The sequence below is a fragment of the Anas acuta genome, chromosome 1 (genome assembly GCF_963932015.1).
Source record: "Anas acuta chromosome 1, bAnaAcu1.1, whole genome shotgun sequence".
NCBI lineage: Eukaryota > Metazoa > Chordata > Aves > Anseriformes > Anatidae > Anas > Anas acuta.
The window spans coordinates 185,433,395-185,505,483 of NC_088979.1; the positions used below are offsets into that span (position 1 = coordinate 185,433,395).

Below are 72,089 nucleotides of genomic sequence, written 5' to 3' on the forward strand. Positions count from 1 at the left end.
ATTTTAGTCATTTATTTAGACCCATGCTGCAACAAGTCCTATCAATTAGAAATCTCTCCTTATTAAAGTCTAGAAAACTAGTTTTCCAAATTAATAACAAAAAGGCTTTTGTTACTAACTTTCAAGCACACATTTTTTACTCATGTTCCTCCTTCTGTACTGTTTTGTTTCACTGTGCTCAAGAAGTGGTGGAAAAGTTTGGCTCAATAACTATGGCTGACAATTTACACCAGATTCTTCAAAATAAACATCTGTTCTAATAAATTAGCCACTTGAGTTAGCTTAACCCTGTGAATGTAATATGAATATGGTGACAGGAGTATATTGTCAATTAACTTCTTCATTCCTGCCAAACACAAAGAGTTCAGCAGTAGTATTACAGAGATGCTGAAACAGCCATGTGACTGAGACAGCAAAAATGTAACACAATTTTGGAGGAAAAAAAAAAAAAAACTGCTGTGAGACTTCCAAAAAATGAACTATCCACTGAAGTGAGAGTACTTTGCTCTTAGTTACAAAATCATCCCATCACATGAGTTAGTGAAATTAGTTAGTTAAATGAAGGAGAAGAAATAGTAGTATATGTAACACTGACAACCTCATACAAATGCAGACTTCCATCCTCTGTAATTACTTTCTCAATTTTTTTTCCTATAAACTTAGTCCCATATGAACAGTAAGAGTCTCACCTGCTTATATGTCTACTTATTGGTGTCATGGCTCTCTGTCATGTCAGATGCCTCAGAAGGAATAAGTAGCCCATTGCATAGGCAATTTCTGCATGCTTGTTATCTGGCATGCAGCATTACCGTACTCATCACCGTTTCATTGCTATCTTTTACCTTAATACCATTATGCTTTTTTTGACTTTTGATTTCTTTTTCACAAGTGTTTGTCAGAAAGATGATGGTGTTGGAACACCTGTGCTTTAGCTTCACTTCCCTAAATAGTCCAGCCTAAGTTGTGTTTATTTATATGTTCCATACCTACAGCGTGGCTTCACTCAGAAGGACAGCTTAATGACAAGGAAACTACCCTTATTTTAAAGACTGGCAATTTTCCTAAATCTAAGGTCTGATTAATGTGGGGGAGTTTTAAATAATATATGATGTGCTAGATTTCAGTGCTCTATCATATATGTGGATGAGGATTTTCCACCTTTGACATTTGACAGGACATCAGAGTTTATCTCTGAAAAGAAAAAAGCCAGTTTCCAGAGAAATGGTTTCAATAGCTATTTTCAGGGAATACCCAAAATAGTTTAGCTAGGATGAGTCAGAAAGACAGAAGCACTTTAAGACATCTTTATTGCCAATACATCTGGGGGCATCTAAACATCAAAGCTGTTCCCAGATTGCTGCTTTACTGTTTCTGCACTTGCTGTGTTTATGGGGAAATGACCAGTGGCTCCTCTCTGCTAAATGCTTTAGCACTCTTTCTTGGAAAGTAGTGTTAAGGCTGAGGTGATCTGTGCAACACAAGGAACAGTGGGCTAGCAGTGGTGAACAAAACCTAGGCAGAGAGAGAGTAGAGAACAATCCATATACATGGAGGACTCTGCTTCGACTTATGGTCTAAGGCTGAGTGACAGCAGTGCTCCTAAGGAGCTCTCATTCTATAATAGTTACATCACTGCAACTTATTTTTAAAATATGTTGCCTATTAAATAGATAAGAACATTAATTTAACATATGATTATAGTCTATGTACATATGTAATATACTGAAGTAGTACAATGAAGTTCTTTCATTGACTGAATATTGAATATCTGAGAAATTGAGCTCTTCCCTGAGAGGTGCCTCTGCAGTGGAGAGACCTGGCACCCGGGAAGGTGCTGAGAGAAGAGCTAGCCTCCCACTGGTGGCAAGGGTTATTCAGTTTTCAGGTGTTATCTCAAGAGCGTTTACCATTCAACAGAACACCTTGTTAGTATGTCAGCATGAAACAGCCCCAGCTGCACTGGCATTCTCTCAAAAATTATATCTATCTGCATGTGACACTCTCTGAACTACCACACACAAACATTCCTGGTCTGAACTGCTTTTAGGCATTCTGCCACCAGCTTCTGCAGGCCTGACCTGAGTGATCCTCACTCTGAATCACATGTTGGTCACTGCAATCATTTGAGTGAAAAAAAAAAATAAAAAAAATTCCAGAGTACAAACTGGAATGAATTCAACTCTCATGTGACTATGTCCTGTTCATTGTATGCTTCATTGACTTTAGCACAGACACACTGTACTTGTTACAGATATTTTGTAAATACCATCAGCAACATAATTTAAGTCTGCTCAGATGGGTGTGCAAGAATTTTCTTATGTTGTACTTTTAATTATCTTTTTTTCCTGGAAGGTACAAAGCTCAGCACATACTTTCTCAAGAACACAGTGAGTCGTACTAGAAACACCATATACAAGAACTGAAGGTTACATGGTTACAATAAATAAATAAATAAATAAATAAATAAAACCTGAACATAATATTTTATTACTGCAAGTAGCATTTTAGCATGTGCAGATAACTATAAGTTACTAGATAGAAGTAAATCCTTCCACTTTCTTAGCAAAAGTATATTTTAAATCGTTAATGAGAAGTACATCATATCTCTTGATTCACGTTCCTAATGACAACCTGTTTGTTTGTTTGTTTTTCTTAAAATCCACCCAAATAAACATAGTCCTCTCATTCTCTTAGTTAAAACCTGGGAAACACAAATTTAGAAGTTAAAATGATTTTTATTGCTAAACAACAACAGCAATGCAGGAGTGGGAGGGGGGAGGGAAGAGAGAGAGAGAGAGAGAGAGAGAGAGAGAGAGAGAGAGAGAGCAGGAAAATATGGACACTCCTGTACATGTAAACAATACCACCTAAGTACTTTGATCCAAAGTCATTTCTAGTTTACACAACTGTTAATGGGATTATTCCAGATTTACATGAACATGGCCAAGGAACAGAACTTGCTCCATTCAGAATCTGAATCATTTTTATATCTGAATCATTTGCTCCCTTCTGAGTATTGGACCCCATCTTCCACCAGCTAGGATATAAGCCTTTCATAATTTCTGTGCAGCATGAGAGAAAAAGGAGTAAATATGTTCAGTCACTGTTAGGTCAGAATAGATCATCAGTCACTCTGGTGAAGCACATTGACTCCACAAGCACTAAGATAAGAAAGGGTGAGACTCATCTCATCAACTTAGCCATCAGGTATTTGGTCTGAAGAAGTAATTGTTCTACAGCCAAAAGTGAGACAGGCTTCCCAAGGGGAAATATCCCAGCAGGCGTTATGCCATTATGCCTGTCTTAGACACCCGTCTTAGAATGGTAAATTTCTGGTTGGATTACAGCTCTCAAAATAAAAATAAAAATAAAAATAAAAATAAAAATAAAAATAAAAATAAAAATAAAAATAAAAAAGTGTGAATTTCTGATTGGATTCATCTGTATCTGATTTTCTGAGTCCTTTTTTCAGTGATGATAATATGAGTTTGTGACAAGACCTCCTTTTTAAATGGTTATGGTTAGGCGACTTAAATCCCATCTGCAGTGTGACTAATACTACCTGAGTGCTTGAGGATATTGGGTCTTTAGAGGTTAGGTGAAGGCTTAAAATTCTATGTCTATTGAAGTAAATGGACTGAAAAACTGAAATTAACTAAAAAAGGAAAAATGGGAATGGAAAATCACCGCAACACAAACAGAACCTTGATGTATAAATGAGTTGCTTGTAAACAGAACTGCTCTTCACTCACATGCACAAAGTTAACTGATTGCCAAATCTGTGGTCAGGAAGAAACTCTCCCCCACCTCCCTCCCCAACATATCAAAAGAGATATAAATATTTTTGTTGTCTTCTTGGTCACACTGAGTCAGGCATCATCTGCTCCATCAAGTGGGCAGGTCCCCATGACCAGTATTAGGTAATTCTAAGTAAGAGTTCAGACTGCTGGCTACAGCTTCTTCCACTTCTCTAAAGGTTTATGATTAAAGACTAACTGAAAAATGATGAAACAAATAATAAAAGAAAAGAAACAATTTTAAAAATGTATTTTAAGTGCTAAACTTAAAAAGGCACTTTGCTTCCACAAAGAACAGAAGCAAAGGCATGAGGAAGTTTCTTTGGTTCATAAATTTAATTAGGCTACAGTTATGCCAATTCTTCTGACTAATAGGGAATGATGAGATGTTGGCAAGCCCTTTAAGAACTCCCCTCTCAGACATGTAACCCTTCACAGACCAAAGACACCACATAATAAATAAACATATTTGCAGGTTGCAGTCTTTATTTTTCTACATGAAAAAAGAAAACTGAAGGTTTGCTTAAGCTGCCACAGAAGACACCCATCACAAGAATAAATGTGATGAGGTAAAAAAGATAGAGGGAGAAAAAAGTATAGTGAGAAAGTACTTTCTTCATTTGCCATTTCAGAAATTTATAAAAGTAGTACTTCGAGGCAGAAATATTTTTCAAAGGTATTCTTCCAGTTATCTTATGTCTGGCTCACTGGCTAGTGTGTTAACCATGCCATTGACAAAACTATCAAATAAACAGACTTTTCTTTCCTGATCTTCTATTGACATAGCTTTTTCAAACATCTTACAGCAAACAATGACCAAAAAATGAATATTTTTCCATCACGTGTTTTCATATTTTGAGTTGACTTGGCTAAGATATGTCTTCATAACTCATTGGAATGGCCAGTTTAACTTGCTATTTGTCAGGTTTGTCTGGACATGGGTGAAAAGAGCTGTCTTCAGAGGAAACTAGGAACAAAGTAGTGTTGTAAATCATCACAGTCTATTTACTGTAAGGTCTCTATTGTTGTAGGTTGTCTCCCCATGACATACCTAAATTTGTTATTATTAGTAGATTAGACAATAGAATAGCTGGTAAGAATGTTCTTGTAAGACTTTTATTGCCACCTACCATGACAAGAAGTTAACAGTTTAGAACATTGTGGCCGGGCCCAGTTCTTAGTTAATGCAAATCACCTTACATTCATGAAAATGAATGGAGCTAACTTGCTATATGCAATTAAACATTTGACCCTTAAAGAGCACAGATGAAGAGCTGAACTAAATCACTTGGAAATGAGCTAAAACAGATGTTCTTAGATATCTCTATATGTTCAAACAGCAATGTATGGCATACTTTAAAGTGGCATATCACAGAATTACAGAATTATAGGGGGTTGGAAGGGACCTCAAGAGATCATCAGGTCCAATCCCCCTGCCAAAGCAGGTTCCCTAGAGCAGATTGCCCAGATAGGCATCCAGATGGGCCTTAAATATCCCCAGAGAAGGAGACTCCACAACCTCCCTAGGCAGCCTGTTCCAGTGCTCCATCACCCTCACCATAAAGAAGTTCTTTCACATGTTAGTGCAGAACTTCCTGTGATACATTTTGTAGTCATTGCCCCTTGTCCCGTCCCAAAAAAACTGTGAAAAAAGGTTGGCCAAATTCCTCTGCCTCCCACACTTAAGGTATTTATAAACGTTGATAAGATTCCCTCTCAGTCTTCTCAAGGCTGAACAAACAAAGGTCTGTTAGCCTTTCCTCTCAGAGAAGATGCTCCCGGCCTCATCTTTGTGGCCCTAGCCTCATCTTTGTGGCCCTCCACTGGACACTTTCCAGGAGATCCCTGTCTTTTTTGCACCAGGGAGCCCAGAACTGGACACAGTACTCCAGGTGAGGCCTGACCAGAGCGGAGTAGAGAGGAAAGGATCACCTCCCTTGAGCTGCTGGCCACGCTCCATTTTATGCAAGCTCCTTTTTATGCATTATGGCCTGCCATAGACAGGATAGGATAGAATAAGATAGGATGTCCTGAATTACCTTTTGAGAGGTGTTTTTTACTCACTGACTGACTCCCAGGTGGCAGGACACTAAGCACATATCTTATAATGTTCCCAAAAGACATTTCCCAGCCCTTCCTTTAAATTCCAATGTTCAATGTATATAGAAAGGGATTAAATGCTTTTTTAAAAAAAAATATTTTATTTTTTGATGAATTTAAACATTTTATTAGCTTTCCTTTGCAAATTTTTTATCTGATAATAGATGTTATGTTATTTATTATTGTTTTGCAAGTCTGTAGTCTAGACTCCTGGATGAATTCTGGAATGTAGGTACAATCCAGGGTTCAAAGTTGCTCTTCTGAGGGAAGAACTTAGAGGAGAAATGTGGGGTTTGAGACTTAATGTTAATCCAGTTCTGAATTTCCAAGTCATTAAATATTCTTTGAAATAATTTCACAATGTAGAAATGATTTTATTTTTTTTTCTCAAATAATAATGACACACTTTGCATCCATCCATTGATCAGAGCATACAAGTAAAATGGAACTAAAATCAAGACACTTGAAAATCTCACTTATGGTAACTATACCACAAGTGAAACACTATAATGTTTTATTACTATAGTCTTTGCACTGCCTCTCATCATTCTCATTTGCAACTCTGGCTGCTCCATTTGTTCCATTTGCTGCATCTAAGCTGTGAATTATTTGGTGTGGGAGCTGGATCCTTATTCTGTTCTTTACATGGAGATCATATCAACAAATTCTAAGGTAGAATTTCACACTGTTCCCACTGCTGTCAATGGACATTTTACATTGAAATCTGCAGAAGAGTATGACCCATTCAGCACACTTCTGAAAAACCCAAGCCCTTCATGCATGAGAAGTAATAAATCCAGCTTAGTTTGTTCTTTTTCCCTGTTCTCATTACTTTAACCACTTTCAGCATAGGAGAAAAGAAACTTTCACAATCTAATTTGCAATTAACTTTAGCTTGCTCATTTTTAGGTAATAGTGTTTTTGCAAACCAGAAGTGTTACTCAACTTCATTAAGCTGATTTTACAATACTATTCATTCCTATGCTCTTCTGAGAAGGTTGTGAAGTCTGGTGATCTCAGCAAGTCTTAGAAGCAAAAGGTCAAAGTTCTAACAAAGGAGAGGAGTTGATTCACTAAAGAAACCATGAGTAAACCATCTCATCCCTCTGTGTCACAACCAGATCCACTGTAAGTCTGGGGAAATGTGAAACATTACAAGGCATGACTGTTTGCATTAGACTACCTGATTCCAACACATTGGCTGAGATTTCCAAAACTGATGAGGGAAATTCCCTCACTGGATTTGAAAACCTCAAACACTTTAAAAAAATGTATTTGCATTTCATATGTGGAAAGCATGGCATACTTTATGGATCATTCATTGAATGTTTTGTTCATTACAAGTGCAGGAACTTGGTGTTCACTGTGAAATACTTCTTTCATACACTGCCTTGTCCTTTCATAATGCCCTTGCAAAAAAAATGTCACTGTCAAAGTATTTTAATCATTATTAGAAAACAGCACATGGAAGCATAGTTAAACAGAACTTGAATTTTTAAAGGTGACCATCAAATATTTTGCATGTATTGTGTCAGAGTGAGCAAATCAGGGACATCTTCACTTCTAGCTCATTTCAACTTTCCCCCAGTTGTCATGCAATTATTTACCAGAAGGACAGTGGAAATGACGATTCTGCCACAGAAGTCATTTTTTGTACGCCTGCTTATTCAGAAAATTTTCAGTTCACTTTGTAGGCAGGCAAAAATATTTAAAAAATTGACTAGAGCTGGAAATCTCTGAGAAGTTATGCTCTTTCCTGTTAATTCAGATTCAAGGCAGGCAAAGCCTGTGAATAATGGAGGTTGTTCGAGGGCATAACTTTGCTTACAATGGAGGGAGTATGAATCAGCAAAAGAACAAGCACCCACTTATGTTCAAGAATGATTTACACAAGCCCATAAATCATCCAAATGAGGAAAGCGAGAAGTGGAAGTCAGGAATGCCACATGTGCCATGACACATGGTGTATTATTTAAAGATCCTCTTACAGAATGATTCCAAGTACCAGCACAGCTATCCAGAATAGAAAACTTTGTCAATTAGAGGGCCACCGATCTAATGCTTGCAAACATCACAATTTACTCACCATCATACTGTGGTGATTGTGGAGTTGCTGAACAGGGTTATTAGCAAGGTTTCCTGATTTAATACTTCATTTACAGACTAATGTGTTTGCCCATTGTGAGCTCAGCCTTCCAGTCTTGGGGCAGCAATTAATGCTGCCTCCCCCAGAAACATTCACTGGAGGTCAGAGCTGTGGGGGAGGCTTCCAAAAATTCCCTCTGCCTGGACACTGCTGCCACCCACAGTTTAAGAGACAACCAATAACAAAACCAGCTTTTTTTTTTCTTTTTTTTTTTTTTTTTTGCCTTTCTTTTCCCAGCAGCTTTTAGAGCTCTTTCAGCTCTTGATTTCTCAACACAGTGGCTATGTCTCACAACAGAACACCTTGAGTCAGTCGCACCCAAGCTTGGACACAAAAGAGTAACCTACCCTGACTATACTGGTACTCATGGTGTGCAGGTTCATCTCAGCACTTCAGTGCAAATTACACCGCATTTATATGGATTATGAAAACTCCTTACTTAAATTGACATGATGTTCATGAGGAGAAAAATAGGCAAAAATAACATGGAATCATTCATTGATTCAACATAGATCCATATATATTGTAGATGGAAATTTATCTGCACTCCCAGGACAGTTTCAAAGTAAAGCAAAGAGTTTTGTTGCTTGAGTTCCAGTAAAATTGTTTGAATTTGTGCCACTAGAGCCTTTCTAAGCTTTTCAAGATTTCCTCTGTTTTCTTAAAATGCTTTGTAACAAACAGCATAATATCTACTCCCTGGGAACATCAGTATTCCACGGGATATTTCAGTCTCCACAAGGAAACAGTGATTTTTTTTAAAGACTATGTATAGCCTGTAGAAAATGAACACTATACACAAACTGCTGCCTTCTCGCTATTCAATATAACTGCAGGGACTCTCAGCTCTGGGCCACAGTGGGCAAGGAAGAGAGGAGGAACTTTCCCTGCTCCCCTGGGCAGGAGCCATGTTAGAGGAGCCATCCCTCCCTACTGTGGGAGCATCAGGACTGCCCTTGCACAGTGCTAGGGAAGGAGGCAGCGAGAAGGCTGGTGACAAATCCTTCTCTTCCCCACATCAAACTGCACATGAAAAAATACCAAATGACAGAGCACAGGTAGAGGTTGCAGGAAGCAGACAGCTACCTCTCATGGGTAGCTGTAAACCCATGCAGGCCAGTGGCTAGATGCTGTAATTTTGCTCTTTAATTTTCATGCTATTTATTTTTATTTCCCATTTTATAAGGTAAGGTTAAACTTGGAGATAATCTACTGAAGAACAGATCTGCAAATACAAAAAGGATGTCTTACTGTTATTTTTTATTTGTCACTGCATTTTGGTTTCTGTTTTATTTCTTTGAAGTGCTGGAGAAAATGATCTGAAGATGCCTTGACTCTGTGAAGCATCTTAATAACTATTGCTTTTGCAACATTTTTTCATGTGTTGTCTCAACCTTAATTTTAGTGTTATTATTACTCACAAGAAGTCTCAAATATGGATCCTTTGGGAGATATTTTGGAACCAAGAAATGCAGAAATGCACAAGACCATACAAAATTTCATAATAATGAACATTTTCAGATGTTAAACATTACACTCCATTGCCTTCCCAATATGGCTCTTCAAATTCCTTGCCTTCTATTAATTTAATATTAAATCCTATAAAATCCTTGTGTAATATATTATTATTTTACCTCTACCTTAACTGTCTAGGCTGAAAACATACATCACACTGTGCCTTGTGAGTTCAATCAGATTTACAATAGAACTAGATCCCTTGATAGCTTACATGAACCAACTGCATAGCATACACCAACTGCATATTAAGGATCTGGCCTTCTGAGGTTCGTTTTAGGCTGTTTTGGATAAATAAGTGAAAAATTGTGAAGTACTATGTTTGCTGTTGCATGACACTCAGCACCAATTAAAAATATTTTGGATTAATCATTGACCCTTCTGCCTGGAGATACACAAAAACCCATCTCACCCACTACCTTTTGTTATTTACCATATATATGAAGAAGAGGGAAGAGACCTGTTAAGATGCTATCTGGAAAAAGCGATTGTGACCTTTGCTTTCCATTGTCTTTATTTTTTTTTTTTTTACACTAAATATAAAGCAGAAATTTCCAAAAACAAGCATTCAAAAAGGGGAAAAAAAAGAATCCTTAAACAAACTACTGTGGTTAAAGAAAAATTACTCAACATTATGGGTTAATCTGACATGTAACATATGTAGCAACACAAGTTCCGTATACACTTGTTCTTCAGTGCCCATATAAACGCCACACTGATAACACACTGTACTTCTAATATTACACAACAGTGGCTGTAGCACACAGAACATCATAGAGGAACAGAGTTTTATTCTGCAGTTATAAAAAGCAACTGACAAAAAGTAAATGCAAAAAGAGCTAAAGACAGTATAGAATTCACTTAATATTGATATTAAAAATATTTTTTAATGGCTTTTTCACTTTGTTTTATAAATTTAGAGCTAAATGAATAAGCTTCTCTCCTGTTTTCACAGTCACTATAGTCATGAGGCCATAGAGAAAATCTAAGTATGCAGACTGGATTTTTAAAGGGACATTGTGTCTCATAACCTTTGTAATAAATGTTTGAATGTTAGCAGTGTGGAAATAGACATAGGATATGGTTTCCCATGCATTATTATTCAATCCAAGAATTCAAATTCCATATGTTTGTTTGATTTCTAACCTGAAGAAATCATGTTTTTCACAAAAAATTAAGAGTGAGGATTTAACAATATCATTTATATTTATTGTAGCTTAGAGTGACACTTTAGATTTTCATCACTTAGTTCTGGAAAAACTACACATGCCTGTTCATTAAGACTATCATTCAAATGATATAGCACCATGTCTGCACTAAATGAAAATGCTTATTTACCTGATTACCCATCAGAGTCATATATCAACATTAAGTTCCTCATTTGTGGGAAACCAACTTACATAATAAATTTCTCATTTCATATCAAAGATAAAGCTTTGGAGCTTCTAGAAATTTTATTTTAATTGGTAAAAGCAATTCTACTGGAGTTCTTCGTGTAACTGGCTCAATATTTTCCAGATTAAATGCTATCTGAACCTGTTTATTTAAAACAAGGTTACTAAAATCATCAAATTTTCAAAAGCCTTAACTGTAACAAAACTTCAATTGTCAAATTAAACAATTAAATCTCATGATTAAGCCATATAAGTGAAATCTGATGTTCTGGAGAATTTGTCTAAGAGGTAATTTAAATAATCCCAGTTCTTGTTATGAAATTGCTGTCATTAAATGCTTCAATGCATAGCTAGCTATCAGAAGACTAGTTTTCCAATATCTTTCTCCACCATTTTGAAAAAAGTTACAACACAAAAATATGAGAGGATGAACTAAAGAGAACGTGTATTGGAAAACCTGTTTAAGCTTATCTTTGGGGAAGTACATGGGGGAAAAAAAAAAAAAAAAAAAAAAAAAAAAAGGAAAATCCCCAAACCAAAGAACAAAGAAGCTTTCTTTTGTAGCAGAGGGGTTCTTCTTATTGAGGTTTCAGTATAACAAAGAGAGGGAAAGACCACAGGAGAGAAAAGGATTTGGGAAACAAGCTTTATGAGGAAAGAGGAGCTTGGCCCAGCCTTACAGAACAATAAAGAGAGGCAGGGCCTCTGTCTGGTCCCAAACCCATAGCTACACTAATTCTGTCACAGCTACACTGAGGAAATATAAGCAGAAACAACCTGCAAGGGGTTCTCTGTTCTTTAGTTGTATCTCTCAAATGGAGTGTCAGAGAATACTCCAAAGCTCTGAAACTCACTTGTCCGCAGTTACAAACTGCCAAGATGGTTCCTGAGATGGGACCTGTGCCAAACTGGAGGCTCCCCCAGAACCAGACGTTCCATGACAAGTAGCCAGTTTGGATGGAGCAACCTTATTCTTTTTACTGTGAGTTGTGCTGGCTGCAGAGCCTGAGAACAATACCAGAAATTATTATTTTACTGGTAGATATAGTCATTGCTTCCACAGATCACTGGTCCCTCCTCAGGCTCTGTGTTCTGATGAGGAAGCATGTTTGGGTACCATGTGATGGCAATGGTATGGGAGATGTCCAGTAGCAAGTTCTTCTCACAAGTAAAACTTTCCTCTGTTTCATTTTTAATCTAATAATAATAATAGTAATTACAAGGTAAATCAGAAAGAGATGTTTTCACTGATTGCTTCTTTTGTCCTCTGCAGGGGTGACCTTGCAAAGTTTTCAGTGAAAGAGAAGATCCAAAGATCTATTTTTATACTGACATTGATGGATGCTGCTGAAAAGCCAAGGTAACATACAGTCAATGAATGACCAGTCTATGATAATAACAGATTGGAGATTGTCTTTTAATATCCCACCTTTCTCTGGTTCATTCTGTATAACTATATATTTTTGTCCAGACTGTCAACATTCATGTGTTTTTCACCACTTCCATGTAATTTCCAATAGAGAAATAAATAGATTCCAGTAGCGTCAAAACTGTAGTGTCTATTGAAATATGCAAGCTGCTTAACCTTCAACCAGCATACCAAGGTCCCTGTGTCTAGCCTCAAGAATGATGTGTTGTTGATACATTACTGGAATGCATCCCACCACACCCCAACATTACAGTAAGCTCCATTTATGGCCCTATATCCTAAAGCTGGACGATAATTGTGCCATTTTCCATTGTCCAACTGCAGGTCCACTGCTCCTTCCCTCCCACCACCACCTTTTCAAATAATGTCCAAAGTCACAGATTCTACAGGCACTATATACCTGGTGGCTCACTGTAAGTGTTCTCATTTCTTTTTGTCTGTATTTAGAAGAGTTGTCCTGTAACCTCTGTTTTTTGCCTCAGACACAAAAATGCACATAAGTTTCCTCAGACCATTTAATAATGTTCAGATGGTAAATGAAAAGCTTCATAAATGCTTTCAAGGCCTGGACTTCTGTTGCAGCACCTTTTCACTTTCTTTGAAAGGTAATTCCTACCATCCCAGGGGCATGACTGAAAAATAATGGCACAGTTCTCTGGCGGGAAGGATGTCTTACTGTGTAGCCCTTTGAAATCCAAGGTAGTGGACACAGGTACTGCCAGAGACTGGAGGCACATAAACCCTGGGAGGTAGAGTAAATGGCAGGGATAAGAAATTGGTCAGAATGACACATTGGAAAGGAGATTTATTATTACCCACAATTTTCCCTGTGTTTTATGTTCTAACCTCCTCATTTTTGCTACCTGGACAGATTGAAAACTTCACCTATTACATCTGCAGTGTGAACTTCTTTTCTCATGATATACAACTTCCACATCCCATTCCACATTTCATCAAAAGGCACCAGGAAGACCTACAAGATCTTTTACCAACAGAAGTACAAATAGCGAAGATAAGCACTGCAGCTATAGAAGCTTTGACGTATGGTGCTCTTGCAACTCAGTTTTGTCATCACAGATGATGAGTTAACAGAGCTACGGGTACCAAATTCTGTAACACAGAGGAAGCTTGAGCTGAATTAAATTCAATTCCCATAATACAAATTAGCTGGAAAATAATGACAGAGATCATGTCTTAAATGCTTACTCTGAATCACACCCTAAAATTGACAAAACTCAATTTTAAGGGCACAAATATTTTCTACCTTTGTGAATACAATGCAATGCTCTTAAGTTAATGTTGGTTCTTCACAGCACATAGCCTGTTATCCAGATGACTAAATCACAAATGCATGCTCAAAACTCCAATTTAGATTTGGCTTGGCTGTCTCTGTACACACTGTATCTGTCATGTTTAGCTACTGCTGATATTTTGCTATCAATATAAATGAATCATCCTCTGAATCACATCAGATTTTCTCTCAGAGCTCTTTTAAGAGCCATTATAATATTGTTATTCTGAATGTCAGCTCTCAATGAACTGAAAGGTCTGAAGTCAGTGGTAAGATTCATCGGCAGCTGGAACAGGCTCCAAATGTCACATGACAAATCATCTTTCCAGTGTCTCTCTGTCTCTCTTTTTTTTTTTTTTTTTTTTTCTTTTAACTGTTTTCTCCTCCGTGTCTTCAGCTCTTGCTTGTCCTATCCTGTATGCCAGATTCATAAAATTTCAGGAGGGGCAGTTCCTCAAGTTATTGAATCTGTAGTATATAATTGATGTCCAGACTAGCACAGATATTGACTATAAATCTGAAAGGTGAAGATAGCTTCCCACTCCACTGGAGCAGGTGTCTGTGTTCTCTGAAAACACTTCTCTCCTCACTACAAATGTTAAATTGTCTTTCAAAATTAAGATTTTTTTCCTGCTTCTAAATGAAACCTTAAAATAGAAAATCTTACCAGTTGAAAGAAAATCTAATGCCCTGGTAGTGCATCATTGTCACCTGAATTTCAGCCCGTGTTTTTGTAACAGCTCTGATTCTTAACTGTGTCTTCAATCAGCAGTTTTCATTTCTTACCATGATTAATTTTTTATTTTTTTCTGGAAGACTATGTTTGTTCAATGCTGTTTATGGGAAAGACATTTAGCACAGAAGAGCTGAATGAAATACTTGACTGAGTATATTATTATAAAAATATGCATTTTTCCAATATCTGTATATTTCAAAGAAAAGTGCTAATCTCAAATAAAATTTGTATGCTGAACAAAAAAAAAATCAATATTCTGATGATTTTTATTATTATTGTTGTTGTTGTTGTTGTTGCTGTTATTTTAGTTTAGCAAGAAGTTATGGCTCTTTAATTTACCAGGCTGGAACAATAATGTTTTTAAAACACCAGAATTGCCTTTTGAATAAAATACTTATTTTCAACTAGTTTCACTTAAGAATACATTGGTGAAACAAATCTTCTAGGGAAGTACCTTTTGTTTTATGCAGCATGTACAAGAAATTCTGCCTAGGGCAACAATCCATGGCATAAATACAAGGAGGTCCAGAAATGCAAGATTGCAGCCAAGGAAAGTTAATGTCTCCAGAAGGGTGATGCCCACACAGATCAGGTTCAAAGGCTTGCCAGGCCCACAGAGCACTGTGAGTGGCAACCTGCAGCTCTCAGAGTTGCTGTTCCTTGTGTGAGAACAGAGCATCCACAGGACAGAAGACCCAGCAGGCTGGCACACAGCTGGATCCAGGTCAGTCCCTCCTATTGTGATATATTTACTACCTCTGCCACTCTTTATCAAGTATCTTTTCAAATGACCAGATACTCAAACCTCAGCAAGGAACAAACAGAATCAGCTCACCAGCTGGTAGTGCTCTTTATTCCATCTGTAAACCTCTCAGTTCTAAATTTTGGTTTCTGCAAGCTTTACACAGCACATGGTAAGAGGTTTCACTGTGCCTTCCATCACTCTGAATTAACAGTGATAATAATAATACTTAACCTTCGTAGAGTTCTTTTTATCTTCACAATGCTTAACTAACATTAGCTAATCATATTACAATAGCTGGGCTGCTTATCATTCCTACTCTTGAAAGTGCCATGAATAATCTGATAATTATTTCTTTAGCTCATATAAACAGCTTGTCCACTCTCATGTCATTTTCTATTTTGCTTAAGCTATAAATATCTGATATTAACTGAAGAAATGGTGAAGTTTGCCAAGCTCATCTTAAACTAAAGCATAAAATTGCATTAATAAGGTATGTCTGAGACTGAATATAAGCAAATTCTGTGCATGTTCTTTTGCTGTATTTTTTATATCTATATCTCTAATTATGGGAATTTGCTAAGGATTGTGTGAGAGTTAGAATGACTGAACTAGTTTGCCTAGAATCTGTTCATGCAGATTTTTTAAAACCACTCTGTATTTATTTCAAACATTGAGTATTGGTGTACTATTTGATACCAGGCTGTGGTAGTGTATACACGGTAGTAGGCAGAGACCATGGTTTAATCAGTTTACAGCTTAGTGTTCAGATTCTGTTTTATTGTTGAGAAGCACAAAACTCTGTGTCTTTCCAACACACTAGTCAGAAAACTAGCCTTAGGTAATCAGCAGTAGGATCAGGAATAGGAATTGCGAACTTCCTGTGTTTTATCCAGTGTCAACTCTTCTTGTAGAATGACCATTTTGTAGGGAAGAAAACACTTCATTTCGATATTCAGAGGTGAAATAGATTTCTTTGGAAAATAACTCTCTCAGTGCCCCAGTTTTATCCTTTTTCAGTGGAATAGCACCATTGCATTATCCCATGAGATGTATTGTGGTTTGGATCATGGTTGTTTGCCAGAGGCATTGAGATACTCAGCTGTAGATAATGCAAAATATTTGCACTGATGGTGCATTTACTTTGGGTCCCTGGCCTCTGATTATTGTTTAAGATCAGATTGCTTTGAGCTTTCATCCTTGGGTCTCTATGCTTTACACTCCTTGCATTGTCAGTCCCCTGCTTGATCCAAGGTAGACACAAATGATACTACTACATCCTTACTAGCATCTGTAACTGAATCAGTTATCCCTGCCCCGTCTCTAAGAGACAAGAAGATCCCATTATTATTACTTTATTAATACAGTTTTGCGTGCATGGTGCTTTATAAGGAAAAGATGAGTCACTGTTCCAAGAGATCTCACTCTATAAATTAGATGTGGCACATGGAATGACGACAGTGAAATGATGGGGGAAGGAATACATTTTAATATATGAATTTATTGAATGATTTTATGAAAAGAAAAAAAAAAAACATTATGAAAAAAATCTCTATCTTGTTTGTCTACAATATGCAGCTCTCCTGTCTAAGATACACAACTCAAAACCAAAAGCTAAAGAACTATGTTCAAAATGGGGCTAGACCCATTCCTTCTGCATACTCAGCTCTGCTGTAAGTTTGGAGAGGACAGCACTTGTTCCAAAGAAGGTACGGCAGCACTTCAGTAACAACTTTATTCTTAGTCACCAAAAGAGATATTAAAATTAATAGTGACTCATCTCAGCAGGCATTCAACTGCAGCCTTAATTCCAGTCCTAGTGGAAGGTTAACAGTCATAATGCTTTAATGTAAGAAGCACATGTTTTTATAAAATTACAAATACTCCAAAAGCACAAGTGAGCATTTCTCCTGTTTCAGTCTGTGAAAGACCAGCTTCCATTGTCTCTGCACCAGGGCACTTGAATCTGACAGAAAACCTACTCTGGCACTAAAGATGTGCCCTGAATATGCTCCTTTCAGCCACCCAAGTACCTCTGCACCATCTAGTGGTACAAACTGCTACCAATAGGAATCAGGGCAAGAGAAGAGAATTTTTACTTCAGGCAGAAAACATAACAATTATTGAAGAGGAAAAAATAGCAGTTTTGGCTGTCCTACCCATACACTATAAGCATCTTGTACACCTGTATACATGGACTACATAAAGTGCTTATCATCCTAGGTGTTCCTTATGCATGTTAAAGTCAGATTCACTTAAGTCCTTCAAGCTAAATTAGTACAAAGCAAAATATTTAAATGCTTGTCACCTGAACAGTCACACAGCTCACCAAAGGGAATGTTTCATTGAAAAGAAGTAACACTGTCACTGTGAAGCTCAAGAGAAAGCCACAATCCAGGAATACCTGGAGGCTGGGCATGCCATAATCATGCATGACTGCACAGTTAATTAAAGGAATTTCCCTCCCTGGAGATCTTTACAAACTGTCTGGACATGGTCTTGGGTGACAGAGATGTTCCTGCTTGAGCAATGATTGTTAGACCAGATGACCTCCAGAGGTCCCTTCCAACCTCAGCCATTCTGTGGTTCTATGAACAAAGAGAGGGGATTTTGGATTGCTGTGGTAGACAGCTTTTTTAAAAGTCCTGCAATTTGGTATAGATGCATCAAACAGCTACTAGTGCAGCGAAGGCAGGCTTTGTGGAATGCAGAAGCTCCTGAGAGGCATAGCACAGGGCAGCTCCCAGCAGCACATCACGAGGCTGCCTGCTCTATTTCCTCTGGCAGACCTGAAAGAAATTCATCCTGGAATGAGCATGGCTAAACTGTAAATAAGTGGAGTGTGTTTGTCTCTGTCTGGAAGGTTTTGCATGTATGAGAGTCCCGCATGAAGCATGATGTTTCTTCAGGACCACCCTGTCTTGTTTTGCATGGTGTTCACAGAAACCTGAGTGTGATGCTAGTAAATAGAGACAAGACTGTGTCTGTGTCAGGAAAGCTGGCTGCTGGCAGCCTGGAGAAGCTCCCACTAGCTGGCCATCTGCTTATTTTGTGTTCTTACATTGCCACCCTCTGACAATCTGGTGGATTTAAACACTGCCACTCTGGACAGCTGAAGTTTGAGAAAGGCATGTACATAAAGTACAAGCCTGAATACAACACTGTAGAAATGCATTGCTACTGCCATTGTTTCATGTGAATTGAATATCTTTCAGGTATATCCCTTGTATATTTCTCATCTGCTGCTGTGAAAATTTGTTTAAAAGCTGATTTGGTGATGTGTAGCAGAGACTGAGAATGTGTAACAGGAAGAGATGGGGATGTCTAGCAGGGAGAGATGGGGATGTGTAGCAGAGAGAAAATTTGGCTCAGTGCAAAAAACAGATTAGTCTCCATGAGTGTTCTCCAAGCCCTCAGAAGAATTAGATACAATAAATGTTACTCTGTGTATTGTTAAAGAAACTACACCATTACTGTTTAGGGAGGCACTCTTTGTCAGGGTGTGTAGTGATAGGACAACAAGTAATATTTTTAAACTTAAAAAGATGGATTTAGATTAGATCTAATGAGGGAGTTCTTTACTCAGAGGCTAGTGAAAGACTGGCACAGGCTGTCCAGAGAAGCTGTGAAATCCCCATCCCTGGAAGTGTTTAAGGCCAGGTTGGATGGGGCTTTAGGTCTAGTGGAGGGTGTCCCTGGCAGAGGAGTTGGAACTAGGTGATTTTTAAGATCCCTTCCAACCCAGACCATTCTATAATTCTATGAATGAAAGCAGGGAGTATTTATTGAAAGTTTGTCGAAGCAGGAATATGAAAACTTTAAGACCAAAACACACAAGTACACTGTACACAGAAACTGTGAATATTAATCCTAGCACAAAAACAGAAGCTACCGCTGTATCATGTTGAAATCTGCTCTTTCCCAAATATTGAAGGATATATTCTCTATTCTTGGCCTACCTTTCTTCCTGACCTACCTTTCCACCAAGAGCTTAGCTATGAAAGTCAAATAACATTTGTAGCTCTTTGAATGTCAAATGTACAACAGATAAAGGGAAGAAAGTGCAGTATACTAGGTAAACACTTGTATCTTTTCATATAAAATGTTCAAAGTAATTTTATATAATAAATACCTTCACCCAGAATTGCCTACATCTGAGAGAGTAGTGCATTAAGAATAACTGGAAAACAAAAAGCTATGCATATATTTTTTTGCAATGGGAGGGATGTTGTATCCATTTCAGAAATCATTTCAATTCCCTTTCAGTATTTATGGCTTTGTTAATTTCAGCTGTGTGTGGCATTTTATTTATTTATTTTTTTAACAGCATTTTATCAGTAAAAAAGAGATGTCAACAATAGTGAGCATAGTGAAGGCTTACCAAGACAGTTAAGGGGACAGGGACAGAGTCATATACAAGGAGATCCTGAAGAAACTAATTATTTAGCATAGATAATAGAAGACTAGTTCAGTTTTCTAACTTCAGTTATCTGAAAGGCTAAAGACTTTTCATATGTTCATATGTTTTCATATGCTCCTATGTTTATATTTTCATAGCCAGACTTTTCATATGGGAGCATAATGAAAGAACAACAGGTAACAACCATGAACTGCAGCAAAGAGTTTTTGTTTTGATTTGTTTTTCTTCTTTTATTCCCTTTCTGTTGTTTTATTATATCAATGGAAAGAGCACCTGAAGCTTAAAAAAATAAAAAAATAAATAAAATAAAAAATAAAGAGCATTTCTGGCCTGAGTTTAAATACAAATGAACAGAAACCCTTAAAAAAGACAAGCATACAATAAGATTATGAGGTTCAAATTCTACAATTGACACACTATGGTAGTAAAGAATAAATAAATGTGGCTGCTAAAAATAGTTTGATTTCCTCTGATTATAAGAACAGGTGCTTCTGTTTATTCACGGGAATAATGACTAGGCTTTTTACACCATGTTTATTGCCATAGTATTTAACTGGAGTTGAGAAGATTCCCAATTGCTGTTCTGTTTATTTACCCATCTAAGAGATTATAGTTATATCTTAAATTTTTTATACCTTAAACCATATTGTGATAAAAAGCAGATGTTAAGGACCCTGAAGTTAAAATCAGTTCTCTGGTTAATAAAAAAGACTGAAGTAGGAAATAAGCTTTAGAGCTTGAGTCATCTAGTAAAGGAATAAAAATAACCCCGTAATTAAGAATTATCAATAAATGAGAAAACTCAAATAAATAAACTAAATAAATTAAATAAATAAGAAAAAAATGTATACTAACGTTTTAATGAACAATTTGAAAACAAAATGAAATATATATTTGTTTGAAAGTGATTCAGGATTAGAAAGCAATAGAACACAAAATATTTGCTCAAATATAAAAAGATATTTATGTTCAGTGTTAGCCTTGTTTTTGATTAAAACTCAGAACTTGATTTTCTGTACCTGAAGGGTCTATATTTCCAAAAAATCTAGATTTATGAGAAGGAACATATTTGCCAAAAGAAAATATTATGCAATGGGGTAAGTATGGCCAGCTGAAACCCAAGTAAGAACTAGACAGATAATCACAAATAAAGATCTCTTCTCTCTTGGATTGTCTACAGCTAAAAAGACATAAAGAGAGATGAAATGAGAAGAGATTTGTCTTCTGCTCTTCTATGAGGAGTCAGGAATGAAGGAGTGAAGTTGAACCAGGAAAAAAGCAGGGGGTTGGAAGGAAGGTGTTTGACTTTGTCTTTGTTTCTCACTGTCCAAATCCATTTTAACTGACAATAAATTAAATTAATTTTCCCTATCTGTTTAGCCTGTGACAGTAACTGGTAAGTGATCTCCTTGTCTTTATCTCAACCCACAATCTTTTTCATCTTATGTTCTTCCCTTGCCCTGTTGCAGAGGGGGAATTAAAGAGTGGCTGGGTAGGTGTCTGGCAGCCAGCCAAGGTCAACTCACAACAATCACAGAAGATGGTGATGTCACAAAAGAACATTAAGCAAGAAAATACACTGGTCTAATCAGGACTGGAAAGCTACTGATACGTGCTCAGATAACTTCTTTTGAGAATGATCTTCAGAGACAAAGGAATTAGTTCTATATATATATTAAATACAACGTTCTGGATACATGCAGGTAAAGGACATGTCTACAGATAAATAGCAAAATGATATTCATAACCAGATAAAAATAGTGCATATACAACGTGAGTATTATGGTGTTTTCTGGCAACTGTGATTTTAGTTGTAAGGATTTAATAATAAATTGACAACAGAAGCAAGAACTATACTTAAGCTGTTTCGTCATGGAAAAAACATGATTTTTTTTTTTTTTTTTGGCTTTGTGAAACTAAATTGTCTAATTTTGTTGCCTTTCCCAAGAAAAACTCTGGTCCAGAAAGGAATCATCACAGCAAAAATCAGTCCAATTTTTTCTTGCTTTGGAAAGCTATGAGCACGAGAAAGCATGAGGTTATAGTGGAAACTGTTTTGCAACTGTAACTACAGTGGCCTAAATGAGTGCATGTTCTGATGTGCAAAGATGTCCCAGATGAATACTTCTACTTCAGAAAGTATCGTTGTGCTCAGATCCCAGGCAGCTGAACAAAATGTCCTTGGTGTTTCCACTGCAGACAGCACATAGTCTCAGTATGTTGCTCTGAAATGGGAAAGAGTAGGTGTACACTGGGGTGTTCACATGATTTCCTGTTTGGGGCGGTATTTGTCTGATGTTCATTTTAACATTCTACTTAGGGTAATTTTACTTCTAAATTCTCAAAGCATATAATTAAGGAAGAGGGTTAAATGGTTGATTTTATTAAGTTAAAAGCTCTATCTAAAGTATGTGCCAGCTTCCAAAAAAAAATAAATTAAAAAAAAAATGGAAAAGATTCAGTTTTATCCTTACTTTCCGGAGTGGGCATTCTTCCAGACTCTGAATCAAGAGAAAAGAAAACCTGCTTAGAAAACCTTATCAAGTCAATACACATTCTTCTTCTCCCACATCAATGTCTGCCAGATGCCTTGAAGCGCCAGCTTTAGCAGCTTCCTGCCTAGTTCCCCTAGACCAGTAATCTTTTGAGGATATTAGTAGGAGGAGCATTGTAATAGCACCGATAGGATTCTAGCCAGGGCTAGAGTCTTGTTCTGCAAGAGCTGCAGTCCAAGAATGGCAAGACTGAAATCGTCTATCTCAAAAGGCTTAACAGAAGCAGAACATTTAAAGAACAGAAAATGAGACCCTTGAACTCTGTTCCCATGCCATAGGTAACCTTGAGAAAGCATACGCAACTTTCCCCTCTCTTGAGTGGAAGAGGTTGAGAGCCTAAAGGTGCTGCCAGCTGGACATGACTTTTAGGTACAGGTAGCTTGGAGCCTGTCTCATCTCTTTTTTCTCACCGTCATCAGTTGCTGCATAGTATCCCAGCTATAGTGTCCCATGAGTTTGCATGGGACAACATCTAAACTTTGCCAGTTGCAACTTTGGAATGGTACAACTGAATGGGAAAGTATTGCAGCATGGGCATGGAACTTCAAGCAGGAATAACGGCACTGACCTCACATAACCTTAGCAGACCTCACATCTCTCATCCTCTTCTAGGGTGACTCAATGTGGCATTGACATAAGCGATCCTCAGTGTTAACCAATGGTATACATGGAAGGAAAGGGAGGATTTGGAAGTAAACAAGTATTTAGGTGAGGGAGCCTTTTTAAAACACAAGATGCTTTGCTTACACTGTATTTCAATGAGAAAGGAGGACTCTGCTGAGAAGTGAGACTTGAAGAAGATGAGACAGATAAAAGCTGAAAAATATGAAAATGATGTCAAATCTAAGCAAATAGGGCAAAGTGACAAACTGCCAGACAGAAATGGAAGATCTGCAATTAACAGTTTAAAAAAAAAAAAAAAAAAAAGACACCCAATTAAAACAGAAACACACCAAAAAAAAGTATCCACACAGGCAGACTAAGTTCACCTCCTGATATTTCTTTCTCTAACTCTGGTGTCCTTATTAGTAAGATAACAATTAAACAACTGTATTGAAAAACCTGGTGAGGAGTGTTAGGGCTTATTTCCTTCTACATGAAGACCTGCTACATGTGGGTTGGATCACGAGGTTTGTTCCATGGCAGAGAGCATGTAAATTTGTTTCCCATGAAATCATGGAAATTCCACTGTGTGAAAATATTGGGAATCTAGGAGTACATAAGTTTCTTTCTCTAAACATTTTTTTTCCATGAGAGAAAGTAATACAGCTCTACATTTTTTAAAGATAAACACTGTAGGTTCTTTCTATGGACATGTATACTTAGACTATCAAAGACAGAACATGTGAGAAAATATGTTTATTTCACTTGCAAGGGAAACATATAGTTCCTCTGTCCCCTTCAAGTTTCAGACAGACATATGCATGACCACTATTTTATCTCTGTTTTGGGCACCAAATAGATTTTTTTAACCTTGGAAAGCCTTAGCTGGAAGACTTGTGTTTCAATATTAGCTGGAACAATAGCAAGTTGAAATACAATATGTATCTTGGTCTGGAAGTGAAATAGCTGATACCAGTAATGAGTTGGATAGAATTTCATGAATATGTACCCGTTCACATTAGTTCTTACAACATAAAAATTATAGGGCATAGATAATAATAATTTTCCTACTACTTAATTTATGTTGCAAAATGTTCTAGGAAATCATTCTTTTGTTTGTTTGTTTGTTTCCTTGCTTGTTTTTCCTATAATATTGACTGAAAAACAATTCCTTTTTTGACTACATCCATAACCTTCTTCCAGCAGCTTTTATTAGCAATGAGAAATGTGTTCTATCTTTGCCAGTATTGGTAGAACTAATAGATGTTAGAGGAAGAAACAGGTGACAACCAGGCCTCCACTAACATGCTGTAGAACTATTTTACAGAGTTCCACTGCTGTTCAGATGAGAGGTCAGAGCAGAAGTGGCAGGCTTTACTGTCATGAAGGGAGGGGTGTGCATATGGTGCTTGTTGTCTATGAAGTGGTTGCCCAGCTATTCTTCTGATAACCGGGGTAATGTTGTTGCTTAGAAACATCAAAAGGAATATTTTATCAGGAAACCAGTATTCGCACCAGAATGTGGCTAGTGGCATGTGGTATTTCCACCTTCTAGGTCACCTCTTTCTCTCTCTCTTTCTCTTTCTTCCTTTCTTTCTAAATCTTTTGTAACCACAAAACTTTTCCAGAAAGGTAGGGGAAAAAACACCCTCAAAATCAGTGAGCTTCAGGCCTGTAATGCCAAACTGCATTGATGGAAAATAAAAGAGGAAAAAATAAAATAAAATAAAATAAAATAAAATAAAATAAAGTAAAATAAAATAAAATAAAATAAAATAAAATAAAATAAAATAAAATAAAATAAATAATAAAATAAAATAAAATAAATAATAAAATAAAATAAAATAAAAAATAAAATAAAATAAAAAATGAAAAGAAAAAAAAAAAAAAGAAAGAAAGACTGAGTCATTCTCTATGGAAAAACTGCTGCAAACTTTGTGCCATGGCAATGGGTTCAGTTTTGTAAGGGCTTCTACAAACATTTAAACAGTGCTTTTGTGAACTACTAGTTAGAAATTTGAATAACTGTCTTACACAGAGCAGTAATTCAGCAATTGACATTTTCCCATGTTTAAACAGTGAGACCAATGCAGTTTAAGCCAACAGAGTTTATTGGGATCAAAAGGAAAACACAATAATACAGCAAGTCAAGGAAACAAGAATTAAATGGCAGCATGCAAAATTACCATTCTCTGCCCCAATTTACCAGTCCTCTCCCCAGTCAAGATAGTCAAGATCACTATATTTTCACTGCACTTACATCTAGTTCATTGCCCCAGTTGGCCAGATCCCTCATGGTATGGACAATTTTATTGGACTCCACAGGTGATTTCAGCTGAAGCGTTCTAAATTCAGTGACATGCACTAGTGCACTGGTGCAACTGCAGCTGCTCTGCTCTGGACTGTTTTGTGCTGTTGGCCATGGGTCATTGCTCAGATCCCAAACTGCTGGACACATCTCCCACCCATCTCTTTAAGTGTTGTTCACGGTAGAATTATAGGCAATTTAGGCCCTCAGTGAGTCCTTTGTCTAGAAGAGAAACATTTCCCTAGTCAAATGTCACTTTCTTCCTCATTTTTATCTTATTTTCATTTTCTTCTGGCTTTTTCCAGAAACCATCTGTAGTGGGCAGGGGGACTCCCCACCCCTGGGCATGTTTGACTTTCAAAAATGAAAGCCAACATTATATTCACTTCAACAGTAAAACTTCACAGCTTATTTTTAAACACAAAATTTATAAACTGTTACACAATTGACATGTAAAAGAGGCCTGGCCTATGCAGTTAATTCTCTCTTCCTTTTTTTTTTTTTAATTTATTTTTTTTCAACAGCTGATGAAGGCAGAGCATTTCTTGACTTGACATGAGTCTCTGTACCTCTCCAGGCATTCTAGGTTTCTTTTCTTTCCTACTTTCATGTCAGGTTTTCAATAAGCTCATCCTCTTTCACAACTTCCGACTACTTGCTTTACAACAAATTATAGCAGCTCTAGCACCTCCAGGATAAACAGATTATAGATAGTGACATACACAAGTGATTCCATGTATTCTTACATGCTCTGTCAGTGACAGGGACAGAGACCATCCAGAGGCAGAAGAAATACTTGGATGAAAGCTGGGTTCCCACACAGCAGCTAACCAGGCTGAAGTAATCCACTGTGTCTCCTGTAAAGTAGCTCCTAATATAAGAAAAAATCCCTCGGTTCTGGCAACAATTAGTACTTCTTAACCTACTTTACATGGTGAGGGAAAAAAAAAAAAAATAAGGAGTGATTGAAGTTCCAGTGTAATAAACAGTCCCCTCAGCCTGAAGCACTGCAACAGTGGACTGAATAGGGGGGTTACAAGAAGGACACACAAAGCCCAGGTCTCCCTGGTCTTAGTGGTTGTCTACGTGATTGTGGTTTCCAATACAGAATCAAAACAGTTTCTACTAGCAACTAGTTGTAAACATTCAGGATCCTGGAGGTAATGAACTCACTCTTCAGTTAACAAACAATAGAGTCATCAAGTACTACAATTTCAGTGCTGTAAATATAACACCGGTGGATATTGGTGAGCTGCTTCAATCCAAACACCTTACTCGGGGCTAGTGCTTTTCTTTAGAAAACAAACACAAACAGATGGGATTTGTTGTCAGAATAGGATCAGGACTGTAAATGAATGAAGGTCATTCACAATTATGCTGCTTCTGTAGGAGCAAGTCCTTGCTAGTTGCTAGGCAGAACATGTTGTTTTTTATCGGGTAAACATATAATGTTAGTCTTCCTCCACTTAGACACAGAGCCACTTAGTGAAAGAGTCATGTGGACTACTTTTCAAAACTGTAGAGGAAGTCTCTTCCTTTTAACAATGAATTTGCATAATAGATGGAATTCTATTGCAAATGAGAGGTAAATACAAATCTGTTGTGTCACATGACTTCTATCTCCATTCACCTCAAACACTCTTCTCAGGAAATTGAGTCTTGTTACACCTGGAAGCAGTGGAGCACAGGAAAGTGATGCAAACTCCCCAGGAAAGGAGTATCAGCAGCAAAAGCAGACTTCTACATCTGAGCCATTGTTCTGTGTATTTATCATGTGGTAGTGTAGAAATCTTTTGGTAGCTTACACTTAAAGACACTGAGAAGAAGCAAGATTTTTTTAATCTTTTTTTTTTCCCCAAACAACACTGAAAATTTGGTCAAGTATGCCTTGATCCTCCTCGTGTGGTTTAACGGACCCATCAATATGATTGTGATATATGTGATATATCACTAGCCAGGTGATATAAATGAGCAAACTTTTTCCTTTGGACTTGTGTCCCTCTCCCCGCAAATTGCTGAGGGAGTCTAGGGGTCTGTTACTACCTTTGATGTCCCATAAGGTACCTAATTGTATATGAGATATACCTGTGCCCAAATGTCCAAATTAGATGTGCTTGATTCTGACTTCATCAGGCTGTCACACAGGTAACTTCAACAGAACTACTTTTGTGCAAACAAGATTTAAGATTTTAGGGGAGGGCATTCAGTGTATTTTAGTTCACTCATCTGAGATCTACTTCAGGATAGCCAATTTCTTTCTCATAATTTTTATGGAGATTCATCTACCATAAAAGGATTTATAGGCTAGTATCATCATGTACATTAGATACAGGACTGAGTGTTTATGTCCAGGCGCTCTGCTTCAAAGGACTGTACAAAAAGTTATTTTTCCATGAACGGCTGTGTTGATCTCTTCCCAGCACTCTTGGAAACTCACATAACATACTTCATATGGGTGCAGCACATTCTCCCATCCCACTCAATATCTGGCTAGATCTGCGATAGCCTCTTTTCATTCTTCTCCACTTCCACATATGTCCAAAATTGGACTTGGAGTGAACACAGCAATCAGCCCTGTTTAAGGAATGAGGGAAAATGAAGTTTTCTGGACAATCCTCCTGTTTCCAAAATCGTACAGAGACAAGAACTCATCAAAGAAATACTTGACAAAGAGATTGAAAGGAAGCTGAGGACAAAAAAACTTCTGAGAAGTGACTCATCCATGAGATAAGACCCTTCCTACCTGTGATTGATAATGCCTATTCTAGCCACAGCTAGAATGTACACCACTTAGATTTATTTTTTTTTAGAGTGTGATAGAAAGGATGTGTTGAAAGAGGATATTATATTTACATAAAATATGACATGTATAGGGTAATGACACCATAACTCATTAAACATAAATTCCACAGTGATCTATAAGGGTTAATCCCTCACAATACATCCTATATTTTACATGTAACATAATATAGTTAGCAAATTGTGGAATCCCAGTGTTTTCTTATACTGGAAAAATTCAGAGCTAGAGAATTAGGTAAGTAGAAAGAGGAATCGAAAGCTGAAAATTTGATGCTAGAAATGCTGGATATCAAATGTTGGAAATGCAGGGCCTCTATTATCACCGAACAGGATGGGCTGTGTATACAGAATAGCAGCACCAGTGCCTCATCACTTATTTTTTAATTTGCTAGGAAAGAGTCATATCCTTGTTATATATGACATTTGGCCAAAAACTCTGTACTGTGGACAATATATAAATATTTTTATGCACTAAACGTTCAGAAGAAACTTAGATCATACTGTTTTTATGGCAGATGTGTTATTGGATTACCCTCTGATTCAATGCATTTTGAAGAATATAAGAAACAGTATTGTCAGGAATCCTGACAACTATATCAGTTTTAAATTATGGAAACATATGGAGGGCAAACCATTTACCATGGATACAGCCTAGTGTTCAGAAATATTGAATTATGTGACAGGATGTAGAGGAAAGAGTATGACCAGCAATTTATTTTGTTTCAGGTATATTGTCATTCTCATCTTCTCATAACACAGTTGAGGTTGTATTTCAAATCTGTGTCAAAACCAAGAAACTTCACAGTTCTTTTACCCCAGAACACATTTAGAAGTGTCCTTCTTAGAAATGTCCTTCCATCTGATCACTTAAAATCTTGGAGCAATAGTCAGTTTTGTTGTTTTGTTGTCAGTAGAGGGAATGCCTGTTTACATGTGTTGATAGTCAAAGGACGAGGGGGAATGGTTTATACTAAGATAGGGGAGATTTATGTTAGATGTTAGGAGAAAGTATTTCACTTAAAGGGTGGTGAGACACTGGAACAGGTTGCCCAGAGAGGTTGTGGATGCCCCATCCCTGGAGGCATTCAAGACCAGACTGGAAGCGGCTCTGGGCAGCCTGTTATAGTGGTTGGAAATCCTGCCCAGAGTAGGGGAGTTGAAACTAGATGATCTTTAAGGTCCTTTTCAAACCAGGCCATTCTATGATTCTGTGATTCTGCTGTGTAAATTAACATGCACCAAAAATTCTGCCACTGGAGAGAACGTCAATCAAAACAAGAAGATCCATGTAGAAAGCAAGAACAGATGGTAGGTGATGAATGCTGATTTTGGAAAACAGAGGAAGTCATATAAGAGAAAGTTTTGCCCTATTAAATGATTTTTATTCTGGCTGCCACCATTTGTTACATAAGCAATTTTTGCTATTTGATATGTCCTTTGAAAATGATTTAAACTCAGTTTATAAATCAGACATACAGAAGCACATAGATTATAGATTTAAAATGAGAATTGTGGACAAGTATGTCATGGTGGAATCTGCAAGAGGTGAAGTAGCTTTTTTATGTTGTTTTTAGGGTACTGTTGCCAGTAATTGAAATCTGGAATGACAAGTATTATTCAAGCAAAATACAGAATAAATTATTTCAAAGTGAGAAATATATTCTGTAAAATGTTTCTGCTTGTCTGAAACTTCACACAACTTTAAAATTTAGGGTTATAGGTTTGTGAATTCTCTTCAGACTGCATAAATTATTAAAAATCTCAAATGTTGGTATAGGTCACCATCCATGTGTGTAGATCTTACATGAAAATACTTTGCTATAAATAAAATTAGAAAGAATTGCACTGTGTAATCCAACAGGTCTTTTTTTTTTTTTTCATTCTTTTCATCTTCTGCATATACTGTAGAAAAGAGTCTTAGGGTCAACAAAAAAAAGCTGAAGCCACATTTTCTGACCTCTAAGCCTAGCTGCCATAAAAACTAATTCTTGATTATGTGTATGCACTGTTTTCTGTGGCCCAAATTTCCTAAAGTCTAGCAATACTGGGTCCTGCTCTAAATCCCACCCTTAAAGTTACACCTCACGAGCAAAGTATTTCAGAGGTACAGAAACAATCCATGAATCCTAGAATACCATGAATTCCATGTAATAGATCACTGTTGCACCATGGTGTTGAACAGACTACAAAAATCTCAGGGAAGAGCAATATGAGTGTCTCATAAACTACCTATCAATAACACATAGAAAAAAAAAAGTTATTATGAACAGCTGTAATGTGATGGATACTTGCAAGCTTACATAGCAAATGAAAAAACATCTTTACTACCTCTGAAAACAAGAGAGGATAAATTCTCAAAGGGCCTGAAACTCTGCTTCAATAATAAAACATTGGATTTCATTTTAATGGATGAAGAAGATTTAGTCATTAACCTAGGAATCAGTGGCTGTTCAAGCAGAGGTGATTATGATTTAGTGATATAATTTCTGTTCCAAAATAGAATGTAGCAGTAGCCAGTGTTATGTAAAGGGACTTTAGTGCATCAATTTCCAAAGAATAAAGTGTTGTTGGAATTACAAAAATGAGTAGTGCAGGCAAAATTAGCCATCCAAAATTATTGATTCCACTGATAGGAACAAATGTAACATAGGCATGTTACACAGATACATGGAAGCAATGTTAAAACATCAGCAAAAAATGACATAAATAATGGGGGAAAAAAGGAAGAAAGTAAATAGGAAGGATTTATCATTTAGTAAACTTTATGAAGTTAATAAAATAAAAAGGAATTTCATAAAGGAATTATTACAAAACAAAGCCACTAGGCAATAGCTTATGTACATTGTTAAGTATACATAATGAAACTGAATTGAATACAATTTTATGTGAAAAAATACATTTTTATGCAAAAAAAAAAAAAAAAATGACAAAAATACCATATCAGTGGAACAGCAAGCTTTTCTTTTGGGAAAAAAAAAGGGGGGAGGGGGGGGAGAATGTGAAGAAGCAGCTGCTAAGGTTGAGCAGTTATGAAATAGTATGTTCATACTTCAACCAAAATCTTAAACAAAGAGAGCTAGAAGTACCATAAACTATTTATCGTCTTTAAACAAATTCAAGAACACTTCAACAGACTCAGAAATAACTGATGTTCTTCCAACATTTAAGAAGAACAAGAGGCATTTATTACCTGATGATTGATTCTACAGGGAATTAGGAAATGGTAATTTGAGATTTAACAAATAAATAAACGTTATAAATATAAGAAGGAAAGTTAGCATGCTTGTTTGCAGAAAGTCTGCCTGATCCAAGATTTTTTTTTTTTTTTTTTTTTTTTTTCTGGAAACACCATAAATCTAGATTGGAAAATGCAACTATATTGATATTTTAATCTTGGACTTTTCTGAGTCAATTGAATTATTACCTGGACATTTGATTTAAAAAAAAAAATTGTAGAAAATAATACTAGCAGGGCATTTGTTTCAGACTAAAACTGGCTAAGAAGTCTCAAAAAGTAGTTAATGTAAAGTTCTTGATGAGTAGGACTGTTTCTAGCAGAATTCCTCAGATTTTTTTTTATTTTTATTTTTGATCCTGTGGAATTTTATCAGTGACATGAACAGGGATAAATTGTCTTTTCTGGCCTCCCTAGAAGACATAATATTTGATAGGGTAGTAAATAATTAGGGAGCCAAATCACGGTAAAAGAATGATCTGAACCGTGCCTAAAAACAATCACAAACAAGTAAAATATGCTTTAATTAAACATGCAAATACTTTGTTATGGGAAGCGGTGGTTTCACCATGTCTTTAAGTGGTTAATTTATCTGTTTTTTGTGAACTTCATCCAGTTTCTGCAGAAAATCTTCAAGGATTGTGAATACAAAAGTTTGGGCTGGATTATCATGACCAGAATGTCTTCTGATTAGGAAGTACCTGATGGTGGCAAACTTTGAATCCCTCTCCTTTGGGATCTGAAGAGAAGGTAAGAACTTCTGGCTGCATTCCTTTTTCTCATAGTTTCTGAAGCCCTGTGTTATGAAAATGCCTATATCTCATCTGGCCCTGAAAGATATATATATATAGTGATTTCTTTGTCATGTGAATGATCAGCAGCTGTCCTTACAGATTGCAGAGGGGAAGCTGGACAAGGAAAATGCAACAGAGGGTGTGAACTCGACAGAATAACTTCTCTGTCATATGTCTGGGTCTACAATGTCATTGAACTCTTCAGAACAAACTAATCACTGTATTTCAGGTCAGAAATCAATTTCCATAGATTAGGTTTGCAAGACTAAATACAAAGGTGCATGGGAACAGCAGAAATACATCTCTGTGTAAGATGTGATAGATATCACCAAGATACATCCAACACAGTTGGCTTCTAGCAGGAGAACTAGACCATGGTGGGAGTTTGGACCAGCTGTCTGAGGCCTGAAATGATTGTATCTGAGGGAAGCTGTTGTGCTTCTCAGTCCACTCTCCAGGTGAGTGTACAGAGGCCATCAGACAAAAAATCTTAACAGTTGTTTTTAGCTTCAAATTCTGCTAAGTGTCTGCCCTACCTATTCGAGGTTTCAGACTTTTTTTAGGTCTTTCCTGCTTTGCTTGCTGAAGACAATAGTTGATCAATTGTTCAAAGAATATTCTACCAAAAAATAAGCAGAAATTAGATTCAGCCTGTTTTCAGAAATCTGTGTGCTTTGAAAGAAGAGAGACAAGATAGCAAAAGCAACCAAAAGAAGTATTTTCCTCCTGAAATCTCTTTCAGCTAATTTAGTTACATGTAGTGATAGTAGATTAAAAATTCAGACTGAAGTGTAGCTTTGAAGTATCTTTCCCATCTCAATATTTTTTTCCCCAGCAGTATCAGAGACTTTGATTTGGAATGTACACAACAAAGGTATAATCATTCAATTCAGATTAAAGAAAAACAAAAACACAGTTCTTGTTGTGTGAAGCCGGTAGATTGTCCAGGCTTTTGCATTTGTATCATCCGGAGTTGGTCACCTGGGATACAAAATTATAAAACTCTAAATCCTGCAACCAATCACCGTGTCTTTTAAGGGGGTGTTGATTTCACGTGCAGAAGTGTGTGCACCAGTTTATAGCAACTAAAAAAAGCTCCTTTCTGTTTGCCATAAACTGAGCTGAATCAAGTAACTACAGTAAGATGGTTGTTTAAAATGGGTTTCTCCATGTGTGGCATCTTGATCAACATCTGGTTCTAGTTAACTTCTTTTCTGATGTTTTTGTTTACATTGCTGTGTTGAATTCATATTTAATTTTAAAACAAGACAGAGTATAAAGCTAGAAGTTCATCTGATTTGTACAAAGAAAAAGACCACAAAACAAATGTTATTGTCCAGTTTGTGCATAGAGAATTAGATGCTATCATATGATGGTTTTTGTCCTAAATCTGCTGTTTGTGATTTTTGCTAGAAAGGTTCACTTAACTATCCTATATAGCCATGCCTAAGGGTGCATTGAGGTCAGCTTTCTCTAAGATCTTTTATTCACCACCTTGCACAAAGTAAGTTTTCATGTACTATGACTGCATGCAGCTTTTGTCTGATAGAATCGGAAACTAGCATTTTTTATGGAATAAAATTAAAATTAAAATGTAGTGGTTTGTTTGCAATTAACCAAAATATATTTTTATAAAAAAAAAGAAAAATCACATTATATATCATAGTTTAACATTTTAACATTTAACAGTTTAGATTTAATCTTTTAAAACCTACCATTAATACATATATATATATATATTCATCCATATTTCAGCTGGCTAGGTGGGTTAAGCAAACTAATTTTTACCATTTGGGCATTTGTACAATCACATCTCACTTCTGTATCATTTTTCATGTGATTTTTAGTGACCTCAGAATAACATTTCAGCTTGTCCAGGCAGCACATCACTCCTGTCAATCAAATGGCTTGACCTTATCCTAACAAACTACTGGCAAATAAACTGTGATTAAACCAACCATTCCAGAGGACATCACAATACATATTTTCTGACAGAATTTAAAAGCACAAATTTCACATATATGTATTCACAGAACCAACAATCTATATTTAGCTTTATTGTATCTTTTTTCATTCCCAAACATGCCCATTTTCTGACATGAATTTCCTGCCACTGCAGACCACAGGTGCAACACAGCACAATCAGCAAAATCTCAACAGTGAAAGCAGGTATTTGGTTTAGCAGCAGCACCAGCAGAACATTACTTCCTATTTCTGTGGCTCCTCCCACCATCTGAACACAGTGATTTCATTAATTCACCCCAGTGTATCAGATTGCCATCATTTACATTGACTGACTTTTCCAACACTAGTTCACTTGTCTTGTTTTTTCTCTATTATGTCTTTCCTTCTTAGAATTTGAATCTCACAAATTACTTACTAACTTTTATTTTCATTATTGTGATACTTATTAACTCTCCCAGACTACTTATGAAAATACTTGATTTAATTCAAAATACTTTTTCTGGCTTTAATTCTCAGAGATCTGCAGGTCAGCCTCACCTTCATCCCGAGAAGGTAATGGAACAACTAGATCTGGAAACCAAATCCAGGCACATGAAGAACAAAAAGATGATTAGAAGGAGTCAGCAAGTGTTCACCAAGGTGAAGTCACGCTTGACCAACCTGATAGCATTCTATAATGAAAAGGCTGGTTTGGTAAACGAGTAGAGAGGAGTAGAAATTGCCTACCTAGACTTCAGTAAGGCTTTTGACACTGTCTCGCATAAGAACCTCATAGAGAAACTGATAATGTGTGAGCTGGATGAGTGGACAGTGAGGTGGATAAAAAACTGGCTGAATGGCTGGGCCCAGAGGGTGGTAATAAGATACATAAAGTCTGGTTGGAGGCCAGTGATGTACCGCAAGGATCAACTCCAGCTCCAGACCTGTTCAACATCTTCATTAATAATGTGTGTGGTGTGGTAGAATGCACCCTCAGTAAGTCTGAAAATAAAAGTGGGAGAAGAGGCTGACCCCAGAGGGTTGTGCTGCCATCCAGAGTGACCTGGAAACGTAGGAGAAATGGGCAGGCGGGAAGCTCGTGAAATGTAAAGTCCTAGAGTGGGTAGGAACAACCCCATGCACTAGGACATGCTGGGGGCCACACATCTGCAAAGCATCTTTGCAGGCAAGGACCTAGGAGTCCTGGTAGACACCGAATCAAACATGAGCCAGTAATGTGCCCTTGCTCTAAGGAAGACTAATGTTATCCTGGGCTGCATTAGGCAAAGTATTACAAGCAGGTTAAAATACAATTTCACCTTTGTACATCAACACTGGCTACTCCCAATAAAATTAAAACATACATATATACAAATATACATATTTAAATAATTAAATAAAGTGTATATGGCAGCCATTGAAAAACCTGAACAATAGTTTGTTTGTTTTTCCTCCTCTCCTTAATTTGGTTTACATTCTGTAGTCTAAGAAAGAGGAACAAGGATAACTTCTTCCACACAGCTTCCTAAGTAGGAACCTGAATGACCTTAAAGAAGGCCAAAAGAACTTCTGCAGTTCCAGCTCTGGGGACATTATATGACATATGCCTGAAAGGAAGAAATAAGAATTTTTGTCATTGAGAATTAAGAAAAGTATCGAACAACAGATTCCTTAGGGAATATGGAAGCTGACAATTTTTCAAAATCTATTAACTGAAAAGTAAAAATATGCAAATATATCAATAATCAGATATTGAAGCATTTCCAATTAACTCTATGACTCAACAAATTCAAATATGGATAAGGACATTATCTGTTTTCCATGGAATAGCTACATGTCAGTCAATAACAGAGATATACTACAAGGAAAGCAGAATTTATTATTCATCTGAACTCAAACTAATTCAACAATATAGCTTTCAGGCTTTAAGATATATATGTCACAATGTTGGATTCTGGGTCTCCGAGACATTGATTATTAGATATGACATGAGAGTAGAAACTTCCTCATTTATGAAAAGAATTTAAAATATATTCAAATATTTTTGCATGAGGAATGAATGGAACCCAACAATTTAGTTCTACTGACTTCACTGAAAGCATCAGCATGAAGAGAACTTTGCAAGGTAAACTTTTAATAATCCCTACTATCAGAAAACTTATTCTATTGAAGAGAAAATCAGAGAAAATCTACTTGTTAATAAATTATATTATGTCTTGTTCTATTTGTACTCTCTTCTTCTACATTTTTTTTTTTTTTAAAAAAAAAAAAAAAAGAAACATGGTACAATAACAGGTTTCATAAAATAAATGGTCAGAAAACTACACCAGAGTGTACCATAAGAAAAATATCTGTGTCCAGGTTTGTTTGGTTTTGTTTTACTTCCAGATCATTACTATGAGAAAGCATCAGCTTGAACTTAATACAGTCGCATTGGTGATTTTTATAGAGCTCTTGCCATTATTGAAAGTCGACTCACTACTTCCCCTAAGCATATGCCTGAATAACTGAAAGATCTGTGCATCAGAGTGGAATTAATGAGGGGACAGAGTCATATTAAAAATAGTGCATAGGGTAGGGGAAAATATTTTTTATTTCTTTGCCTTCTTTTATAATAATGTAAGGTCAGTAAAGAGACAAGTATATTTTTACTTTAACAAGATGTGAAACCAGGTATTAATGCAATTTGGCCTATAGTGAATAGCCTTATCACAGAGATAAAGTTTTTTAGAGTCTGCCTCTGTAGTTCTCCACTTCTAGAATATTATTATAGAAAGTATGTTGAAATCAGATTCTACAGCTTCTGCTGAGGACTGACACCAGTCTGCAAGCTCCAGAACATCTGCTAGTGCAGGAAGTGTCAGGTCATCTTGTTCTTAAGACTGTAAACAAAAATCAATATGTCTGAGAGTAGATTAAAAATAGAAAAAGGTTCTACATAATTACAGATTTTTACAACTGACAAAATATTTTTCATTTTAATTAACCTCTCTCCTGCCCTGGCTTCTGAAAATATCCCATCTGAGACCTTAGTCATTTGTTTAAACAGAAGCAAAATATTAAACCTGCAATTTCACACTATGGAGGTCACCTTCTATGAAAAAAATACTGAACCACTGCATAGCATTACAAAGTGTTTTGCTGGCAAGAAGTACTTTGTTCACAGTATTTTCATGGAGAATAACCTGAAGTTTGAGTTTAAGAAAATATTCTCTGATAAAGATCCTAACTATGACTCTCAAATGACTGAATAGAATATTAATCTGATATCTAAACTGTTCAAGGTCTTCACCTTGCTATAACACCATTTTTTGTTTGTTTTGTTTTGTTTTAAAAAAAGTCATAATAAAGATTCTCTCTACATTATCATTCAGAATAATGTCTTTGCCAATAGCAGGGGTCTAGAATTATATGATCCTTCCAATGCAAACCATTCTACGATTCTATGATGATTCTAAGAATCCAGAATAAGGGACAGACAGTATACAGTTCTTTTAGAAGTTCAGAAGGTGCAAACAGACAATTTTATATTCTTTCCAGTATAGTTTCAAAAAAAAAAAATGCTTATATATTTGATTTTCTTACCCTAATTGTTTATTTGATTGTCTAAAGAAAAAGAAGAAAATAACAATAATGAATCACAAGAAGTGAAGAAAAAAAAAAAAAAACGAAAAAAACACCTGTTTTTAGATATTGTTTCTGTACTATAAATCACGTGTGAAGAAAAAAATAGAATATTCATTTTCAAATATTCTCTGCCTCTGCTTAAATGTATGATTTTTGTCTATTATACAATAAATATTTTGTCCAATCTAGTCTATGCATACCAAAGAGGTTTTCACTTCTTCCTTTGGGAAAAGTCTCACAGATCCATAGACGTTGTTGTCACAGAGGTTATCCAGACATTTAACAGTTGTCCTTACTCTATGCAGTTATTCATGCTTCTGCTGTCCTTCTTTAGGCTAAACCAATTCCTGCCTATTACTGAGAAAGCCCTTTGGAAATTTGCAGAGAGATAACCTTCTGCTCCTTCCTCCAGTCAGTGGGTTTCAAGCTCCTATTTTTTTGTTGTTGTTGTCAGTGTTGTTTCTGAAAGCAGACTTCAAAAACAGATCTGCAATAGGTTTGTGATTAAATTCTTTACTGTGGTATCACCCCGTGACTCCATCTAGTCCTGTGTCCTCTTGTAGTAGATGCTGTGCATACATGCTGATGGACATGAAACCTGAACCAAAGAATTTTCAAAACTACTTCACAGCTCTCATCTTACTAACATGATCTGGTAAATCCAGAAATTTATTACCTATATTGTTATCTCCTTTTTTTGTGGAGAAAGTCCACTCTGGACAGACTTTACCTTCCATTTGGGTCAGTACTTAGGGGAGTTTCATCACACATGGAAGAAACAGGAGAGGAACAGCAAGCATGAGAGCCCAGAGACCCTGATCATGTTGGTAAACCCTGGGATTGAACATGTCACCTAATGTGTCTTTTAATAACAGGAAATGGTATCTGTGCTGAAAAAGCTTGATTCTGAATGAAAAGCAATGGAGGGAAATTCCTCACATGTTGAGTTCCCCCCACTTGTCTATAGAGCGTGAGTCATTATTTCTCATGGAAACCAATATGATTTAATTATTAAAATTGTGTGTGTGTATGTGTGTGTGTGTGTACGTGTGTGTGTGTGCATGTTCCTGTTCATTCTACATCTCACTACATCAGTTTTAAAAACTGGTTGCAAGTGCAATCACACAATATAGAGCAATTAAAAAATTACCTTGCAAAGTTGCTGAAGAGAAAGTCTTGAGATAATAATGTAACTGTAAATCATAAATGTATATTGAAAAATAGCACTGATCTAGAAATTAAAGGAATAACAATTGGTCTTTTTTTTTTTTCTTTCATTTTTTGATAAATTTTTGGGCATAATTTTCGAAACATATTCTGGAAATCTAGACATTAGTCTGCTTTCAAAGTTCTTTCTTCCTTTCTCTCTTTTCCTTCCTTCCTTCCTTCCCTCCTTCCTTCCCTCCTTCCTTCCCTCCTTCCTTCCTTCCTTCCTTCCTTCCTTCCTTCCTTCCTTCCTTCCTTCCTTCCTTCCTTCCTTCCTTCCTCTCTAACACTTTTTCTCTCCCTTTCTTTTTCTTTACCCTTCTTTTTCTTCTTATTATTATTATCTGAAACAGAACCAGTAAAAAATTTTCATAATTTCCTCATAAATTGTCTAACAGAAGGGTTTTGCCTCAGCCTAAATTGCCTGCTTGCACAGTCTTAATCTGACAGGCTGTTCAAAATATTTTTTAAGCCAGATGAAGGAATGGAATAGGTACATTTCTATGCAGCAATGAGTCAGTGGAAAGAGACCCAATGACTACAGGGGAAACAACTTACACATTTACTTGTCTTTTGAGCAGGTATTAATTATCTGGGGGAGATTATAAACTTGGTAGCCTGGATCCATATTAAACAGGTATAGTAGCTTATTTGTAAATGATTCATCATTTTGTAATGTGTTCTTCCTTTTTTCAATTAGCCTTGTGGTCACTTCTATATTTCATGTGATTGAACAGAAATCTATTACTTATGCCACCTGAGAGATTATTATAATATTGTATTTTACAAATTATTTTCTTCTGGTGGTTTGTCTGTACACTTCTTGCTTTAAAAAGATAAGCCCAAGAAAATAAACAAACAGTCCTAAGAATTTTCTGATTTAAATACATTCTCCAGCTTCAGGGTTCCAAGAAAGCATGAATCTCATGGCTTTTCCAGGGCATTGCAACACTGAAAGAGTATGTGCAGAAAAGCTTGAGATATATTCTAAACGATATGCATTTAATCTATGGAGAGTTGCACTTCTACCCTTAATTCAACAAAACTGAATAATTTGATTATCTGTGCATATGAAAAATCCCAGTGGGAGCTGGTGAAAATATAGAATTCCCATGTGTATCTGGCATGTAAACCATGTTCAGATCCATATGTAGCCAGAAATACTTCTGAGACAGAGACAGTCATTTTAAGTTTAAAACAGAAAATCTTCCACCTGTTTTGTATTTCCCATCTAGCAAGTTACAACTCTATTTACTCATGAGGAGAAGATCCTTACAGTGCCATCATACTCCTGGTAATGAGCAATGCCTGGTACTCCAGTATGATGTTCACTGAATACAGTAAATGACTTCGTAAAACAAGAAAAAGAAATGTTATTAATGAAATGAAATGAAATGAAATGAAATGAAATAAATAAAATAAAATAAAATAAAATAAAATAAAATAAAATAAAATAAAATAAAATAAAATAAAATAAAATAAAATAAAATAAAATAAAATAAACAGCTAAAAAAGGCTTTTGTAACTAAAACTGTATATATTCTTATCTATGCATTTACAGTGAGGGAACTAATTTTTGCATTTCTGTGTATATCTCATTAGACAAAGAATCTGATTTTGACATTCATTTTAAGGTTCCCATGTTTTCATTGCTTACAGCAGACCTTTGAGATTCAGCAAGAAGAAAGTTCTGGAAGATAAATATCTCCATTGTCTCCCATGAAAAAATTGTCTATGTCACAGGTACACGTGATGTCATTCCCATCTGTCAGCAAAGGCATGGCACCACGCCAAAATAATAACTGAACTTGAATGCTCGGACAGCACAACCAAATAAACAGCAAAATATGCTACAACAGGAGCTCTGAAAATATAACCTCCCTTGCAAGAGAGCAGAACAGAGAGCGAAGCTTCCCTCCCTAAGAGACTTTCTCCTTCAGACATGTTGCATGGGTCTTATCCTTGTGTTTGAAGGAACCACGAGAATGAAGGTTTTCTTATTCCTTCTCCACAAAAGCAGGGACTCAAACCAAACTGCTGCAACCATTTCACAAAGCCAATACAAGGCCCTAGTATACATTTCCTCCCTCATCTCTTCCTTCTTCCAGATGCAGTAGTTACTTGGAATTCAGCCTGACTGTGAATGTGCAGTGCTTGATAACACTGACAAACCTTTGTTATAAAGTTGCTATAGATGCTTACAACAGAACCATTTCTAACCTTGGGAAGAAACATAGGCAGTGTATTTAACAACATTAAAATAAAACTACTGTTCTGGTTGCAAAATCAATAATCTGTCTGTTACAAAAGGCCAACATTAAGACTTTCCGATTCATTGTCCTCTTGCAAGTAACTGAAACATTCCTTCACAACACGTCATGGTGCTTTTCTGCATTCTCTGTCCTATTGGTCAAGTGGAGCAGTGCAAAGGAAGATGGCTTAGGGCCCAATGACTATAGCTGGTGACTGAAGGTTTTCCTGACATGTTTCTTCCAGTAGGCTTGATGGACTCTTCAAGAAGAAGGTCACTTTTGTAGTTCCCCCAGAAGTTGCTATAGAGAAGAGCTCTGGCCTGTTATTTTCTGGGTCACAGATTTCTTACATAAATCTGTAAAAGTTTTCTTATATATATATAAAGTACTGACAAAAGATTGTTATTTATGTCCCACTCACCGTCTAAACATCTACAAAGGAGACATTTGAGAAGTTGACCTGACAAGGGCTTCACAGGGACTTCTTGCTGCAAAAAGAGATCAGCAGTAGCTAGGATTGTTGAGCACTTTGGGATAAAATAATGCATTGCTATAGTACACACCTGAAGAACAAAGGAAATCTTAAGGAGGACTGAGTGGGTATGTAGAATTACACAGTTCATTTAAACAATTTTCTTCCTGAAGATACATTTGGAGTTGATTAACATATACATAGACATTTGGCACCCTGGCTGAAGTGAATTTCCCTTCAAGCAAAGTAACAGCTCTTTTATTTCTTTTCATTCACTGAGCTCCATCAGGAAAAAAAAAAATAAATAAATAAAATAAGTGTACCTGGATTCTGCAAAGGGCCCCTGTGTCCTAACACAGCAGAAACTCCAGCTTCATTAGCACGCATCATTAAACATTTCATACAGAAAGGCACCATCTGCTCTTGAAAACGCTGGGACCTCTGCACATAAGGTGTTTGATTGCCTTCAGCCAAGAGGGACAGACTTTTGACTTTACCTACTAGACTCAGAGCTGGGGTTATTTCACCTAAGTGAATATTTTTCTCTTTTGCACAAACTACTGCTCCCCAGTATCAATAGCTGACTCCAGCTCCCTCATACATATTCTTTTTGGTCCCAGAGGATGGGAAATCATGCACTGGTTGGGCAGTAATATTCTAAACTATCAGTTACTTACCCATTTCCCCTCTTGCAATCCTCTTGTTAGATAGCTCTACTCTTACATCTGACCATACAAAAAGCATGTTCAGAGGCTTACAGTGAAGCAATCACAAGGGCTGTTCTCAGCCCCTTATTTTCTACTTTTCCCTTTCATGATCCCTGATCACTGCCCCAAGACTAAGAAGGACAGGGCTCACTGCTCAATCTCTATCATACCTCACTGTGGCCAGATTAACAGGTGTTATATGCTGTACTCTTCAGGGATGCCAGAGCCCATGGATGGTGTTATGTCAAAATGCCTATGAGCTCCTCAGGATGGACTGTAACATCAAAAACCTCCTAACTATGTGATTAATGCCTTAAATTTGTGCTAGAAGAGTGATGTGATACACCTCTTCTCTGATTTGTCAGAAAAATGAATGCAGAAAACAACTTTCAAGACACAGAAAACAAAACTTTCATGAAGATTGTACGCTCCCTTAATTGATCAGATTTATATTAGGGAAAACAAAAACAAAAACAAAACAAAACATAATTTCTGGATTCATTGGAAGAATTTGCATATTCTTAGTACAGTTACTTAGTAGCTATTTTCTTCTACTCTTCCTTCACCCAGTTACTTGTTATGAACGTATGGAATTATCTGAACTGTGAAGAATGCTGTTCCCTACATTATTAGTGTGTAACTGGTTTATTTTTATTTTTTTTTTTTGTGCTTCATTTTAAAACCTTTTTTTTTTTTTCCCTTAATCATTAGAGTAGACTGAAACATTTCCATTTTTAGTTCTGGGAATACTTATCAACCATATAAATAGTTACTTTTTTTTTTTTTTTTGCTCAGTTCTTCACCTGCCTACCATCTGATTGCAGTGACTCCAGCACTGCTACGCATGTTCCAGCCTTTTGTTCATAGCAGTTATTTACAAAATTCTGGGACCATTTTTTCACAATGTAAGGTCATTTTCCTTATGTATCTGTATTTGCCAAATTTTATTAACACACCTAAAAAAAATAATAAAAAAAATAAAAAAGATTCATAAACTTTCCTGTAAAAAATATTCCTGGTCTCCTCAATACATTTGATATGTAGCTGTGGCACAGAGTCATTCCTAGTAAACAGAATTAGCATTCCTTCAATTACTTATCTTTATAAGAATTAAAATTCTTTCCAGGATATTTAGTTCTTAGAGCATTTTATCACAGCATGTTTCAGTTATAAACATGCTCTTTCTTGCTAGGAATGACACTAATTTTCCAGTTAGTTATCAAAGCAAATTATTCCTAAATTTATAGCAGTCTGCCATACATTTACAGAATTAGATCATAAATCTATATTGTTATCTTCAAAAACATGATGACGTGCATTTTTCCAGTCACAGTGTATAAACAGATGTATTATTTTTTCCAAGCAAAAAATAGAATAGAATAGAATAGAATAAAATAAAATAAATAAAATAAAATAAAATAATAAAATAAAATAAAATAAATAAATAAAATAAAATAAAATAAAATAAAATAAAATAAAATAAAATAAAATAAAATAAAATAAAATAAAATAAAATAAAATAAAATAAAATAAAATAAAATAAATCCTCTCCCTTTATCTAAAACATATCTGTCTATGACTTGATAAATATGTTTCTTTAATTGTATCCTCACCTTCATGACAAGAATAATTTCTAATGGGAAAGACAAGACATAGACAATATTGATCTGTTGTTCCCTAAATTTGTACTATATCCATGAAGTGACATTGAATTAAAGGATAACATATCATTACTAATTCCTCACAAGTAAAGAACTAAGGAAGATAGTCCACTGTGATGAGCAAAGAGAATCCTACAGTGAAAATTTAGTGGGGGAGTAAGACTGTTATTTCAGTATCAGGTCATCTGTCTTGGTTTCCCACCTCTCCCTCCCATGGTTGATTAGGTATATGCTGATGATTCTTTGTAATGATTCCTTTGCTCAAAGCATGAGAAGCTCTTTCACTCCAGGACAAAACAGAAAAATGCAAACAAAACACTTCTTTTGCATTTCTGAGGGGCCATTGCTCTTCTCCCTCTAGTTGACTGGCACTATGCTCACAGTCATGACTCTGCCCTATTACTAATATTAGCCTTTGGATTCTCCAATAGCGAGCAGTAGCCTGCATTTTTTCATGTTTTCATGTTTTTCATGTTCTTCATGTTTTTCTCTTCTGACTCTCCACTCTCATAAAGGAGAGTGAACCCCTACTGTCTTCTTATGCAGTGGCCTTTGTTGGATGATAATTGTTTTCTTTATTCTTTTCCCTTTTTAACCTATTTTCTCTCCTGGCTTGTGCAACATCTGCTATTGACTTCTGTGTCAACAGAACATTATCAGTAATAAAAAGGGAACAGAACAGACTATTTTTTTACTGAAAGTTTTCCCTATTAAACTGAGTTTTTATTTTTTTAAGGTAAAAAGAATTCCTTTTGAAATATACAAGTAATGTCTTTTGGATAAGTTTTATGTATGTTATGGTAAGGTAGTCTTTTCATCCAACCCTCTAATACAGAGATGAATTATTTTAAATACTGTGATGGTCCCCTGCAATATTGGCATTAAATGATCAATAGACAGTCATTTAGATGAGCCTCTATTGTCTTCTCCTATATTTATTTCAGGAATATATCTAGTGCATCTCTGAATAGCATGGTAGAAATACATATTATTGTGAATGACAAAACAAGTTTTAAAAGGAAAAAGTTCTGAAACCTTAACTGCAGCATATGTAGAAAGAATGTGTTGAGAAATGCAAGAAGGTCAAATATTTATTAAGAATTTAATTCACTGGAATCTCTACGGAAAGGTTTGCAGTTCCTTTATATGGCAGTGCAGACACACAAACACACATACACTTTTAAGTGGTTGTTTATATACCAACTAACATATTTACATTCCTAATAAAACATTGAAACATCTTAATCTGTCCTCTCAGGATGCTCAGAGCCTGATGAGTGAAACATCAGATACAATTTAGAAATAATGACTAAGAACAGCATAGGTACCTTGTCCCTTCCTGATGTATCCAAAGGCAAACTGGCAAATGTCACAAAAAGTTATTACTACATTATCTTTATGATAATTTGCTACTCTTGAATCATCACTATGTCAGTGAGCCAAAGGTCATTGTAGCATTACGATACATAATTTAATATAAAATCTATACTTTGCAGGGAAATCAGCTTTCACCCTGCTGTGGCATGTGATATCATAAGTAAATATCCACATAGAGTATCTGGCATATTTTGAGAAGACTTGGAGTAAATAGACAGAAATTTGTCATCAAGGTTATTTTCATTAAAACAGAAAATGCTTGTTCCATAAAACTGATTTTTCCAGTGTTTATATTCAGTTTTCTGTTCTGTTATTGAGAAGAGAGCTACAGATGTTCATGTTATAGCCCCCCACATCTCAGCCTTTGAGGAAAGCCACAAAGTTGACAGAACTCAGGCATCAGGCATCAACAAAGAAGAGCAGGACAAAGACTTCACATTTAGCTGCTAGTAACTCCAGTAGAAGACTGATAGAAAGACTAATAGACTTTCACTTATGGAAAGAGGAAGAGGAAATTGAGCAGTACTTTCTGGGCAGCCAGACAACTAGCACCCCAAAACTTTCCGTAAACACCTTTTTTTTTTTTTTCAGAAATCTCTTTCTGCTAAAATGAATAAATAACTATATATAATGTTTGGGGGTGGGAGGGGGGATTGTTCATTTTACTTTTTACCCCAAAACAGAAGAAAATCATTTTCCAAACTCAGCCCAGCAGATTTCTATTTTCCAAACAGATCTAGCTAGGATCACTCTGGTTTCTGACCAGGTGCCAAACGCACATCACGTGTCTATATGGGGTTTTACTAGAGGAAGGTTTGCATGGTTCGGTAAAATCAGTTCCACTCCTCTGTGCTCCCACCAGCTCTCCCAGAAGCCATGTCCTGCCCACACATGAGGCTGCTTTTCATCTTCCCTGCTCAGCCCACCCTGCTGTACACCCAGAAGGACCTCATCCTGCGCAATCCTCACCTTGGTCTTGTCCCCAGGTGCCCTAATCCTGCTAATATTTCACAGTCATCTACTTGTGTTTCACAGATGTCAATCCACTTTACTAATAAGGAAAGGGGTTTTATTCACTAATTTCTTTGTTATTTTCTTAGTGAAAGTCAATAGTTGCATGGAAATCAGAAACGTTTGCACGGTTTAGTGGCATTCTGAAATACATGTATTTATATGTCATTTGTAATTGACTTATCTTCAGCATTTTATATGGTCCTAAATTTTTATTCTACCACACTGTCTTATATATATACATATATGTATACATATATATATATTCCTTTTTTATTTTTTTTATTATTATTATTATTAAAATATATATTAACTCAGTTTCTTGTCTGGTCTCTAGCTGGCAGATTTTTTGCTTTGACAAACAGCTGTTTAAACAAAGTAATCTTTTTACAAAGGAATTAATAATGAGGTGAACAGTGAGCAGAACTGATGCAACATGTAGGGCTTAAAATAAATAAGGGGAGGTTGCCATGGCTTTTCACAAATAACTTTCTGTATAATACAAACAGAAGCACAAGCTCAAAGGGTGCCTTCCATTAACATAGCTGTGATTTTCTATCAATGCGAAGAACAAAAGTCACAAGCTGACAGAATCAAGCTACTTACACAGGTAGCAACTTTTAACTGTTTGGGAAAAAATATATTTATTTAGTTATTAATATGTTCTCATAGTGATAGCAGAAATTAAATTAATATAATTTAGAAGAAAAATAGTATTTTTTGAATAGTCAGACAAGAAGTCAGTCAAAGAACTTTATATTAATGTGCATTTCCTCAAAGCTGGAGCAGGCCCAGGGTCAGGTATATTGATAGGTGATAACTTGTTAGGCTTCCACAACTCTACTGTGTTCAGCTGTGTACCCTGCAGCTTATTAACAGTGTTGCCAGCTGTCTCACTCATTGTATTGATTCTTAACTTATGCTATTGATATTTCATATTTGTGATATGCAAACCTTCCACCTGGGTAGTACCAGCTACATCTGAACCAACAACTCCCACTCAGTGGTGGAGAACATCAGTAACTGTCACATTTTATAAGCTCCAAATGCATTATAAAATGGGGGGTTATAAATTTACCATATAAGTCCACTAACTCAGAAAAACAAGATAACGTACATTCCTGTGTGTTTACCACTGTGGGCCCCAACACATAGAGATAGCTGCTTCAGTGCACAAAAATAAATGCTATGTCTTGAATCCTTTATGGGAATACAAATTTTTCTTTCAATGTGTTCTATGTCATAATAACATATTCAGGGAATTTGCGATTCTTACAGATTTGAGTCACTCAGTTGAATCTTAGAAAGCATCACAAAAGGTTATAAACTAATGAATGCACTCTTAAATAAGGCAAAACTAAATAAACATTGGCTTTTGTAGGGGGTGTGAAAATATTCAGGAGGAAATTATGCTTGATGCTGTCAGAGTGTGACCTATCAGAGCCCCCAAAGCAATCATGTACATGACTGAACAAAGGAATTCTGACTTAAACTTGTGAATATAACATTTTAATAAATTATAACTTGTACAATGAGTCATAGCACATGGGATTTAGCTACCATTGGTTTACAGAGAAAGAGCAACTCAGGTTAAAATATTCAGCTGAGATATGTAAAGAATCTTTATGGATATTAAAAAAAAATAAAAATAAAAAAAAAAATCCTGATTTTCTCAGGACTAAAGGACACACACACTAGCTTATATATCTTGAGCAAATTACCCCCTAATACATCTCAGCTGATACCACCCACTATAATCATATTCACTTCCTCACTCACTTTCCAAGAACGGGACAGCTTCAAGCATGAATTTAAAGCAGTCTTCTCCATTACCCTAGGAAGAAAGAATGTGAAGTCCTTCCTTCATGCCCTGCATTTGTAACACCAAGGCAGTCTATAATTAGAGAGCGCTGGGACCAGTGACTAACTCATATAAAGTTAAAGCACAAGCAGCTACAGTGTTTTCATTACTTTTAATAGTAGACTGGAATACTAGATGTCCTGATGCTATTCCTCAGACTGCAAATATTGGCACACCCTGTTCAAATACAACCACAGAAAGAAAATACAAAAGAGAGAAAAATACCAACTGCAGACGCTGTGTCTTCTCCTCCAGTATGTATAATGCAAAGGTTCACACCTAGTGTGACCATACTCACAATACAAAAATCTCATGCCACCTCCATAGTGACTCATTTATGCTTGTGACCAAAAAGACAACAATTTTAAGTTGGTCTAGCATTGGCTTTGCTATCTTCTTCCTCTCCTTTCACCTTTTCATTGTGTGCAAGAACTTTTTGATATCTTGGAGCCTTAACTGAATATAATTGAAAACAATAAACAGCTGCCATTATTATTCACTAAGACCTGAAATAACAACTTTAATAATTCCTTTGTTATTACTTTCCCCTTCAAACCAAACAGCATCTGCAGTACTAAATACTCAGTCACTGGACTGTCACCTTCTTCCTGGTAAACATAAAACTTGAGTAAATATTGTGTAGTTGCAGAAAGCATGGATGTTTTGACTGATGAAGTGGGAGGGGGGGACAGCTGGCTAGAAAGAATTGTCCAAAATATGTAAACACAAGATAAAAAATGATACATTGTCCCAGCAAAACCAGGATAGTTGGTGTGTATTGCTATGTGTGTGTACTAAACAGACTCATATTTTCTACACAGATATATAAAATTTATTGATTCTCATGAGTTTTGCACTTTGGTGAAATCCAACTCAGTGCCAGGAACTAGTTATAGGATCAATGCACCTTTGAAGTAGTGCCTAGGTTTATGTTGACCTTTGATAAGAGGATAAATTTCACCCTGTGTCATTAGTGCTGCCCACAAACATAAAAGGGATATGTTTGCCTTGCCTTAACATCTTTGATATTTACCCACTGCTTTGCTTGAGATATCAGGTATAAAGATGACCCTATCTTTCCTGACTATGTTGAAAAGGAGAGATATTTGTATTTAAAATAAGGTTCAAACCTAGGCCAGAGAGTTTTAGCTCTTGCTGAACCTTTTCCTAGCATAGTACAAGAAGCCAATGTAGGTAAGCTGATGTAACTTTACTGTAATACAGCAGAGCTCAAAAAACAGTGATGATTTGTCAACTTAGAGGCCAAAACTTACCCTGAGATGGAAGGTCATGATACTGCAGAGATCAAACATTACCCAGTGACTGCATGACCCCAGCAGAGGAGAAAAGCTCAAACCCATACTTTTCCAATGTGTGACAAGCACAGGTTTAGCACAGGTGCAAATCTCACTGCCCTGCTGCTGAAACCGATGGTTGAATTTGACTACTCTAGGGTAATACTGCTTCTTCTCCCATCACTCACAGCATGTTCCCAGTGTCTTCATCCTGCTATGATTTGGTTTGGGTAGTGGAGTACAGAATCAGACACAAACATTTTAGATACAAACACTACTACTATCCAGAGGACAGTTTCTGGTTCCTCAAGGGAGCTTGTATCTTCCTCAAAATAACTAGGTCCCATCTCATAATCTTCTCAGCCCTGCCTCTTCTCATCTTTAGATTTACTTGTAAGTTAAAGGCTTTCTGAGGGCTGGCAAGCTGACTGACACACAACAGATAATGCAAGCTGCCTGCAGAAGCTGAGTGACTGAGGCCATCTCAGCCTGTAAATAAAACAGGCCTTGACCTGTCTTTTGAGGCTGTTTCACGTAGGGCTTCTGCATGTGACTAAAAGGCACGTACACACAGAATGCAAAAATGAAATTGATCTGGGGATCCTAAAGGATGAGGGTAACAAGTGAGCAGGCTAAGGTGTAAATTCCCTGTGTGACACACATGCACAGATTATGGTATTCTCAAATATGGAGTGTTAATTGACAGAAAGTAAAATATAGGAAAACAAGTGTACAAGTATACATATTTTATTATAGGGTTCACTTAACCCACTAGTAAGACAGGATTTCTACTATATACAAGGAATCATATCTGTAGTCAGTCTTTTATTAATTTAGCATCTTTCAACTCCATCACATAGGCATGATATCCCTGTGAACCCTTCTGAAAAAGGGGTCCCCAGAATCTGGAAGGTCACCTAATTACAATTTAAAGATACCCACAGCAAGGATGATTAACTAAAGACAGAAGTCTCCTGAGAGCATCATGAAAAGAGAAAGGACTGTGAGAGGAGCTGTGGGTGTTAGAGAGAGGTTTCTCTTCTCTCTGGGTGAAATGAGGAGAATTGCACTTGTCCTGAAGTTTTGCAGTCAGTGCAGTCAAGGTACCTGGAGTTAGGTTTGGACCTGCTTGTTTTTGTTTCTTTCTTTTGCTATATATGGGACACATATTTATATGAAAAACTTATACTGATTTTTATGGAGTTTTTAGATTTACATGTGTTAACAAAAACAAGAGGCATAAGGGATGCCTCCTGATCATGCATTCCCATCACATGCCCATCATAGGTATTGCAAACTATGAAATGGCCTAGTAGAGTGACCAACTGATTTAGAAACAGCTGAGATTGACTGCCATCAAGCCCATTTATTCTTCTTTATTGCAGTCATCTTCTACTTGACTCACCTTCCAACCTCACCTGCTTCAGCAGCATGGTTGTGAGACAGTGCACGCCTGGGCACATGTGGGAAACTGCATTATTAAGCTGAGACCAAATGGGGCCACCCAGCTCACACCATACAGATAAGATCTTTTATCTCTCCTAAACTGAGTGGCCTCACCCATATGGCTTGCAAGGAATGCTTCCTGGCCCACAGTATCCCACAAATGGATCCTGGACATCATTCCAGGTAGTGCCAGTGAGCCAAAACTGTTCCATGGGGCTACTTTACTGCTAACATTAACAGTTAAACAGGGGTAATTGTAGGCCAGATCAAGTTTGTGCCCTAGCATGTTTATCAGTAAGTCATAGCCTAACCCTTCCAGTGATTGCACAAAAAGCTCTTTCTCATCAAGGAGAGAACCTGTAAGTTCTCACAAGAGCATATGAAAGATTATTCAGTGAAAGGATTTACTTGGTTTAGGACTGTTCCCACAATTTCTCAAACAGCAAGGGGGAAATTAGGTAGAGCAATGAATAGACCAACCAGTAGATAAATGGATAAAAAGATACATTGACATGCTTCTCAAATAATTAATAATACAACACAGTACTCATTATAAAACTCTGAGCTGTCTATTGTTCAAAGAAAAATAGGTCTTTTCAGCTTTAGTAATAGTATCATTAGTACTTATCAACATCTAAAACATTGATCTGTCACTAAAATTATTTCTAGAAATGGATCCTAGATTTACTATGTAGAATTCTGTAGAATTTTCTCTCTCCTCTTATATTGTCAGTTACTTGTTCCCTAATTTTACTCTCCATTAAGTCTAAGAACCCAACAATACCTTATATGTGCTTAAAGAAACGATAGCATGGATTGTAGCAGCTTTGCACATCTGCACTGGGTTTACGTGGCAAAGGCTTGGTAGCAGAAGGGCTGCAGGAGTGGCATCTGTGAGCAGAGCCCAGAAGCTTCCCCATGTCAGATAAGGGCCAGCTCCAGATGACTCCAAAAGGGACCTACTGCTGGCGAGAGCTGAGCCATGAGTGACACTGGTTGGGCATCTGGGAGAGTAGATTTGAGAAAAGGAAAAGAAAAAAAAAAAAATGAAACACTGTTGTGCAACAGCAGCTGGGACAGTGATGAGTAAGAACCAGCCCTGCAGACCCCAAGGTCAGTGCAGAAGGAGGGCAGGAGATGCTCCAGGCATGCAGCAGCAGTTCCCCTGCGGTCTGTGGAGAGGGCCCTGGTGGAGCAGTTTGTCCCCCTGCAGCCCATGGGTCCCACATGGAGCAGATCTCCACGCTGCAGCCTGTGGAGGAGCCCCCAGTGGAGTAGGTGGATGTGGCCTGGAGGAAGCTGCGGCCCATGGAGAGCCCCTGCGGGAGCAGGCCCCAGGCCAGAGCTGCAGCCCATGGAGAGAAGCCCCTGCAGGAACAGGCGATCTGGGGAGAACTGCCACCCGTGGGGGACCCATGTTGGAGCAGTTTGCTCCTGGGGGATGGACCTTGTGGTACAGAGCCATGTGGGAGCAGTTCTTGAAAAGCTGCTGCCTGTGGGCAGCCCCCACAGGCTCAGTTTTGGAAGGACAGCATCCCATGGGAGGGACCCCAAGTGGAACAGGGGCAGATAGTGACCGTGAAGGAGTGGCAGAGACAAAGCATCAGGGACTGACCACGGCCCCCATTCCCTGATCCCCTGTGCTGCTTGCGGGGAGCATGTGGAAGTGAATGGATGGGTGGAAAGTGTTTTTACTTTGCTTTTTGTTCTTACTGCTCTAGTCTGTTATTAATAGGCAATAAGTTATACTAGTCTCCCTTATGCTAAGCCTGTTAGGCTTGTGACAGTAACTGCTGAACAATCTCCCTGTCCTGATCTCAACATCTGATTTTTTTTTTTATATATATATTTTTTTTTATTATTTTTTTTTTCATGGTATTTTTTGTCATCCTTTTGAGGAGGGTGAGTGAGAGAAGCATGGTGGTGCTTAGCTGCTCATCAGTGTCAAACCACTATAACATCTTCATCAGCATCAGATCAAAATCACTTCAGATAGCTGCCAATTCCCAAGCCATGGCTGTGGTGACATGGAACCTCACTGCCTGAGGGGAAATTCAAGAACTGGTTGCACCCAGGTCCAGATCTTTGTGGGATGGGTGAGTGTACTTCCTTTGGCTTACCTCTCCATGCCTCAGCCTGTTCTACCCGTGCTTCTTCATCTCTTTTAGGGTAATGTGTCCTTTGACTATTATATGAGAAAAGTAGTCCATATTATCCTCATATAAGGAAGACGAATTATTTTTGCTGTATTTCACATACATTCTTGCTAAGGCACTATAAATACTGGTTTTATGATATTGGCATAATCCATAACTAGAGTGGTGCATGTTTGTGTTTGATTGATTTATACCAATTTCCTTTAGAAACCCACTATTAAGAAAATTATTTTTTGGAAGAATTAGATGAAGCACGACATAGCATTTAATGAAGTTACTTGTTCTGGTGCCTGAATTAATGGCAAATCACCATGCTGAAAGATGGATTTATGGATGATTTAGCTTCAGCTCAGTTACTCTGTTTATCAACTTTCCCAATGGTGGAAAATACAGTATTCAAGCAATGCCACAATAAGAAAAAAATAAATAAAATTTATGATGACAATTTTCCAGTATAATTGTCCCAAATATTTTACTATTTTGACATCTACATTAATAAACCAAATTGCTTCATTTTCATCCAGTGACTGACACTGGAGCTTCAAATCTTTCAAATGTCAGTGAAATGCATGCACATGAAACTTCCACTTTTTTTTTGATGTACAGTCACCTTCTTGGGCAGATCATCTGTGCAATGAATATTGGTTGCCTCAGCATCATGAAAACACAGATGTACTGTTTTCTGGGCTGACTTGGCTCTGGCATTAGTATTATATCTTCTATATGACAGCCAGACTGAACTAAAAAAAAAAAACTGTATGGGAACTTATGTGGCTTTATGAAGGACAAACAGCTTTCCCAGTATTGGGAGGCCATAAGAAAACATACAGACAACCAATTGACTCCAGACTGAACTGCTACAGGTGCAATTGGGTTTATTAATTTATATTTTGTACAAATCCTCATTAATTTCATGATAAAGCAAAGAATGGCAGCAGCTCTGATGGCTGCTGGAAGCAGAGGAAAGTGACAGGTAGTATCTGCAGCATATTGCTCGGTGTAAATTAGCTCATGTGTAGAGCATGACCAGTACATAGAATCACCTGGAAACTGGTGCTGCATATAGTCCTGGAATTCAAAGCACTGGGAAATATGGAAATATAGAAAACCACTGGTGCATCTGCTTGTAGTGAGCAGCAAATAAGAACATAGGAGCACTGAATGAAGCTTGGAAAGGAGCTCTGAAAGTCATTTGGTTCAAAACCATGTTCAAGGCCAACTTTGAAGATAGATCAGTTTGCTCAGAATCAGGGTATTGCACAGAACCAGCCAAGTAATGTGTTGCCTGGGACTTTTGCCTTTCTGTATGTCCAAATTCCTTTAAATTAAATAAAAAAGGAAAACCACTGGATAAATTCTAGAAGTCCTGAATTATGTTCTTCAGCCTCCTTACTGACAGACTGTTTCATACCATGACATAATGAACCCAATTCTAACTTTTCTTGTTTTTGAGAAAGCCAGTAATAAATCCACTAAAGTCAAGAGTAGTTCCATAATGGGAAATGGGTATAAACAAACAGAAAAAACAAAGCTGGATTCTGCTTACGGCAGCAATTTTAATGGAGAGAAAGTTCTGCTACATGTTTTCTCTCTAAGTCTTCTTCCCCAAGGCTCTACCTAAACTCTATACACTGTGTGGTTCTCCAAGCCAAGACTGGTGGGAAGGGGTGCACAGAAGTGTACATCGATCTCCTTTCTGAATCAAGAAACTCTCAAAAGCTTCATTGGTCTTGTTTCATTTTACTCCATCCCTCAGCTTGCAAAGCCTGGAGAACACTTTGTGGTTATACTGGTTTTCAGTGTATACTGGCATAAGGTATAATGGTTCTGTCAAGATGCAGGTTGCCATGTCCCAATAGCCTGGTTTCTCTGTAAGTGTGTTCTGTCTATCTGGAATAAACTGTCTTTGTACAAGAACCTATAAATTGGTATAACTGTATTGTGTTAAGTTTATGCAAGGCAGATATTAGAGAATAATTACATCCTTGGGTGGTTTTTGTTTGTTTGTTTGTTTGTTTTTGTTTATTTTTTAGCTAAAGATATAAATCATTGCACTTTAAATAAAACAATTACTAAATGGTAGCTATGTGTAAGTATAGTACACATGGCTAATCTGTAGCAAGACAGCTGGGAGCTGGAAGCAATTTTATGACAGCAGAAAGGAGTACTGCACAATGTAATCTACTAGAGATTAACTCCTTCCAGTGACACAACAAATCTGACCATTCTGATCCCTCTTACAAAATAGTCTGTAGAACAAATAGGTAGCTTCTTTCTTCTTAAGTGTCTGAATCAAGGTGCATATATGAGGTGTATAGATTCAATGCAGAGGGGAAAGCATCATAAGAATGCAATCAAGCCCTCTTAAACACTCTACAAAATGAAAGTCATTAATTCTGCAAGAGAGAGCTTCAGGAAAAAAAAGAAAAAAAGAAAAAAAAAAGTAGAAATATGTTGGAAGAGCTTCTAGAACATCTATTCCTCGTAAAATTAGTCTGAGGAAATCTATTCAATCTGAATCTCTATGCGTTCATGATATTTTCAAAGGTCTGAGATCTTTCAGGATCTAGTTTCTACACTCTTTTTATTGTCTTGTGAGCTACAGCAGCCAGTGAACACGCAATAAAAACTCAAGTTTTCCCCTGTTCAAGTGGTTTTCCAGGTATTTGTTGAGATTAAGAAACATTTTTACATGAACCTGGCCTACAGAAAAGTGTTCAAGAGTACAGAATTTAAATAAGCTAATATCCCCAAAGCAAATATAATCAGAGGCCGAGAAAGCCTTGAGGTTAAACTCAGACTTTGAAAAATCTAGTGAGAGACCTCACGCATATCACAAAGTCTTTCTGTCTCCATTCTCCAGCTGTAACACATAGATAATTTTTCTGTAATTATCCATTAGTTTATAGCATAAATTCATTAACATTTACAAGGCATTCAAATGTATCTAGGAGCAGAATAAGAAATTGCTGCTGGTGAATGAAGGTCTTATAAATTGTTACATAAATAAATTTTGATTCCTTTTATATTTCCTTTGGAAAATTAAACTTTATTGTGGAAAAGAATATAAGGATAGAAAATGGGTTCTTTGATTTTTGTCACTGGAGATCACTAATATCTCTATTGGTGGAAGGAGTAATAAAAGGACCACTATTAATCTTTGTTTTTTAAAATTAAATCTTCCTAATGTTTGCAATCTCAGCTCCTCTCCCATTTCACTTTCATATTATTTCTACCTTTCTTCTACTTTTTCTTTTGCCTTTCTACTCCCTGTATTTATTATGTGTGCCAAGAAAAACCTTCCATGTAATATAACATCAGGTTATTTTAGTGAGACTGTCTGAAATTTAGTATTAATAATAATTAGAGATAAGTGATGAAATCAGTTATGGCCTCACTGAGATCAGTGGGAGTTTTCTGTTGACTTAGCAGAACTAGAACTTCATGTAGAATTCAATACTGATCCCTTAAACCTGTTGGCAAATTTGATATATCTTTAATTGAGAGTGCATTGACTTTGCTACAGATCCTAACAGGAATAGATGTCTTCAAAATCACTCTTTGAAATGTTCATTTTCTAACCACCAAAAATAATGGGTACCCAGGAAACAGCTCATGTAGGAGAGTACACGTCATCTGATTCCCTTATTACTCAAGCAATAAATGAAGGTAATTTTTAGATGACTTTTAAACTCTTTTATACTTGAAGGCCTGTTCACAGGCAAACAGTAGAATGTATTAAATACAAGGAATATAGGCAGGCTGGAAGAAAACTTCTCAATGTAGCTGTGAAATCAACAAGTATTTAAACATGTTGACACCTGTTGATGAATACATGTTGATCAACATGTATCAACAAGTATTTTTGAACATAAAAGGGCTCAGATTTTTATCATAACTGAAGTGCTAGGCTATAAGAGCATGTGACTGGTCAGCATGATATAACCAAAATTCACCATGGAAGTGAAAATAAATAAATAAATAGATAGATAAATAAAAATTTCAAGATAGTTAAGATAGTTAAACTGTTTGAAACAGCCAATAAAAGCCATTAACACCTTCCCTTGTGTTATCTTCCTTTTTGCTTCCAAATTCAATAATATTCTTCAAGCTGTGACTTATAAACAAGCATATCATTGTTCATCATGGAGAATATTTTCAGCTACAAGGAGCTAACTGTGGTGTCAATTATGGGTACATACGTATTACAGATTACAGATTACTTTTCTCTATTTGATGGAGGTTTTGTTTCCCCAGATATTTCTGTTAAGATAGAATTTAAAAGAAATACATAATTTAATGATAATAAAAATGTGCCCCATCTTCACATGTAGCACCTGTTGTATTAATTTGGGGATAAACACAAGTGTCAACAACAGAAAAGTGAGTGACAGGCAAATTGAAAAGTATGTAAAATTTAATGAAAAAGACTACAGAAAATAAGAATGTAAAGAGAAGTTTTTGTAATTGTAAAAATGCAAAGTAAAGATTTTGATGAAAAATCTTTAAAAAAGCAATGTGTTATTTGACATTTAGGAAATTTGCTGTTATCAATGTGCTGTTTATTTTGATCTTTTGAGTAGTGCAAATACCTATGGCCCAACGTATTGACTGTCGTTCATTCTAAAAGCTCTAACTGAAGAATGCACTTTTTACATTACTGAACTCATCCCAGTGACTTGGAGATTTTTTGTCTGATTTCAGTGTTTAACTATTTTTCAATATAAATCCATGACAACCTGGGCTGTTGTTATTATATCTACCTTTGTAAAGCATTTTGATTCAATATGACCAGTTCTATACAAATATGCATGTCATTTTTATCTTTCTTTGTTGACCACAGCTCCTATGAAAGAACTGGATCCTGCCAATGTAAATGCTAGGAGGAAAACTGAAGGGGTACCCAAGGACATGAAACTGTTGGAGAGTGTCCAGAGGAGGGCTACGAAGATGATGAAAGGCCTGGAGGGGAAGACGTACGAGGAACGGCTGAGGGCACTGGGCCTGTTCAGCCTGGAGAAGAGGAGGCTAAGGGGAGACCTCATCGCAGTCTACAACTTCCTCGTAAGGGGGTGTCGAGAGGCAGGAGACCTTTTCTCCATTAACACCAGCGACAGGACCCGCGGGAACGGAGTTAAGCTGAGGCAGGGGAAGTTTAGGCTGGACATCAGGAAGGGGTTCTTCACAGAGAGAGTGGTTACACACTGGAACAGGCTCCCCAGGGAAGTGGTCACTGCACCGAGCCTGACTGAATTTAAGAAGAGATTGGACTGTGCACTTAGTCACATGGTCTGAACTTGGGTAGACCTGTGCGGTGTCAAGAGTTGGACTTGATGATCCTTAAGGGTCCCTTCCAACTCAGGATATTCTATGATTCTATGATTCTATGAAGTCTGTTAATTTACTAATTAGTTAAGAGGTAGGTGTAATGTTCCCTCCTGCCTGAGATCCTAATTCCATTTTGACTGATGGACAATGATTCATTTTTGTAAGTCTTATTCATAAGTACCAGACAACCCCAGGGGAAAAAAAATATAAAATAATAATAATAAATCAATTATGGCATTCAAATCAGAACACAAAGTTCCCATGGACCTATGCCCAGAAGTTATTTCTGTGGATGCCCAGAAGTGTTTTGGTCTGAGGACAAACAGTTGCCCAAGTTCTGATATAACACAGTAACACCCTGTTTTTATAGTGTAAAACACAGTTACTATGTTTTTGTGTACTAAAATTCTGTTGCTACCCTACCCGTCATTTGGGAGTTTTGTCATAAAGCATGCTAACAGTTGTCATTATCCCACTTTTCTGTCCTTCACCCTTGATTAATTTAATTGGCCTGGATTAGAAGATAACTGATGATGATAACGACTAGGATGAAAATATAACAAGTCAGAAAGAGAAGTCAAGAAAACATGCACTAAAAATTAGTGTCAAACATTCAATCTTTTATGAATTGATGAACGTTCCCAGAATGGTGGCCTGCTCCAAGGACTGAAAGAGCCATCAGGCAACTGCAAGATTCAGTCTCACCATGTAGTGAGGCACCAATCAAAATCTCAGGCCACTATACATCATATCTCGAACTGTGTTTTGAAATGCAAATTAGCATTTTAATCAGCATTTTCAGCTGCCAGCAACTCAGCTGATGAGAAGTCAGCTTCTCTTCCAGCTGAGTGATGATCCTAAGGATCTTACTTCTGCTTCTCTACCCTCCCCATAGCATACCATGACCCTGTGTTTTTATCTTGTTTATATTTTGTGGCTTGCATTACACCTTACAGGAGCACTGAAAGCAGAGTATGCCTGTAGTAAAAGTAAGCACAATTTGCCTCTCTTTGATAAACTGTTGCATATCCTTCTTACTGCAGTTAGGTTATGTACCAGCTGAGAGAGATGGAGGGGAAAACACTTTCACTCAAGTTTCACAAGAACACCTTTTGCACCACTTTACAAGTGAGAGTCAAAGAGAAATAGAAATATATATTGTTAGTAGTTAAAGCAGGAACTAGAATCAACACCACCACCTCCCCTTCTCCTTCCTGTTCCTACAGGTTCCAAACAGGCAAACAAGGAGTTATGGTATGCTCCAGCCAGGACTCTGGCTTAGGTAAGCCAAACAATAGCTCTGGAGGGTGCAAGAAGGCTTGGTAAAGCCATGTTTCATATAGCTAAAGCCATCTGTAGAGAGCATGTTTAGAAAGGAGAACGAGATGTAAAGTATGGAAAAGCATCAAAAGTGGCTTTATCATTTTTATTCTTACTAGAGAACAGTTTGGTCCATCCCAAAGTGCAGAAACGCCAGAAGGAAAGGATTATCAAGGGTATAAATCTGACAACACAAAGTAAACTTAATCCTGGAAAGGAAGGGTGAATTTCCACTTCTATCCTCAAATTCAATGATATTTCAGCTCTTTACAGAAGTCATAGTCCAAGAGACTATGAGAAACCTTGGCATCCTTTACAGAAGATAACATAAAGCCAGTAAAAGATTCATTTGTTTCAACTGGTATTTACAAAAAAACTATGAAGGTAGCTGAAATGCTTGTCAGTGAGGAAGTACTTGCAGTTACATTGCAATGTGGGACCAGTCAGTTGCAATTTTAAAATAAGTTTAGACAGCTGAAATCAGAGGGTGTTCAGAGCTAGTGAGCAGGTGTGATTGACTGTACTGCAAGAAAGTAAAGTACACATACATGGTCAATGCAGACTAACAGCACACAGATGCATAGTGTTGGTCTTGTTTTGCTCCCTGTTATGTCAGCTGAAGCCAGGACTCAGTCCCTAGAGTATTCAGCAATTATATCTTGTGACATTGGGACACAAATTTGCCATATCTGACATTACAAAATAGAAGTTAACTGTATCTTTATGAAATTGTGCCATTTGTTATTGACAGAAAGATCAAAGCATGACTTCAGGGTCACGTGTAAAAATCTCTAAACAGAAGCTTAAACCAGTTAAGAAGAGCATGACCAAGCTACTATTGCAGGGTTTGAAGCAAGTAAACAAGAGCAACTTCTTGTTGCTATTTCATAATGTTTTAAATAAGCAACCATTTGAAACACAGGATTTTACACTGAAAGGTAGGCAAACCATGTTTCATTATGAGCATTACTTTATGTAATCAGAAACAGCACCAACTAGATCAAAGTTGTGGCTCTTTATTGATTAGTCCTCGGTGTGTGTTTAATCAGCTACTGGCCTATTCCAGGTGGACCGAGGATGGTAAATTAACATAGACACTCATCTGATCTGTTCTTGGAAATCTCATGTTGCCAGTCATTAGGAGGTACTTTAACTAATGTGCAATGTTTTAAAAGTGAATTCACATGACCGTGGTCTAATTTATCAGCAAGCAGAGGATCAGAGATGTGCTAGTTATCAACTAATAAACAAACAAACAAATACTTTGTGTAGTATATAATTATACTGCTAGCCTTGACAATAAACTAATCTCTTTTCTTCCTACAGTTGTCTGTACTAATGAAACCAAAGCATATCTTTAACTGAATTTATTAGGTACTGTATTGCTGTTGCTAGATTCAGCTATAAGATTTCTGTTGCATGGGAAGCCCCAGCAGGGATTTTAAATGTTCAAAGAGCTACAAAGTGAAAAAAAAATCTCTCTTAGCTTCTTTTAAATAGTTTTACTTTCAAAAAGAAGTTCTCTATGTTCACGTGTTCTGAAGACAGAACTAGACTGTTTTCGAAGGTTATGTACTTGGTCCACAGAAAATGTTCACCCAGGTTTATCAATCTGTCTTACAATTCTCATACCAGAAATTCGCTTTGAGTACCCTGGTCATCAACTAGTCAGTGCACTCTCCAGTTTGCCTGTGAAATACCTATGGCTCAGATTATAGATAGGCTGTGTTACACAAGGATCAGTAAAGTTCATTGTCCAAATGATAGGAGACCCAGCGCTCTTGTTCCAGGAATCAGCTCTCCATCATTACATGGCACCAGCACAAAGGCAGGTGGGCAGTGTGACTGAAGCCAGGCTGACACAGCACCCAGACCCATTTGCACTGGAGGTCTGTAGGTACGTTGCTCTCACTTCACATTTGTAAGCCTGTGGTCACTATCCTGCACATGAGGTCAGTCTGGCCTTGGTGAAGCTCGGGTCTATACTTACATGGGATACACATACAGTAAAGCCTTTCATTACTCAAGCTGGACCAGGTGTTCTTATGCCAGTAAAGGAAGGTAGTGGGTGGCACAATCTCTTTTTCCCATAGATGTAGAAAATGCAGTTCACTGTGAGTTCAAGGGCAGGGCCTCTTGACCCCCAAGCCCTTCCAGCCTGTTTCTAGTAATCCTGCATGCTTTCAGCTGGTGTAGTCTCACAAATAATTTGGGCTTATAACATGTTTTTGCTATGAGCTTAGTCCTGCTTATATTGTAAATGCAGTATGTGTAACTCATTTATAGCGAGGCATTTTTTTTTCCAACCTTTATAGAAAGTTTGCTTTCATAATCTTTCTTCCTACTATTTTACTGGGAAGTGCCTCAACCCAGAAGAAAGTTTTGGAGTTGGGATGTTAGTTCTGGTGAGCTCTTTTTTTCTAATTTCTAATCTTTAATGCAGGGTCTCTGAAACTTTGTCTTTAAGGGATAGAAAAAATCGTTATGTGTGTAAGTGAGGTCAGAATGTAGTCTTTATTTGAGACCTTGTTTGGCATTTATTGACGTTTTTAAGTTCCTCAGGGATGTTCAAGCTTCGGGACATATTACTGTTAATGCTATGCCAGTCTGCTCACTGCCCACAATCTAAGACCTCCTGCATTTGTGCACAGCTTAATCAAGACACAACGTGGCCTAGTTTTCCTGCTGTGATAGGGATATCCACACAAGCTCCCAGCATGAGTACAGGTGTCACACTTACCCTTGTCACAGTTACACTAGGGAAGGGTATTTGAACATTTCAGAGCCTGAAAATGGGCTATAAAGGAGGGGAGTATTATCACTCTTTTGTAGCTCATGAGGTAAAATACAGACTGTGTGGACTGAACCACATGACAGAAAATCTCAGCCTCAGCAGAGATTCAATCTGTTTTCATAGGCCTGTGCTTGTTTTGTAGGGGATTTCTTTTAAATTAGCTGTGTAGTAACAGGTAATACCATATAGCAGATATGAAAAATTGACAGTGATGATAAAAGCTCTTCCCAGAACAACATCCTTATACCTTTGTTGGAAAACTCCTTTCTCAGGGAAATAGTACTACCTGATTATTACCCAGAGAAGAAAATCAAAGTGACAGCTATACTGATCCTGTCATATTAAGGGGTTTTAAGCAAATATTAAATTTAATGAATTCACTTCTAGGGCAGTTCTTTGGCTCAGGGCAATGGAAGATGAGAACAGGAAGCTCTGAAATTGAAAAGCCAACCCTTAAAGTGACATAAAACAGTTGGTTGAATTTGCAGCAGTCAAGGTGACAGCACTTCATTTGGAAATCAAAAGGATATGTATGTATGACTAGCTGTAAATCTTGTCTGAATAGAAGGGGGGGCTATGTTTTCTCTTATAAATTAGTATTTTAGTTGCTGTGGTAATGATCCTTGTATAACTTGTCTATGTAAATGAAACTCATTCCCTGCTGTCTCCAACCACAAAGGCTGGAACAAAGGAAAACAAAACTGAACCAAAGGAACCCGGTCAACTAAAGCCTTATGATGAAAAATGTAAGAAAAAGTTAGGAATAAAAGTAGTTAGGTACTAGTTTATGAGAACACAAGCACATTTGGTCTTTTTGTTGTCTTAATTTTGGCAAGGAAAATAAATTTTGGAAATACTTTACAAATGGGAAACATGGCAATGATGTTAAAACAATCATGAGCAGCTGCATCTGTCTCTTGCACCTGCCTCTGGTGCCTTGAGTAGATGTCTTAGAGGAAAAACATAGAGGTGCTGACTAACAGGTGATAGAGAAGTTTGGGGATGGTGGTAAACAAAGGGTGGGGTGGAGTACTATGAGATTACAGGATGGATTTGAGACCAGATAATAGTCTACTCTCACTATAATTGATTGCACACAGTAATTTTCTTTCTTTTAAAAATGCAAGGCAGTTGAAATCCATCTATCCTCAGTACACTGGAAATTTCAAAGCAGAGACAGTTATAGTTTAGTAAATAGCACTACACCATAACCAATGCTTTACTGACTTTATCACTATGTGTAAAGTGTTGCACAAACAGATTCAAGCTGATGTATAATAAAGCAAGAAATTTGTACTGAGTGTAGCTGCCACCCTACAGTAAACAACCCTGGTCTAATCATCAAATATTATGAAGCCCTGGGAACAGTTTCTGGAAGACACAACACAGAGCTTTATCCAAGTGGCTGAAGCTGTTGGCTGTGGCACAGCAGTAGTTCAGGTCCCTCAGGGAAACCCGTCTGCTTCCTGACACTCATGGCTTTCTTTGGCTAAAGAGGATCCAAAAAAAGCAAAAGCAAGTGGACAAATGTCAGGATTGTGTAATCAACCACCTTATTAATTGTTCTTTTTTCATCTCCAGCAAAGGACAAGGGATATTAATATGATGTATGCAAGTCAGGAGGGAATGGCTTATTTCTCTTTGTATAAGTCACAGATTTAACTCTGTCTTAATAGCATAGGTTTTCATATGCCATGTGTAACCATAGACCTAAGTAATAAAGGCTTTTCTCCTTTGCTGACATGTAACTGAGCTGTAAAAGAAAAAGAAAATTCCTCTGCTGTATCCCTTTGTAAAGGCAAAAATTTCTGTCCTCGTAGTGTTTACCTAAGATTCCTGTATTGCACAGATCAGTATTTGCTGTTAATCATTAAATTATCTCTCCACCTAATTACCTAGCTCTCTGACTAATTGTATCTGGGAGGCCAGTGAATAAAAGGTAGAAAAGTTTATATCTATTTATCTTATATTTGCACCTGGCTAGTAATGTAAACATGGACTCCTCCCATGGTTGAGCTGACATGGCATAACATGCTTTTCCATAGGAACTGCATCAAGCAGTTATTTCCTTTCAGACTATGCTATCATTTCTAGCCATGTCTTTTTTACCTTGGGATGCTAAGTTCTCTGCATGTCCCTAGATCGTGGGATCATCTAGTGGCCCAGTCTGATGGTTCATGTAGACTTCCTGAGAAGAGCCATACACACAGACAGTGCTCAAACTCAGTGTCTGGTGAATGTTTCCAGGTGGATTTCAAACTGTTTTGGTTCTGCAGCCTATGGGCAACATGTAATAATGTCTCTGCTGCTCAACACAGAGAGAAATGAGGGCAGTACAGGTTTTCCCTTCTTTCCTCCCCTATCATTTCGGTAGGAATATATAGTATGAAACAGTTGTACGCCTGGAGTGGTGTACAACCTAAATTCCAACTGAATGGAGAACACCCGTACGCTGCAACATCTCACAGCTGAGAACAGAAAAGATGCTTGTGATGAAATCAACATCAACAAGAGGAACTATCAAGAAGAATTACCCCTATCGTTTGTTATAAAACCTGTCCCATATGCCCAGGTCCAAAAGAGACTAGATTATTTTTAGACTGTTTTTGTTTGGGTGTGCTGTATTTTTGGTTTTGTTTGTTTTTGGGGGAGGAGATTGTGTGCTTCTTGTTGTTGTTACTTTGTTTTTTACATTTCTGAGCATTCTTCACTGAGTACGGCTTTTTCATCTATTTTTGAGACAGCTGGAGCAAGGATGAGTTAAAATCAAAAGACTTTGGGATATAATATTTGTAAAACACGTTTTGTCTAAGCTTACAACTTTTTTCATTTAATGAGACAAACAAGCAGAGATCTCAATAAATGCTAAAGCTACATTATCAAAATATTAATAGGTAAACATATTAACAAAAATGCTGGAAACTGATGAATCAGCTGTAGTTTGTTTGTTTGTTTGCTTTTATTTTCATAGATGAGAACCCTGATGTAGACCACTGCCAACCTCCTTCAGGGCTCAAAGCTACACATAACTCTGAGCTCCACAATACATCCTATTTGTCTTTGCTTCCAGAGTGCAGGTCAGTTCATTGTCAATGGTACTGGAGGCAGCTGACATGTCTAAAAGAATCAGAAATGACACCTGATCTTCATCCATCATTGACAAGGATTATCAGCCAACACAAATATGTGCTGTGAATTCTGTTTCAAGTGGTTTGTAAATAACCATGCATTATGGACTGAATTTCAAGTGAGCTCAATCCAAAAAGAAAAGCAGACTAAAGCTAAAGAGCACTTATGTGCGCTGACAGGAACTTACCCAAATTCAGTGCTCATAGCATATGGAGAGTAGGATTATCTGGACATTTACTGAAGGATGTGGGATCTGACACAAGGATTTAGGACCAATTTCCTACAGAGCAGAGATATTTAGGAAACAGCTAAGATGAAAGTGATGCATGTCATTGTGTGGAAGAGTGTCAGTTTTTAAACTTAGATTTATTGGGTACAATTACTGTGAGAAACAAGTTCAGAAACATTAAGTTTCAGTCTCTCAAATCAATAGTCATATAGAAAATGTTCATTTGGCACAATAATTCTCCAGAATCACTCTGAATTCATGTTACTTATGACTCTAGGGTTATTCTCTATGTTATTTAGTCCAAAAAGGGTTATTGTAATTGCTGCGAACAGAGGATAAGGGAAGGGATGTTCTTTGCAGGGTGACAGGGGAACAGTTTTGTGTACACGTATGTGCCTCCTGTAACATCAAGGCCCATATAAAAAATATTTGGCAGGGAGCAGATTGGTAACCCTAACCTCCCCCTCACAGCCTACTGCCCTCAGTCCCCGCCGTCCAAGGTCTCAAATTCCTGAGTCTTTCCACCTAAAAACTCCTCCAGACTCTTTCAGTTACTAATATCTTGTTCCATGTTGTCATTTCCAAAGGTCTCCACCACTCCAAAATACCTTCTTCCCATACCAAAGCCATCCATATTCCTTCCCAGCTCTCTCTGCTTAGATTACCTTCATATCTCAGTTATTTTGCCATACCTTTCACCAACGCAATCGTCCTATTCCCCAAGTTCCAGTCTTCTCAATCCCCAAACCATCACACTAGAGAAACAGGCTATTCCCAATCCTTTTTGAACCCCAAAACTCCTTTCTCATCTGCCATCATTCTTCTCCAAACTCTATCAAGTATTTCACCAGACCTTAATTTTCCCCTCTATTTCCAATTCTTATTTCATCTCCTGCAGCCCCTGAGCTTCACACCCTCTATTCATTATTCCAATCTTCTGAATGGTTCTGTCCTTTTTTGCCCCCTTTTTAGTGTCATTAGTCAGTACCTATCTTCTCATCAACCTCTGTCTCTGGCAGAGCCCTTCCCTTCCTCAGATTGTCCTGAGAGAAACTTATTGTCTGAATGCTTAAAAGACAGTTGAAATTCCACTTTTACTTATATTTTTTTATCTTCTGCATGACATCCTTGTCTCTAAGTTGGAGAGACAGGGATCTGATGGATGGACAACTCAGTGGGTAAGGAATTGGCTAGTTGGTCATGCTCAAAGTTTTGTGGTTGATGGCTCAGTGTCCAGGTAGAGATCAAAAACAAATGGTATTCCTGAGGGTTCAGTATTGGGCCTTGTGCTGTTTGATATCTTTGTCAGCAACACAGACAGTGGGATCAAGTGCACCCTCAGCAAGTTTGCTGATGACACTAAGCTGTGTGGTGCAGTTGATATGCTGGGGGGAAGGGATGCCATCCAAAGGGACCTGGACAGGCTTGAGAGGTAGGCCTATGTGAACCTCATGAGGTTTAACAGGAACTAGTGCCAAGTCCTGCTCCTAGATCAGGGAAATCCCAAGCATGAGTACAGGTGGGGAGATGAGTGGATTGAGAACATCCCTGATGAGAAGGACCCAGGGGTGTTGGTGGATGAAAAAATGAATGTGAACTGGCAATGTGCATTTTCAGCCCAGAAAGCCAACCATATCCTGGGCTACATCAAAAAAAAAAAAAATAAAATAAAAAAAAGCATGATGAGCAGGTCAAGGGAGGTGATGCTCTCATGAGACCCCACCTGCAGTACTGTGTTTGGCTCTGGGACACCCAGCACAAGAAAGACATGGACATATTAGAATGAGTCCAAAGGAGGGTCACAAAGATGATCAGAGGGCTGGAGAACCTCACCTATGAAGACAGGCTGAGGGAGTTAGGGTTGTTTATCCTGGAGAAGAGAAGGTTCCAGGAAAATCTTATAATGGCTTTCCAGTACCTAAAGGAGACCTACAGGAAAGCAGGGTAGGGACACTTTACCAGGGAGTGTAGTGATAAGACAAGGAGGAATGGTTTTAAATTAAAGAAGGGTAGATATAGATTAGATATTCAGAAAAAAAAATCTGAAGTGGTGAGGCACTGGAACAGGTTGCCCAAAGAAGCTGTGGATGCTTCCCTGGAAGTGTTCACAGGCAAGTTGGATGGGGCTTTTGGAACTGGCAAACAGGACCAAGAACTCTTTTTCCTTCCCTGTGATGTTTATTTTATAACCCCTAAGTTTCAGAATAGAACTTCATATTGTTCCCTCTTTTTGATTTCATTAGTCTTTTCTTTTTTTCTTTTTTTTTTTTTCTGTAACATATTCCAGTTTCAACAGAAGATGGAAAAAAAATATACAGAATAACCTGAATCTGAGTAGTTAAAATGCTTGAATGAAAGGTGGAAGATGCGACTTTGATCTTTCTCAGTCTACCTGAGGATGGTCTAGCAACCAAATTTCAGTTTTTGTATTAGAAATGCTACACTTACCATATTATGAAGAGATGTACAAGTTCCCTTCTGGTTCCTTTAAAAAATACGCCTAACTGCATTTTGCAAGCAGTGCATTGTTCTGTGTTTGTTAGGAATACTCTGAGGATGCTTTACAAGTTAAAGGGAGAGTTAAAGGAAAGAATCATATTTCTGAAATTTGATCAGGTGTTGAACCAGCTGCTGAGCTTCTCATACTAGGACATTGTGAGATGGGCTGCACAGAACTGATTCTCCTAATAGAAAAAGAAAAAGAAAAAGTCCCCTGGTGAACTTAGGTCTTTATATTGTCTTAACTGCAGCTGAGTAGTTGGTTTGGGAATCATCATTACACTTAAATACACCTAAGTTTTTCCATAATTAGATCAACTGCTTTTTTTTTTTTTTTTTTTTTTTTTTTTTTTTTTTTGATCTGCTCTTGTTTTGATTCTTTTTTCAGTGTCAGTGCTCTAAAATCACTTTCAGACCATTCATAGAAACCTATTGTTTCTAAGTGTTTTTCTTCTTTTGTCCTCCACACTTTGACAAGTGACAGTGGTTCAATAATCTAAGAAAGCTTTATAGGAAGGATTATGAGATTCTGTCATAGAAATTTGCAAGTTCTTGATGAATATTCATAATATCTCCTCCCAAAAGCCAGAAACTCATAATGAGAAAACAAAAAAACTTTACAATTGAATAGAGAAGAGGGAAGTGGGAAGAGAAAAGTGGGAAGAGGGAAGAGAGAGGGAAGAGAAGGCCCCTGCCAGAACAATATTTTGTAATGAAAAAAGGATCACCAGTCACCAGACTGACTTTGCCTGTTATCTTTTGTCAAGGGGTCGTGTGAGGAGATCTTGATTTCTTCTCCATCCCAGGGTTCTGGGATTCCCTATTGTCCTCAGGCTGAAACCTGTAGCTGCTCTATGCAAAACTGTTCTAGTTGGGATGTGGTTTTCCCAGTTGGATTGACAACGGTCTGCTGGGAAGTGACTGAGATGTCAAAGTTGTTATGTAAAGGATGACAAAGAACTGTCATATAACCACTGTCATTGATTTCTGTATATAACTTTTTTCCAGTTTATACAATATTTCAAATGTGAAATATTATATTATATATATGCAATTCATAAGTGGGAAAAATGTTATTTTTCTCATTCACATCTTTTTCCAGAGTATCCTTCCTTTACTCTTTTCTTACACCTTCAAGCCTTGAAATAGTCATTTAAAAGCTGAGTAACTAACACTGAAAATTATGGATGAAATTCATTCCAACTGTTCCATCCATGTTAGGGACTTACATATGAGGCAGATTTGGCCCTCCTTTTAAAAGTTTTAAATTGGGAGTTTCAAAACAGAGGTTTCATAGTAGCCTCCACTATTTAGCAAGCTTTGGAAATAAACCTGCAAGTCTTTTAAAAATCCATTTTGCCTAAACAACAACTTGCAGGTAGCAATTGTTTCTGAGACTAAAACAACAGTGTGAATAAAGAAACTTTGCACTGAGAAACTGTCCCAGTTTCTTATTCGGTTTCAGTCCGAAAGAATGATTTTAAATGGTAACTCCTTGAAACAGAAACTAATTTCTACAATGATTATCACTCATTTCTGTAATACTTCTGAAAATAAATAAATGAGGAAATACCTGTCAGAGCCATGATGAGCTGCAAAGCTGCAAAGTAATTTTTCCATTTGCTTCCTCCCTGAGCAGGCTTCTGGTGCTTTTCCAATAAATGTTAAATTGAATGGTCTATAAATCTCTGCAAATGGTTTGCTTTCATTTCAGTACAAGAAAGATTTTTTCAGTACTAGTGTCTATCTACATTATAGATAGACGTGCTTTGAATTGACCACTTAACGCTCAAATCACTCACCTTTTGCTTCTGATTCAGACACCACTGACCCAATGTTACCCTGAGCACCTTACTGCCCATCTTGTTCCCATGTAAGTGAGGCCTAGCTGAAAGACTTGTTTCAAAGACGCTCCATGGCTCATAGATAGCTTCTACACAAATAGCAAACCCATCCTTTCCAGTAAGACTTATTCTCTTGTTGTCATTCAGCTCGACTGAGCAGAGCATTGAGCATGAAACAACCAGGCTGAACCAGCAAGGGAATCCATGACAATGGTAACCAAATTTGGTGACTTAATACTATGCATGTGTCTCTGCTAGATGGAAGATTTAAAGGCTACCCAGGGAACTTGGGAATTCAAGCTGCTTTATCCAGCAGCCACATTTCTTACTACATGACAACTGAAGGCCTGCCCTAGGTTAGCTCTTTGATCAGTCCACTATGAGAGCTCTGCTGTTAATTTAATTTTTCCTTATATTGATCATGTAGCATGGTCTCCTACTTTGTGTTAGTGGCAGCCAACAATTGGGCCAGCAGCGTGATAAAACATGAGTCAGGAATAGGAAAGTCATAAACTGAGATTCATCAGGAGCTGTGTGAGTTGTTCTGTGCAGAGCATCACCACATACATAAAATGCTGATTCCATCCAAACATATAAAGCCTGACTTTAAGCTGATTTAGCTCCTTCTTTTCTACTCCTTGTTGAGTCATCACCAGGTTTTCTCATCCAGGATTAGAACTAATCCTTCTGTGACATCATCCTTTACCGTGAGTAGTGTATAAAGTGAGGGCTGGACACCAGTCACAATAGCTTTCACAGATATGGGAGTCATAGCACACATAAAATGTTCTTTCCTGTCTTTGTCATAAAATACTACTTTTGTGTTTTCTTTCCCTAATTTCTACACAATAGCTCAATGCAATTTCTTCCACTTTAGCATTTTTATAAAGCAATATGTAACATAGCTCAACACTTGTGAAAGTCATGATATTTTATATTTCCTACAAATACTTGTGTTTCTTCTATAACCTCAAAACTCCCTCCCCCCACCAAAATAAATAAATAAATAAACAAATAAACAAATAAACAAATGTATTTAAATAGTGAGGTTTACCTACCTTAATTTTAACATCTAAAATTCCATTAGTTTAGGTAGAGAACCTTTTTCATGATACCTATATTCTTTCCTTCATTATTCTACTATTATTTTCTCATTTTGTATTCCTACTTTTCCTATGATTCATTCATTTTATTTTATTTTTTTTCCCTATAGTTCTGTTGTTTCAAGATCTCTCAGTCTCTTGTTCCTGTTACAACACACAATTCTTCTTTCCTTTTGGTCACCTTCCTCCTCTACTTTCTCCCTCCTCTACTCCTCCTTGACCCCGATTATCACTCTCTGTTCTTTTCCACCTACTACTTTTTCTGGCCTTTACTTTCTCCTTCTCTGAAAAACTGTCCTTCTTATTTCCTCCTTCTTCCACCCCTGCCTGTTCTACTATATGTTATTTTTCCTCTCTGTCTTTTCACCCTCACAACTCTCATTCTTCCAGCCTGCCCCTTCTAAGTCACCATCTCTTACTATTTCTAAGTCTTCTTCCTCTTCCTCTTAGCTTTAATTGTTTGTTTGTTTGTTTGTTTGTTTGTTTGTTTGGGTTGGTTTGGTTTAGGTTAGGTTGGGTTTTTGTTATGGCTTCCTTTCATTTCCTTTCATTTCACAATTCTATAAATTATTGGCCACTTTTATTGTATTTACACAGTCTATGTGAGTCCAAAGAAGCAAAATACAAGTCCTTTAACATGAAACCTTTCAAAGTCCTTGAACTTTATGAATGTTTATCTTGATAGGTGTTACAGCTCTTCACGGAGTTCACTGACTTATCACTAAAATAAAATTTTGAATTTAAGTGGTTGAGAGAAACTTCCTTTCTTCTGGTCTCAAGTCAATATAAGACCTATCTATTTAATCTTCTACTTTTGTGTCCAAGTTTTCTTTAGAAGCAAAATTTATTGCATTCCAAATGGTCTTTTTTTTTTTTTTGTCTTGGCCACAGACTAGGACTGCAGCCATTCAGCAGAATGCATGAACACAGAAGCACTTTCCATCTCATGCAGACAGCTGAGCTG

General features: G+C 37.1%; 2 long non-coding RNA genes across 7 annotated transcripts in view; both read left to right on the top strand.

Moving 5' to 3' along the window:
• The first annotated feature begins 15,037 nt into the window (after positions 1 to 15,037).
• LOC137849748 (uncharacterized) lies at positions 15,038 to 43,430 on the top strand. 6 transcript variants are annotated; one of them, XR_011092054.1, is made up of 6 exons: positions 15,201 to 15,322; positions 31,687 to 31,820; positions 33,984 to 34,033; positions 34,346 to 35,933; positions 39,223 to 39,278; positions 40,301 to 43,430. It is a non-coding gene; the product is annotated as an uncharacterized lncRNA (long non-coding RNA). The 6 variants fall into 6 exon arrangements; XR_011092053.1 differs by having other exon boundaries at positions 31,687 to 34,033; XR_011092051.1 differs by having other exon boundaries at positions 33,984 to 35,933.
• Positions 43,431 to 61,293: 17,863 nt separating this feature from the next.
• Positions 61,294 to 72,089, top strand: part of LOC137850318 (uncharacterized) — a 27,203-nt gene continuing 16,407 nt past the window's right edge. Inside the window, exons 1-2 of the long non-coding RNA XR_011092468.1 lie at positions 61,294 to 61,424; positions 72,017 to 72,089. The exon at positions 72,017 to 72,089 is cut by the window's right edge and continues 32 nt beyond it. This is a non-coding gene — a long non-coding RNA (uncharacterized lncRNA). The remainder of the gene's footprint in view (positions 61,425 to 72,016) is intronic.